At 42.7% G+C, this 72089-nt stretch overlaps 1 protein-coding gene and 1 long non-coding RNA gene across 3 annotated transcripts; one reads left to right on the top strand and one right to left on the bottom strand.

Annotated features, from left to right (window-relative positions):
- The first annotated feature begins 24152 nt into the window (after positions 1–24152).
- On the top strand, positions 24153–34718 carry LOC115647473. Its single transcript, XR_003999327.1, has 3 exons — positions 24153–24443; positions 25100–25104; positions 34708–34718. It is a non-coding gene; the product is annotated as an uncharacterized LOC115647473 (long non-coding RNA).
- Positions 34719–42990: 8272 nt separating this feature from the next.
- Positions 42991–54904, bottom strand: FAM110C (family with sequence similarity 110 member C). Of its 2 annotated transcripts, XM_030555536.1 has the most exons (3): positions 54821–54889; positions 53550–54709; positions 42991–47087 (listed from the first exon to the last, which is right to left on the bottom strand). In XM_030555536.1, exon 2 carries the CDS (start codon positions 54673–54675, stop codon positions 53590–53592), a length of 1086 nt encoding a protein of 361 aa, XP_030411396.1. In that variant the 5' UTR covers positions 54676–54709; positions 54821–54889; the 3' UTR covers positions 42991–47087; positions 53550–53589. The 2 variants fall into 2 exon arrangements, with proteins under 2 accessions (XP_030411396.1, XP_030411394.1); XM_030555534.1 differs by having other exon boundaries at positions 53550–54904.
- Between the last annotated feature and the right edge of the window lie 17185 nt (positions 54905–72089).

Here is a 72089-nt window from a genome sequence, read left to right as displayed (position 1 = left end):
TAGGCGCTATGCAGTGGCATAGGCTACGTCTACACCATCACTTTGTTGGTAAAACTTTTGTTGGTCAGGGGTATGAAAACCCCCACCACCAGCTTGACTGACAAAAATTTCACTGACAAAAGCACCAGTGCGGACAGTGCAATGTCGGTGGAAGACACTCTCCTACTGACACAGCTACCACCGTTCGTTTAGGGGTGGTTTAATTATGCTGGCAGGAGAGCTCTCTCCCTCCGGCATAGAGCGACTACACAGGGGACCTTACAGGGGCACAGCTGCAGCAGTACAGCTGTGTCACTGTGAAGTCTGTAGTGTAGACATAGCCATAATTAATGTAACATACTTATCTGGAGTGGTGTTAGTCTACTAGACAGATTTGATTCTGGGAGAAGCACTTGAGATATTTTTTACCTGAGGTCCCAGGCAGGGACACAACAGTCAATGCAGACTGTGTCCTTGTTAAACACACATAACCTGTAAAGTTACCATTAGCATTGTTACACTGAGTAAAACATTTCATCTTCCTTTCCTTTATTTTCCAGGCACCTGACAGGAAGAGCTCCTGAGGGTAAGAAATGAGTCATGCGGAAGCCAGTTTAGCTATAGTAAATAAAGGCCTTATAATAGGGCCATTGAACTGTGATGACAGCTGCTGCTGGGAGGCAGTAAAACGTGTGGTAAGTGCTGTGCGATGGAACAGGAAGAAAACAAGGAAAAACATGTTTAAGTTTGCAGGGAGTCAAGTCGGGTGAAAACTCCAACATTACAGGAAAGAAATGGTGCAGAGGAGAAGGTATGTCACAATGTATGGCATAATGTAGATGGTTTCTGCGGCCTAGATGTACATGTAGAACCACTCTACATGTAAGGAAGGTTTGAAGCAGAAGCAGTAGCTGAATCCCTACTATATTCAACTGGCAAATTTGAGGTGTAGCACAATACTGGCACTCAAAGCTGTGGGTTTAAGAACTGAATATTCCAGCATCGGAATCAGCTTGTTTGTTTTTGTAGTTCTCCTCTCAGCAGTTAGAAAGAATGCTTCAGCCATTGGCAGGATGTGACAGCGCAACCATATCCGAAATGGGTGAGCTAGATAAATGCTCAAATCAAACAAGTGACAATTAAAGACAAATGGTTTGCCCCTGTGCCAGACTGGTTAGTTTGTTAGTTGTGTTGGATTAGACTCACTGAGATTTTGGGCCAGAACCTGTGGCAGAAGACAGTGGAGCTACACTGACTTCCACTAGCTGAGGGTCTGGCCCTTTATTTTGGTTTCAAGTCAGTGCATATTATTATATGACACTTCAATGCCTATTGACAGATGCCTTACAAGCATGTTCAGTAGTTGTAAAAAAATAAACATGTAAGATCCTGATTTACTTAACTATTTTCTTTCTTTCACCAATTATGAACGGTTTAATAAAAACATTTCATACATACAGTGCTCATTACTGAAATATGTGAGAACCACACAGAGCAACAGAGGCTTTTAAAAAGTGGAAATGGACAGGTTTTATTTTTTTTTGAAGACAAAGGCAGTGTTAAAAACAATTAAAAACAGGTGGCAAAGCCAGGAATCATGCAGCATTTTAAAATAAAGCTAGAAAAAAGCAATACACAGTAAACGATTTTGAGAATTTTGAAAATGTAAAAACATTTTCTCCCACTCCCAAATTTTAAAAATTTGATCAGCTCTGCAGCTGGTTGTAAAAAACAGTAACAATTTCATCACCTTTTGAAATTCTTACTAAATTTTTACTAACAAATTCTTAATTTAAAACATTCAATTTTTTTCATTAAAACATTTCAACAGCTGGAGTTAAAAACTAAATTAAAAATTTAGTTATAAGTTTAAAAAAGAACTGAGAAAATCTGGAGTTCATAGATTAATAGGTTTTTGGTTTGGTTTGGTTTCTGGGCCAGAAGGGACTATAAAATCATCTAGTCTGGGTTCTTTTTTGCTTTTTGCTTGGTGAACCCTTAGGGTTCTCATTTTTTAAGCTCTTCTCCATCATCATGAGGGCATGTGTGTGCATGCCTGTAATCTATATGATTTCTTTCAGCTAAGTCTTCTACATAATCACTTGACTCCAGAATCTGAGGCTTAAGAAAAACATCAAATATCATAAGAATGGTGATTAAAATCACAATAACTAGCAACACCAGATCCTTTGGCAGAATTCAATTTTATTTTTTTGCAATTTCTACAATTAATATTGATTTTGGTTTTTAAGCATATTTATTTGTAACTATGTTAATTTTCACAGTTGTGGGAAATTAAGGGAGTTATAATTGGGTTTAGTGTTAGTGTTATGACAATGGGGCTGCGGGAGGATTCCAGTGCAGCTGAGGGGTTTGAGACACCCCAGCACAAGATGAGAGGGAGGCTGAGGTCCTGGCCTGATGCAGTGAAGATACCAGGCCAGGGCCACGAGGAGGCGGCAGAGTCCCCAGCTGTGGGTGAAGCCTCCCTGCTGAACAGTTCTGAGACATCCATCCTCTAGAGTCCTGGCTGGTGAGTCAGTGGGACTGTGACAGTGGGGCTGCAGAGGGCTCCCTTCACAGATGTGAGAGCACTGTGGGGAAGGTAGCAGTCCTGGCAGGGCAGAACAAAGACCCTCAGTCAGGGCTGAAAGAGGAGGAGGCTGCTGAATGGGTTCTGCCCAGGGATGACGGTTACTCCTGGCCGTTAGAGAGCAGGGCCATGACAGCAGGGCTGTAGAGAGCTCCCTGGCTGGCCATGGGGCCGGTGACATCACCCCGTGGGCACTAGGTTTGGGGGAGGCTGCAGTTGCTGACTGTTATTGATGGATTGTTTTTTGTTGATTTTTGGGTCAGATGAAATAGACATTTCCAGGTGACTAATGATTTAAATTGAATCCTGCTTAGACTACTTATGAGGCCTGACAGCCAGCAATAACTTATGGCTACTAGCGTATGCTGTAGAATGGGAAGCTCAGTGACCTCTGCAACAAAGGTGCTTAACTAGAAAAGCAGGAAATTAGTTTTAAAAAAAGACCTGTAAAGCAATTCTCCTTTTCCCAGAGTGTCCTGTCCAAAGCATATTGGTATCATAACAGGAAAGACAAACCCATTGACTGGATGGTTTTATCTCATTTAGAAAAGCCCTTTAGACTTGAGAGAGTTATGGTAATAGCTTTTTCCAAACAGGAAAAGCTGCCAAATTAATTGGCCTGGTTTGTTTGGCTTCAGAAAATACAATTCCCCTCTTATGCTGGTGCAACAGCTAAGTGATTTAGATAATAAGCTGTTTTTCGTTCACTTCCTATCAGTCCAACACTCCTGTGAGAGAAAACAGAGCCAAGCTCCTGTCTAGAAATTCCTAAAGAACTGAGGGGACAATTCCATGAGGGGCCTAGCATCGCACCTACTATCTGCCAGATTCCACTTACCACTTGATAAATCCTGCCTTTACTAATAGAGGAATTAATGCAGCTTACACACGGGTATTTCGTTTACAGTGCTGACAAACAAAAAAGGATTAGTTAAAAAAGCATTGTGCTTAGTGGCGTCTGATTAATTTCTGACCTGGCATACTGCAGATGTTGCCATTCCCATCTCTGTGATGGACAGGGGTACAGTTTTACCTTGAAGATGTGGCTTTTACTAATCCTAGTAAAAGCCACAATAGTCATTATTTGTGGGGTATCATAACAGTGAATGTCATGATTTTTAACTCCACACTTGAGTTGTTTCTTCCTGTCAGCTGATCTGAATCCAGGGTACTCATCTCAGAGCAGCAGAATAATAGAATATCAGAATTGGAAGAGACCTCAGGAAGTCATCTAGTTCAATCCCCTGCTTAAAGGGGGACTAATCTCCAGGCAGATTTTTACCCCAGATCCCTAAATGCCCCCCCCAAGGATTGAACTCACAACCCTTGGTTTAGCAGGCCACTGCTCAAACCACTGAGCTATCCCTCCCCCACTTCTTCTTCAAATGGTTATGCAGAAAAGGGTTAAAAATGGCACAAACTTACTAAAAAGTTAGAATAATAAGTTAATACATGTTTAATATAAAATATTATCAAGTGGCTATTCTAATCAATAAAATGCAGAATTTCAACTGGTTGGCACCTGAGGTAAGGGAGCACATCTGCTTTTATATTTAAGAAAGTTGGCCTTATGGAGGACTATGATTAAACAGAAATAACCTTCAAGAGGATCTGTTGTCATAAGTATAAAAATGGAAGTGTACTGTATAGATTGAACACACCGTGCAGGACAAGGAATGTTATCGTGTGTCTGTGTCTTAGTGTTAAATGACTAGTTTTTACAAACAGAAATACCACATCGTTGTTATTGAGCCATACACACTACTTCACTAAAATGTGAAAGTGCTTTTGGACATTATGTGAATATATTAAATGTGGCACCCATAGTCATAGCAAGTTCCTCCCTTCCAACAGTTAAAACAAAATACATGCTAATATAGTCTGTCAGAGGTGACTGGATTGAATGAATAAACTAGACTTTGTGATGATAAAGTCAAGGTTAATATAAACCACTATGTCTTCTTATGCTCTGAAATTAGCCAAACTCAGGTTCAGTCTGGAGGACTGCCAAAAGGTAAGTTGTGTAGTGGGGGGATCTCTACTGAGAATATTATGCCATTGCCCTGGAAAACTAAACTGCAAGAACCAATAGCAAGAGCAGGAAAATAAATCTTAATTGCCATTGAGTCCTGGACCATTCAATTCTTTAAAGATCACAGTCAACAAATCCCAGATGTGATGACTCAAAGGGCACCATGGTATGTCACAGACTTTGACTAATCAGTTTCTAGAGGCTGGCAGGACAGAGCATGTGATAGACTATTCTATAGTACAGTACATGATAGAAATTAATGAATAAATGGCACTTTTCACCCTAACGGTGAGTACATTAGACTGCTCCTGCAGAGGAACAATGTTTTATCTGTGGCTAAACCTGTGGTCTGGATTCATGAAAAGAATGAGTGCATGTCTTTCATCGGAAGTGAAATTTACTCCTGTGCAGAGGGCCATCAAAAAGTCTAAGCACCATTTAAGTTCTCCTTGAGCCATGTTTTGAGGATTTAAGTAGGATGGAGGTGGCTGCTGTGCCTCTTACTGTGCTGCTGCATAGGAGTGAATTTTGTCTTTCCAGACCTTTAGCAAATAATAGAATCCTTGTTTAATATTTAGCCACTTTCCAAAGTGTTGCAGCAATTATTTCTGTTGTGCTATTTTGTATAAAGAATGGATTCAGCATAGACTTCGGGTTATTGATGGGTACACTTTCAGTATTCTGGGTGGGGATTTTGCTATACAACTTCCATTAATTTTAACAGTGTCCCACCATCATACTGAATACTTACACCATGTGTAGTCTTTAAGTATGATATTTGTTGTTTGTATATCATGCCAGAGACCTGTATGGCAGTTTATAGAGTAAATAAGGGACCTGGTCCCCATCCTCAAGGCAATTGCTTGCAATTATATCTTGAATATGGTCTCATATGACACAGACTGAGATGCCATTTACAAAGTGGGAGGGAAGGAGACATGCGCAAGCCATTTATGAGGTTATTTCATAATGTGCAACATGTGCTAGCACCACTCTTTTTATGATTGATTTATATTTTATTTCATTGATATGGGCCTATTGATCAACATAAAGAGATTGTCCAGAGAAGTGTGTTCTGAGAAAGGTCCTGAAAGAGAAGGAAGGTTTCAGGATCAGAGAGAACAAAAAGACAGTTATTGTTTAAGCTTTCTGTCTGAATTTTGAGTGAGTGATATGACAAACAGGAATGTCTCTGCTGTAATCCAACCACTGACTGACAGCTCCCAAATTATTCATAGTTTATTCTGATCACATCAAATCCTGGTCCCACTGAAATCAATGAGTGATTTGCGATTAACTTCAGTGAGGCCAAGATTTGACCTTATACCCATCTGAAGGAGTGTTACATTTCCATTCCATCCTTCCAATGAAGATTGGAGCCACAGTATATTTAGGGTTGCCAACTTTCTAATTGCACAAAACCAAACACTCCTGCCCTGCACCTTCCCTGAGGCCCTGCCTCACTCACTCCAGACCCCCGTCCCTCCGTTACTCATTCTCTCACACCCTCACTTTCATTGGGCTGGGGCAGGGGCTTGGGATGTGGGAGAGGGTGCAGGCTCTGGCTAGAGGTGTGGGCTCTGGGGTGGGGCTGCGGAGGTGTGGGAGGAGCTTCTGACCTGGGGAAGGGAATTCGGGGTGCAGGCTCCAGCCGGCTGGTGCTTACCTCAGGTGGCTCCTGGTCGGTGTAGCAGTGGGGCTAAGGTAGGTTCCAGCCTGCCCTGGCTCTGTGCTGCTCCCAGAAGTGGCTCGAAAGAGGCACGCTCACCCCCACAGTGCCCATTGGCCACTGTTCCTGGCCAATGGGAGCTGCGGAGCTGGGGATGGGGGCAGCACCCAGAACTTTCCTGATTGCCCCATGCTGGCCGCTTCCGGGGAGCTGTGTGAAGCCAGGGCAGGCAGGGAGCCTACTTTAGCCCCGCTGCACTCCTGACCGGACTTTTAATGGCCCAGTCAGCAGTGCTGACTGGAGCCAGCAGAGTCCCTTTTTGACCGGGCACCTGGCAACCCTAAGTATATTCCTAGTGACTACCTATCTAGATGGAAATGAAAAATCCCAAATACTTTCTAAAAGAAAGGACAGTTTAGGGCAAAGTCCTGCACTTCCTTACCCTGTCCTGTTTGCAGAAATCTTTGCCTGACTGTGCACTGAATAAGGACTGTGTCATCCTGCCTAACTCAGTTTTAAAAAAAAAAATCCTAATGTTCAAGACTGTGTAAGCTAGTTGAGTATTGCATGACAGTTTCATTTGTCCTTGCAGTCATTACAACATGAGCATCTAACTCATTTTTGTAAAATGCTTTTGAGATACCATTGACCTGAAAAGCGTCATAAAAATGCTAATGTCTAGCCTAGTCAGTTATTCAGAACTGAGATCCTTGAAGTCAAGACAACTGTCTTTGAAGCCAGGTAGAGGTGGTTAGGAATTTTTCACAAAATTTTAATTTTCTGTCAGGAAAATTGAAATCATAGCACTCTAGCTGCTGAGTTGGAAGGGTCTTATTAATTTCACATTCTATTGACGGGGGGGGGGGGGTCAGTGAAAGTGACAAGAGCTTATAGGCAGGTAGTTGGCAAGCCAATAAATTCCATTACACTTCTCTCAAAGCAGACTTTTTCTGCCTCCCTTTACTTTATACCAATTCAGGATGGAAAAACTTTCATAAATGCAAACTGCCTCATAAGAATAGCTTTTCATTTTCTGGCTGGCTCTAAAGAGAGACAGTGTGGCCTAGTGAACAGAGCATTAGACTGGAACTCAGGAAATCTGGCTCAGTCACTGGCCTGCTGCATGAACTTGGACAAGTCACATCACTGCTTGGTGCCTCAATTTCCCCATCTTAAAATGGGGATGATAATACCAAGCTCTTTTGTTAAATGCTTTGAGATCTACTGGTAAGTGCTATATAAGAAGTAGGTGGTATTATTAATGCTAAGACATTTTGACATAGTGAGCATCCAATGAAGACAATCAAATGTAATCTGTTATTATAAACAAAGTTCAGAAAAAAGTTGCTACATTAAAGAAAACTTATGCTGAACGTCAGGTCTGAGCTTTTCATTAAAACAGCTGGAATGTGTCAGTTATTTATACTTACAAACACTAGTAATTTGTGGGAATAGTGCTTTTTTATTAATTTCTAGCTAATTATTTTAAAACCAAGTATATTTTCAGCCATTTTCCATAGCTGAGTATAACAGGGATGGGAAGAGATCACAAAGGACAAGAAGTTGGGTGGAAAAAGGAAAACAATTAAAAATTTGGCACAGCAATAGAAATTTGGCATGTACAGTGCTGTCAGCTACCAGAAAGGAATTCAAAACATTGTCCCTTCTGCCCCCTCCCACTCCCTTCTGGAAAAAACGAATCAGATGGAGCCATCAAGAAGATGTGTGTATATGTAAGACTCCTGCAAAGACCTTGTGAAACTTGCAGGAAAGTATCCCCTTTTCAGACAGCATTTAAGTACTTGCTTAAGCCCCATTGAAACCTGAATAGGGATGGAATTAAGCATGAGCATAAATGCTTTGCTAAAATGAGGCCGCCGTATGGTGAATTAATCACATACATAAGTCTTTGCAGGACTGGGACCTTACTGACGTCTGGGTGTTATTATTGTAAGTCTTGTTCTTCCTCTTTTTTTCTCTGTGTGAGACCCTCACTTTTTGCTCCGTGGCTGAATTTAGGCTGTCAGCTATTTGAAAGCTACCCTCCTCAGCACCAGCCTGATATCTGGTTGTCAGGGGAATTTTACCCCAAGGGAGGTGGCACTACCATTGCATGGAGCTTTCATCCAGCAAGGCATCATTAAGGCCATGTCTACATTACAAAATTATGTCAACCTAACTTATGTTGGTATACAGCCACAGCAATTATTAAATCACTTGTATGTGCACACACTTGGCTCCTTGTGTCAGCGGTGCACATTCTCACCAGGAGCGCTTGTATTGATTCTGTTGTCAGCGTGGGGCATTGTGCAATGGCTCCTGAAAGCTAGTAACAGTCAACATAAGCAACACAGTGTCTACAGTGACACTGTGTCAACCTAATTAGGTCAATCGTGACTCTACGCTGGTCAGGGAGGTGGTGTTATAAATCGGCGTAGAGAGGCACTGATGTTTGCGGGAGCCAAATTTAAGTGAAGACATTTCCACAGCTAAGTCAACATATGGTAGCTTACGTCAACCTAACTCTATAGTATAGACCAGGCCTGAGTTACAGTCAGACATCTGCCAAGATTTATGATCGTGGAAATTGATCTAGACTCTGGGCTAAGTCTGAGATTCTGTGTTATCACTCTGTAAAAAGGAGATGTAAATATTTGCTAATCTACCACCTGGGGTGTTGTGAATGTTATTTAGCTAGTGTTTGCATGGCACTTGGAAAATATTAAGTACTATATGTGCTGAGCATTAATGTTGTTTTGTTATGAAGTCCATGCTACTATTATAAAGGGGTGAGATAGCTCAGAACAATTCTTGGACAGTTCCCAGTTAGGAAATTAAACAATCAGCATAAAAACAAGTCCTCTTTTCCATTTGTTTTGGCATGCATGGGCAAACAAAGGACTAAGCAGCACCCAGCAATAAAAAGTTGTCAGAATAATCTTTTTCTGTTTGTTTGCTGTAAAGCAGTGCAGGACAAGGTCTAACCCACACAGAAATATCTAAAAGGAACTGTTATTATTTACATTTCATTAAGGGTGGCCAGGATATTATACATGGTAGCTTTTACATTAAGTGTTATAATGCCACTATTTGCTGTGTGGCTGCTTTTGATCTTGGACCAGTGCAGGCTGGAATGAGTGCTGAAAACACTATAGAAGTGATGCCACAGATCTGCCAATGCAGCCAAGACACACAGAGCTCAGATCATGGGGCTGGGGTGCACAGGTAGCATAAAGCTCACCTTTAAGCCTTCTTGATCCTGTGCAGAATGCCTTATGAAGCAATAGCTATGAGAGATCTAAAGCAGATCCTTGTACTCTGGGCTATGGACTGTGGAAAGAATTTAGCCCTCTGTGCATTTGATTTATGTGAGATTCATGTAAGTGCACCACAATGTGCAATCTTATATATAAATGCAGTTATTTCCCTATGGAGGAGTTCCAGACACATACACATAATTGGAGTGCCATACCTTGGTTCATTGTTAAAAATGTAATAGTAAACCACATTTCCTCAGACACGTCACGGGCACATGTCCTGATCTGTGGTCTGAAAAGTAAGTCATGAATGAGTTATATAGTCTTAAAAAACAAACAAACTCCAAAACAACCCCTCCCCTTTTATTCACACCCTGGGAAATGGCCAATTGACAGCAACCAATGTCTTCTCCACACAACCACCTTTTAGGCTCAGAACAAGCATAAGGAATTTCAGCTCTTTTCAAAAACTGATAAAAAAGTGCTTACTATGAAATTGTTATCTCAAACATCACTACATCATCAATGTGACACAGCTGTACTGTTCAAAATAGACTCTGATGAGGGTGTAAATACTTCCATGAGAAGGGTGTGCTAGCTTTAGCCCCCTTTTCTATTGTATAGCATGGTACAGAGAATGTGAAGTGTAGGTTACCCTAGTGAGTACAGTAGCAAAGTAAATAAGCCCAGTTCCGCATACTTAGACTGGGGCTTCAGTAAATGGTATATTCTTCATATTTATGGATAGTATATGTGCTTTGAAGCCTAGAACACCCATGGCTCAGGGAGACTGTATGTCCTTCTTAGATTTTTACAAGCAACCTGTGATTCAATAGCACCTTCAGCTTTCATCCACACCTAAAATAATTTCCTAGTAGTCTGGGAAATGTACTTTTGTCTTAATCACATGCAGGTATTACAGGTATTAGAGATACAGATTTACAGATTTCAGTAGTCATGGGCCAAACTCCACTCTTGATATAAATCTGGAATGACTCCACTATGAAGGAAGTTATTTTGCATTTACACCTGTATAAGTGGGACCAGAATTTGGCACTATGTGGTAAGGTTTACCTACAGTAAATACATCAAAAATGAGATTTTTTTTTTACTTGAGAAAAAAGTTTGTTCCATTTTTTGTTCACCTTTTCATTACATGCAAAGGGAAATGACCCAAATATTTGTGTTTTATTAAGAGGTTTTCAGTTGTGTAGGTGACCCCCTCCTGGCACTCTGTAATTGGCTCCATTTTAGTGGTGATTCCTGTATGTATAGGGAGCCTCCTAGGTAGGGCCCTACCAAATTCATGGTTCATTTTGGCTAATTTCAGTCATAGGTTTTTTAAAATCGTAAATTTCATGATTTCAGCTATTTAAATCTGAAATTTCACAGTGTTGTAATTTTAGGGGTCCTGACCCATTAAGAAGTTGTGGGGGGTTGCAAGATTATTGTGGGTGGGGAGTTGCTGTAATGCTACCCTTATTTCTGGGTGGCTGGAGTGTGGCGGTTGCTGGCTGGGATCCCAGATTTGAAGGCAGAGCTGCCGCCAGCAGCAGTACAGAAGTAAGGATGGCATGGATGGTATTGCTACCCTTACTTCTGCACTTCTGCCTGCAGGACTGGCCCTCAGTCAGCAGCTGCCACTCTCCAGCCACCCAGCTCTGAAGGCAGCAGCGCAGAAGTAAGGGTGGCACGGTATGGTATTGTCACTCTTCTGTGCTGCTGCTTGTGGGGCGCTGCCTTCAGAGCTGGGTGCCCAGCTAACAGCCTCTGTTCTCCAGTTGGTCAGATCTGAAGGCAGCACAGAAGTAAAGGTGGCAATACTGCAAACCCCCCCCCCCAAATAATCTTGTGACCCGACCACAACTGCCTTTTGGGTCAGGGCCCTCAATTTGCGAAATGCTGGTCTCCCCTGTGAAATCTGTATAGTATAGGTTAAAAGCACAAAAAGACCAAATTTCCGAGAGGGAGATCAGATTTCACAGTCCGTGATGTGTTTTCCATGGCTGTGAATTTGGTAGGGTTGTACTCATGGGATTCTTATTGCTGTCAGCAGAGGTTCTGTGAATGGGCTGAGAGAAGAATATACCCAATAAGTTGTAAGGCACTTTGGAGGTGACACGTACTCATAGTTCCAATCTGGCAAAGCACTTACGTGCATGCTTAACTTTAGTGCTCACTTAATTTTAAGCAAGCGAATAGCCCCAGTGACTTTGGTGGGAAAACTCATATGCTGAAAGTTAAGTTTGAGGGTAAGTGCTTTGCTGGATCAGGGCCTGAAGATAAGATAATAATTAATAGTTTTTATCTATTATAAAGACTGTAGGCATGAAGAAAAGGGAAGCCCATTCAGACTTCCACCCCAAACTTGACTGCTACTTAACTTGTTTGGAGGAAACAGGTAATTACTGTTCAAGATAGAAAATTACCCTCTGTTGTCAGTAAAAGCATGTTTCCTTGTTTTGTTTTCCCCACTCACTTTAGGACATTCTATGCTACTGTTTTGTATTTGTCTTACCTACCTTCAGGGTTCTCCCATTTGTTTTTTTTCTCTTGTCGCACCGTTCTGGGAGTTGGAGTTGAAAGGAAAGTTGAAGCTCTTTGAGGTCACAGCAAGTTGCATTAGTGGGACATGCAGCTCCCCTCCTCCCCCTCCCCCACTTTCTGAGATGAGTGATAACATCAGCAGGGCCCTTGTTCCTTGATGTGTTCCATGTGTTCTCTCATCTTCTCTCTGCCTGTCACTAGTTTAATTCCACATGCACCGGTGAACAGCAGCCACTGATGCTTGATCTAACCACTACACAAAAATAAAGGCTGTAACTTGAGCTTCCTGCAAACACACATTTTTAACTTTCCAGCTAGTCCAGCACACCTCCTCACATTTCCCATTATCAGTGAGCTGTGTGGGGTACTGAACCTAGCAGGGTGTTTGCTCTAATCTGTGTGCAGCCTGCTGCCCTGTGTTATCAATAGCAAAGGTTTATATTGGAAGTTACTGCCCAGTAACTAAACATGAGGTACTGGCACCTTGTGTAAGAAATATCATGTCTGCACGAGGTATTCAGTGTTAATATGGGCTTGTATGATCTCTCCTGTGCACAAATGTGCAGACAAGACCCAGTTAATGGAAGAACTCCAACCTCTATTGGATCCTGCAGTCCACAGCTCTCCCTCTGCTCAGGGCAAATCTAACTACAGTACTGCATGGGTGCAGCTGCATGGTTGTAACACATCTAGTGAAGATGTGCTATGCCAATAGGAGAGCGCTCTCCCATCGGCATAATTACTTCAGCTCAGCGAGAAGGAAACGGTCTCTGGCCAACATAGCGCTGGTGTGGACAGTGCAAAACTTGTGTCACACGGGGTGGGAGGGTGGCTTTTTCACACCCCTCAGTGATGTAAATTATAGTGACTTAGGCTGTAGTGTAGATCTGCCCTACTTGAGTGACACTGCTGGATGGGGGCTAGCAGGGACAGAGCCAGAGAAAGGAGACAGGTTTCAAAGTGGTAGCCATGTTAGTCTGTATCAGCAAAAACAGCTAGGAGTCCTTGTGGCACCTGAGAGACTAACACATTTAGCTGGGCATAAGCTTTTGTGAGCTAGAACCCACTTCATCAGATGCATAAAGTGGAAAATACAGGAACAGGTATAAATACATGAAAGGTTGGGGGTTGCCTTACCAAGTGTGAGGTCAGTCTGACGAGATAAATCAATTAACAGCAGGATGCCAAGAGAGGAAAAATAACTTTTGAAGTGGTAAGAGAGTAGAGTGACCAGATGAGAGGAAAAAAATATCGGGACACATGGGGAGTGAGGTCGCTGACGGAGCAGAAAAAAAAAAAGGAGTACCGCGAAATAACGGGACAAACTGCATCACGACCAATGATTGGTCGGAACATGGGACAAAAGCCTATATATCAGGATGGTCCCGATTTTATTGGGACGTCTGGTCACCCTATAAAAGAGTGGCCCATTACAGACAGTTGACAAGAAGATGTGAGTAACAGTAGGGAGAAATTAGTGTTGGCGAAATTAAGTTTAGGTTTTGTAAAGACCCAGCCACAGAGAGCCAGGATGCTCAGCTTCCCAGAGGGACTTCCTCACCTAGTCACACTCTGTTACAGCCTACACCATAGTAGCAAGGTATGGCTGGTAACCAGGATGCCCTGGAGTGTTAACTGCTTCATTGCCCAGTGTTGTGCTTTTCTGTGGAAAGGAGTCGGATTACTCAGCAGGAGTTAACACCTGCTTGGTTAACTCCCCCCACCCCCACACCATCCAGAGAGGGAGAGGAAAGAAGAAACACTGTGAAAAGGGAGGTAGGAGGAGAAGGAAGGAAAACACACAAGCTGCACTGGGGAGGCTGTGAGGACTCTGGATACCTGCTCAATATTGTCTTTAATAGCCTAACACGGAGACCCCATGGTGCCAAGTACCTTAAAGCTAAGATAGACAGACTCTGCGTATTGGAGGTGGCACATGTCCATTACGGTGGCACTTTCCATACTCTTTGCCCTGTCCATTTTTTCCATGTAGTCCCTGAACTACCTGGATATTTGGTGAAGAGACAGAAGTGCCTTTGTGAATGGGCAAAATTGCATATTTCCCATGGTCAGGGCCTTACCATGGTTTTCTCATCCAGTTTTTCCCCCCTCTGAACTGCACAGCTAAGAGGGCAAATGTGGACCTGTATGTAAAAGTGATCATATTATACAAAATGACTGAATATGTTGCAGTCTGACAAAATGCACTGACTTCTGTGCAAGCTGAAATGGAACTGTGAATATTCCTATTGGAAGATTCAGCTGCCTTATCAATTTCCTCGTTCCAAGAGCTTCAATCAGATGCCTCAGGTAAAGCAATGGCCTATTTAAAATACCACATTAAAAATAGATGAATTTCATCTCTCTATGACTTTTGGAAGAAAAAAAATGTCACAAGCAAAATGCAAATTTCATAAATGGTTGATCCAGCTTCTGCAGAAGGGGCTTTGGCAAAGGACTGAGAAATCAGTCCTTATTTTAAACAAATAAGGGCACCCAGAGCAAGACTTTGATGTTTGATCTTCAGCATATATAGAAACCCACTTAACTGGAAGGTAAAGGTTTTACAATTTAGTTCCTGGGACAAAACTCTATTTAATTAGGCCACCTGGGGGATCCCTTAGGGTTTCCTTCAAATATTCTCCTTACCAGCAGGGATTCTGAAACCAGTGGGGCTCAGTTTCCCCATCTTCCCAGCAGAGCGGCACTACCTCCTGAAACGCTTGCTGCCTTTTTCATGCGAAGTGGCACAGACAATCAGCCATCCTGTGCAGTGATGAAATTGTTGGCAGCATTGCTTATAACGGGAGGGCCTGAGGGACTAATGACTGACTTTAGGTGGATGTCCACTATTGTCATTGCACAGAGAACTAAGGAATCCAAAGCCCAACGAAGGACCCTAAACACAAAATTCATCTTTGTGACTCCCTCTTAAGCTTTTTCTTTCTTATGTACACACACATAGACAAACACAAAATAGCCCCCTAAACAAACAACAAACTCTCATAAATAAATCACACTATTCTTCCTATTGGCTGAAAGGGAAGGAAGAAAGAGAGAACAGTATTATTTTTGGTTTTTAACTACTTGTGAGGCAATCAGGCCCAGCTGCTTATAGGGTAATTAGGTTCCAAGCTCTCCTGATTTCAATGGGAGTTCATCTACCTAAATAACTTTAAGGAACTGGGCCTCAGAGGCTATGGCGATAGTGGCCATATAAGAACCTAGCTAGATGGTGAGATAAATAATTTCTTTGTACCTATGCACTGTGCCCACATATACTGGAATAGATCGAATATCTTCTAGCTATATCCAATACTGCTAGCACTTAGCTAGCACTTTTATCTTGTAAAAGCAGCAAAGAGTCCTGGGGCACCTTATAGACTAACAGGCGTATTGGAGCATGAGCTTTTGTGGGTGAATACTCACTTCATCGGATGCATGTCTTTTATCTTGAAAGCAGTTGAATCCATCCTCTACCAGGATGCAGAGATCTGTCTATGCAGAACTGTTTGTACGATCATAAGAACATAAAAATGGCAATATGGGGTCAGACCAAAGGTCCATCTAACCCAGTATCCTGTCTTCTGACAGAGGCCAATGCACAGTGCTTCAGAGGAAATGAATAGAACGGGTAATTATCAAGTGATCCATCCCCTGTCTCCCATCCCTAGCTTCTGGCAAACAGAAGCTAGGGATACTTCCGCATGGTTTTGCATCCCAGCCCATCCTGGCTAATAGCCATTGATGGACCTATCCTCCATGAACTTATCTAGTTCCTTTTTGAATCCTGTTATAGTCTTGACCTTCACAGCATTCTGTGGCAAGGAGTTCCACAGGTTGACTGTGCTTTGTGTGAAGAAATACAATTGGGCAGCGAGGTATATATTTGTATTGTGATGATGGCCCATAGATCCCTTATTCCAAAGATCCCAGCAGGTTCCAGGGGAAGAGATGTGATTGTTCATCGACATTGCTACCAAGATAGGGAAAAATACTGGGAGCAATGAAGGAGAAACACTGATGATTTTCAGGCAAGTAATAAAAATCATCCAAGATCTGGCAAGAGGAAAATGCACCAAAGAGATAAACCACCAAGACAATAGAACAGAGTTTAGAGGAGAAGTAATGATCCAGATACAGAAGAACATGATTAGAGTATAGTTAGGGCATTATATTTTGTAGGGTTATAATAATAAAAGATTATAGTTAAATAGAAACAGTGAGGGGAAACTGAACAACAGGATTTTCAATAAAATTTAGTGAACTGAATTTTTTTTACCTCAAAGATTTAGATCAGGGGTTCTCAAACTGGGGGTTGCGAGGTTATTACAGCGGGGGTCGTGAGCTGTCAGCCTCCACTCCAAACTCTGCTTTGCCTCCAGTATTTATAGTGTTGTGAGATATATTTTAAAAGTGTTTTTTAATTTATAAGGGGTGGGGTCATGTTCAGAGGCTTGCTCTGTGAAAGGGGTCACCAGTACAAAAGTCTGAGAACCACTGATTTAGATCAACATAAAAATATCAGAATGACACATCAGCTATGGAATTTGATACAGAAAATGAGTCTAGAAACATTATTTAAGGGAAAGGCCTGATCTCCTCATGGTATAATCAATTGTTACTGATGAATCTAGAAGATAAGACTACTTTTATGCAAAAAGAGAAAAGGATCTAAAAGGAGAAGACATTTTGGAACAATGGGAAAATATCTGGAGGAAGACCAAAACCCTATCTATTTTTGTAGTCAGTAAGGAAAATTATTGCAAAATCCTGTATCAATGTACTTTGCTCTGATTAAACAAAGAAAAATATATAAAAAGGAAGCTATATATTCTAGAACAGATGGTGGGACTGCCCTAAGATAATCGTATTTTGGAGGAAAACAGCAAACAGAATTTTCAAGATTACTAAAGACAGGCTACTCAGAGAAAATATTGGTTCTATTAGATTACAGTTCAAAGGAGGATGCTGACTCAGGGAAAAACCCACTAATAACACAGTTACTACCAGCAGCCAGATGCATGATAACTCATTTTTAGAAAAGGACAAATCTAGAATGGATACTGTTATAATTAGCAAAAATATTTACAATTACTTTAAAAAGCAACATCTTTTCCTTTCTGTAACTCACCATTTTTGTTTGTCATTTCCCTTTAAGCTACAATTTTGGTCCATATTTTCTAGCTTTTCTTCAAAGGGCTCAGCATAGAACTTCTATTCCAGGGGAAGGAGATTCTAAGGTGGTTTTAAGCCATTTTTGCGCCTTCCATATCTGGAGCTGCAATAGCACACCTAGCATAACTTAGCCGCGGGGGCTTGGCTAAATTTTGGTAGCCTCCCAGAACTACGCCTTGAGCTGCAGCACTGCCCAGAATCTCTGTAGCAGTGTGTACTGCAGCCTAGCCCCTAGCATACTCCTTCCCCAACCTGACCTTTGGTATATGGCCAGTGCAAAGACTTGTGAGAAAGTCCTTAGGAGACAGCCTTATGGCTGTGTGCACAGTGTCCCCAACCCCACCCCAGAGCCTGCACCCCAGCTGGAGCTGGAGGCTCCCTGCATCCCAACCTCCTGCTCCAGCCTGGAGGCCCCTCCTGAACCCAAAACCTCTCATCCCTGACCCCACCCCAGAGCTCTCACACCCAGCCAGAGCCCTTACCTTCTCCTGTATCCCAAAGCCCTCATCTCTGACCCCTCCCCAAAGCCCACCTCCCCAGCCGGAGTCCATCCACCCTCCCACACCCCAACCCCCTGCACCAGCCCAGCACCCCCTCTTGCACCCTGAATGCCTCATTTCTGGCCCCACCCCAGAGCCCTCACCCCCTTCCGTAACCTAACCCCCTGCCCCAGCCTGGTGAAAATGAGTGAGTGAGGGTGGGCGAGAGCGAGCAACAGAGGGAGGGGGGATGGAGTGATTGGGGGCAGGGCCTTGGAGAAGGGGTGGGTATGGGCGGGGCCTCAGGGAAGGGGTGGAGTAAGGGTGTTCCGTTTTCTGCAGTTAGGAAGTTGGCAACCCTAAGTGGAGGTGAGGATCTCACTCACCCTCTATATTTTGGTGTTTTAATGTTGGTTTATTCTTCATTTGTATCTTAACTATAGTGCTGAAGTGGCATTTTGAAGACAGCTTTTGGATTGGCTTTCAGCAGCTATAGCTTTGTGTCATGAATCCCTAGTAGATATATGGGTATCATTTTTATACCTTTATGTCTATTTTACATCAGAAATAAGAGATGCTTGGCTGTGAATTTCCCAGGTATTACTGCACTTCACAAGTGGCTTAAGGCATTCAGTCTTTGGTCCCTTACTGTGCAATGCACCTAGGACATTCAGTAATTCCCTTCTATTGCCTTGCCAAGGGGGTTTGATTGCTTAATTATTTTACATGCCACCCATTAATTAGATGAATCTAGTCTGTACATGCTATAGCACTATTTGCAATGGAATCTGCAAATGCCTGAGTATTTTAGCTCATGATTAAGGATAAGTTCTTCTTAAATGCTAATTGTGCATGTAGAAATTTTGAGATAGAGGTAGACAGGTTACCAAAATTGCCTTGTGGGTGGTGGCTGCTGGGAATAATTAACTAAACATTAACATTTCTAAATCACCTTTTCTCTTGGGTAGAAGTGAGTTAAAGCTGAGTCTTGCCAATTCATACAGAATCTAACTTTGCTTTGGGGTGTGGCAAGTCTGTGCATTTGCAGTTTCCCACAGGAGAGTAATAAACGGCCCCTCCTTCATCTGAGCTGAGTTTGAAATAATAATAAATGGATTGGGCAACTTCCTCACACTCAGGCAGGTGAGAACACTCATTATTTGAGTCTGAGTTTGGAGTCTGACATGGGAAGTTTTCTCAACCTAGCTGCATATTAAAGACTTGATAGTAGCTGCTACTACCCATACTTGTCAAGTATCAGAGGGGTAGACGTGTTAGTCTGGATCTGTAAAAGCAGCAAAGAATCCTGTGGCACCTTATAGACTAAGCCCTCGTCCAGACTAACCCGCCGCATCGGCGGGTTAAAATCGATAGCTCGGGGATCGATATATCGCGTCTAGTCTGGACGCGATGTATCGATCCCCGAGCGCGCTTACATCGATTCCGGAACTCCATCAATCCGAACGGAGTTCCGGAATCGACACGGAGAGCCGCGGACATCGATGCAGCGCCATCCAGACTGGTGAGTACCTCGATTTTAGAAATTCGACTTCAGCTACGTTATTCTCGTAGCTGAAGTTGCATATCTAAAATCGATTTTAATACCTAGTCTGGACGTGGCCTAACAGACGTTTTGGAGCATGAGCTTTCGTGGACATGCATCTGATGAAATGGGTATTCACCCACGAAAGCTCATGCTCCAAAACGTCTGTTAGTCTACAAGGTGCTACTGGATTCTTTGCTGCTTTTACTCATACTTGGTACATCCAGGGAGAATGTACCAGTTGTGCTGCTCATTGTGTTTGGTATGTTCTCTGGGTGGGATTTTCAAAAGAACCAAAGAGACTTAGGTGCGTAAGTCCCACTAATGTCAATAGGATTTAGGGTCTCAGGAGTCCCCAGTATATTTAAAAAATTTCTGGCCAGCTTTCCTGCAAAACCCTACTGAATCAGAATGGCAGCAATTTACACCCCCTCAACCCTCATTTGGCCCCGATTGACATGACTGCACAGTGTGCAAAGCAGTGGAGAAAGAGGCCCAATATATTGTTTATTAATATTTTCAGACACTTGTTTGTGAAATTTTAAGAATTATCGGTACAAAGTTGCTGCTTACCTGCAGCAGGATGTCTCCATGCTATTCACCATCACAAACTAGGGTGGCTCACCTACAAGTTAGAGTGACAGAAAGTCTGTGTAGCTGAGAAACCTTCCTGTTAATTTTTGCATGACATTCATGAACAGTGAAAATAAGCTAAGAATGAACAATGCACATGAGGACATTCATAGTTGGATGGCCCTGTGATGTCTGCTTCCTATGTCCACCAGCAAGACAGACAAGGCCGGTGAGGTAATATCTTTTACGGGACCAACTTCTGAGATGGTGAGTCCTCTGGGGGTGATGTACATTTTGTTTCTTAAGGTATGTCTACATTATGAAATTAGTTTGATTTAATAGAAGTCAATTTTTAGAAATTGATTTGATACTGTCGTTTGTGTGTGTCATAGACTCATAGATTCTAGGGTCAGAAGGGACCAATGTGATCATCTAGTCCGACCCCCTGCACAAAGCAGGCCACAGAACCCTACCCATCCACTTCTATAACAAACCCCTAACCTATGTCTGAGTTATTGAAGTCTTCAAATTGTGGTTTGAAGACCTCAAGCTGCAGAGAATCCACCAGCAAGTGACCCATGCCCCATGCTGCAGAGGAAGGCGAAAAACGTCCAGGGCCTCTGCCAATCTGCCCCAGAGGAAAATTCCTTCCTGACCCCAAATATGGTGATCAGCTAAACCCTGAGCATGTGGGCAAGACTCACCAGCCAGCACTCAGAAAAGAGTTCTCTGCAGTAACTCAGATTCCATCCCATCCAACATCCCATCACAGACCACTGGGCATACTTATCTGCTGATAATCAAAGATCAATTGCCAAAATTAGGCTATCCCATCATACCATCCCTTCCATAAACTTATCAAGCTTAGTCTTAAAGCCAGATATGTCTTTTGCCCTCACTACTCCCTTTGGAAGCCTGTTCCAGAACTTCACTCTTCTAATGGTTAGAAACCTTCATCTAATTTCAAGTCTAAACTACCTAGTGTCCAGTTTATACCCATTTGTTCTTGTATCTACATTGGTACTGAGCTTAAATAATTCCTCTCCCTCCCTAATATTAATCCCTCTGATATATTTATAAAGAGCAAGCATATCCCCCTCAGCCTTCTTTTGGCTAGACTAAACAAGCCAAGCTCTTTGAGTCTCCTTTCATATGACAGGTTTTCCATTCCTCGGATCATCCTAGTAGCCCGTCTCTGAACCTGTTCCAGTTTGAATTCATCCTTCTTAAACATGGGAGACCAGAACTGCACACAGTGTTCCAGGTGGGGTCTCACCAGCGCCTTATATAATGGTACTAACATCTCCTTATCTTTGCTGGAAATACCTCGCCCGATGCATCCTAAAACCGCATTAGCTTTTTTAACGGCCATATCACATTGGCAGCTCATAGTCATCCTGTGATCAACCAGTACCCCAAGATCCTTCTCCTCCTCTGTTGCTTCCAACTGATGTGTCCCCAATGTATATCTAAAGTTCTTATTATTAATCCCTAAGTGCATGATCTTGCACTTTTCACTATTAAATTTCATCCTATTACTATTACTCCAGTTTACAAGGTCATCCAGATCTTCCTGTAAGATATCCCGGTCCTTCTCTGTGTTAGCAATACCCCCCAGCTTCATGTCATCTGCAAAGTTTATTAGCACATTCCCGCTTTTTGTGCGAAGGTCAGTAATAAAAAGGTTAAATAAGATTGGTCCCAAAACCGATCCTTGAGGAACTCCACTAGTAACCTCCTTCCAGCCTGACAGATCACCCTTCAGTATGACCCGTTGTAGTCTCCCCTTTAACCAGTTCCTTATCCACCTTTCAATTTTCATATTCATCCCCATCTTTTCCAATTTGACTAATAATTTCACATGTGGAACCGTGTCAAATGCCTTACTGAAATCGAGGTAAATTACGTCTACTGCATTTCCCTTGTCTAAATAATCTGTAACCTTCTCAAAGAAGGACATCAGGTTGGTTTGGCATGATCTACCTTTAGTAAAACCATGTTGTAATTTGTCCCAATTACCATTGACCTCAATGTCCTTAATTACTTTCTCCTTCAAAAATTTTTCCAAGACCTTACATACTACAAATGTCAAACTAACAGGCCTATAGTTGTTCTTTCTCCCTTTCTTAAAGATAGGAACTATGTTAGCAATTCTCCAGTCGTACGGTACAACCCCTGAGTTCACCGATTCATTAAAAATTCTCGCTAATGGGCTTGCAATGTCATGTGCCAGTTCCTTTAATATTCTCGGATGAAGATTGTCTGGGCCCTCCGATTTTGTCCCATTAAGCTGTTCAAGTATGGCTTCTACCTCAGATGTGGTAATATCCACCTCCATATCCTCATTCCCCGCTAAGCACAGTAAGTCAGCAGTGTGCGTCCACAGTACCGAGGTTAGCATCGACTTTTGGAGCATTGCACTGTGGTAGCTATCCCACAGTTCCTGCAGTCTCCGCCCCCCCATTGGAATTCTGGGTTGCGCTCCCAATGCCTGATGGGGCAAAAACATTGTCACGGGTGGTTCTGGGTACATGTCGTCAGGCCCCCTCCTCCCTCTGTGAAAGCAATGGGAAAAAATAATTTCTCACCTTTTTTCCTGGGTTACCCGTGCAGACAACATACTACGGCAAGCATGGAGCCTGCTCAGCTCACTGTCACTGTATGTCTCCTGGGTGCTTTTGACAGATGTGGTACTGCAGTGCTACACAGCAGTAGCTCCTTGCCTTTGCAAGTTGGCAAAGATGGTTATTACTCATACTGTACCATCTGCTGCTTTGCAAGTTGGGAAAGACAGTTACCAGTCATACTATACTGTCTGCTGCTGTCATGGGCGCTCCGGGCCAGCCTCAGTGAGATTGGTCGGGGGCACCTGGACAAAAAATGGGAATGACTTCTCAGGTCATTCTCTTTTTTAAGTTTTGTCTAATGGAGATTCAGTCCTGCCTAGAATATTAGGCAAGCCTACTAAAGAACCACAGATGCAAGCGGCCACTCTGTGTCAGAGACCCAGACATCCTGCAGAAATGATAAGCTGCATGCCATTCTAGGGGGTACCCCTACCACAACCCCACCCATTGTTTCCCTCCTCCCCTACCCCTCCCTGGCTACCTTGGCAATTATCCCCCCATTTGTGTGATGAAGTAATGAAGAATGCATGAATTTGAAACAACACTGACTTTATTGCCTCTGCAAACAGAGATCAAAGGGAAGTAGAGTGAACCACCATTCTGCACTTGCTCAGCCTATAGTTGGACTGCTCCTTACTACTGTTCAGGCTTCATGAGCCATGGAAGCAAGGGGTAGACTGGGGTAGGTGCGACCGCACAGTGCTGCCCACTGGGAGAGGAGCCTGAGGCAGAAGCCTCCAGCTGGCATGATATTCCAGGCAGGACTGAATCTCCATTACACAAAACTTAAAGAGAGAATGACCTGAAGTCATTCCCATTTTTGTCCAGGCGCCCCCGACTGACCTCACCGAGGCTAGCCAGGAGCACCCGCAGGACAACAATGACAGCTACCAGTCATACTGTGCTGTCTGTCGTCTGCACGGCAAGGTGATGCTGCTGTGTAGTGCTCCAGTACAACGTCTGCCAGCAGCATCCAGTAGACATACGGTGACAGTGAAAAAAGGCGATTTTTCCTGTTGCTTTCATGGAGGGCGGGGGTGGGGGCTGACGACATGTACCCAGAACCACCTGTGACAATATTTTTGACCCATCAGACATTGGGAGCTCTGTCCAAAATTCAAATGGTTGGTGGAGACTGCGGGAACTGTGGGATAGCTACAGTCATCAGTAGTTCCTCCCTCCATGAGAGCAACCACAGACAATCGTTTTGTGCCTTTTTTCTGTGCAGATGCCATAGCACAGCAAGCATGGAGCCCGTTCAGCACACCACAGCAGTTATGAGCATTGTAAACACCTTGCGCATTATTGTGCGCTTTATGCAGAACCAGAAGCTGAAAAACTAGGCGAGGAGGTGACGGCAGTGCAGTGATGAGAGTGATGAGGACATGGACACAGACTTCTCTCAACTTATGGGCCCTGGCAATGTGGATATCATGGTGATAATGGGGCAAGTTCATTCCATGGAATGCCAATTCTGGGCCTGGGAAACAAGCACAGACTGGTGGGATTGCATATTGTTGCAGGTCTGGGATGATTCCCTGTGGCTCCAAAACTTTCACATGCATAAGAGCACTTTCATGGAACTTTGTGACTTGCTTTCCCCTGCCCCGAAGTGCAAGAATACCAAGATGAGAGCAGCGCTCACAGTTCACAAGCGAGTGGCGATAGCCCTATGAAAGCTTGCAACACCAGACAGTACCAGTCAGTCTGGAATCAATTTGGAGTGGGCAAATCTACTGTGGCGGTTGCTGTCATGCAAGTAGCTAACGCAATCACTGAGCAGTTGCTATGAAAGGTAGTGACTCTGGGAAATGTGCAGGTCATAGTGGATGGCTTTGCTGCAATGGGGCTCCCTAACTGTGGTGGGGTAATAGACAGAACCCATATCCTTATCATGGGACCAGACCACCAAGGCAGCGAGTACATAAACGGAAAGGGGTGCTTTTCAATGGTACTGCAAACACTGGTGGATCACAAGGGATGTTTCACCAACATTAACGTGGGATGGCCGGGAAAGGTTTATGACACTTGTGTCTTCAGGAACTCTGGTCTGTTTAAATGGCAGCAGGAAGGAATTTACTTCCCAGACCAAAAAATAACAGTTGGGGATGCTGAAATGCCTATAGTTATCCTTGGGGACCCAGCCTACCCCTTAATGCCCTGGCTCACAGGCACCCTGGACAGTAGTCAGGAGCTGTTCAACTATAGGCTGAGCAAGTGCAGAATGGTGGTAGAGTGTGCATTTAGACATTTGAAGGGTCGCTAGCGCAGTGTACTGACTCGCTCAGACCTCAGCAAAACCAATATCCCTATTGCTGTTGCTGCTTGCTGTGTGCTCCACAATCTCTGTGAGAGTAAGGGGGAGACTTTTATGGCTGGGTGGGAGGCTGAGGCAAATCACCTGGCCGCTATTTACATGCAGCCAGACTCCAGGGCGGTTAGAAGATTACAGCAGAGTGCGCTGAGCATCAGAGAAGCTTTGAAAACCAGTTTCATGACTGGCCAGGGTACCGTGTGATAGTTCTATTTGTTTCTTCTTGATGAAAATCCGCCCCCTTGGTTGACTCTAATTCCCTGTAAGCCAACCGCCCTCCCCACTTCGATCACAGCTTGGAAATAAAGTCACTGTCATTTAAAAACCATGTATTCTTTATTAATTGATTATAAAAATAGGGAGATAACTAACAAGGTAGCCTGGGCGGGGTGTGGAAGGAGGGGAAGAGGGAAGGAAAAGGCCACTACAATACTTATTAAAAAGGCCACTTGAATACTTGTTGAATGACAGCCTTCTGTCCACTGGAGTGGAGTGGTTGGGTGCCCGGAGGCCCCCCGGCGTTCTTGAGCATCTGGGTGAGGAGATGGCTATGGAACTTGGGGAGGGGGGAGGGCAGTTAAACAGGGGCTGTAGTGACAGTCTCTCCAGCTGATGTTCCTGAACTTCCACCAGACGCTGGATCATGTCCATTTGTTCCCACAGTAGCCCCAGTGCTGCATCCTGCCTCCTCTGATCTTCCTGCGACCACCTCTCCTCATGTTCACTGGCCACTTTCCTCTCCTGTGCTATTGTGTCCCTCCACACTTTCTGCTGAGCTCTTTCAGTGCTGGACACCTGCACGAGCTCAGAGAACATTTCATAGCGCAGACTTTTTTTTTTTTTGCCGCTGTCATAAACAGATAGTTAAGGGTTAATGTCTCTTTTACCTGTAAAGGGTTAACAAACAGTGAACCTGGAACACCTGACCAGAGAACCAATCAGGAGACAAGATACTTTCAAATCTCAGTGGAGGGAAGTTTTTGTTTGTGTGTTTTCTTTGTCTGTTGTTCTCTCTGGGTTCTGAGAGGATAACCAGACGTACCTACAGGCTCTCTCATTTTCTGTTCAAATAGTAAGTAACATTAGAAGGCGGTTTAGTCTTTTTGATTGTTTTCTTTATTTGCAAATGTGTATTTTGCTGGAATGATTTTAATGTGCATTTGTGCTGGGGGGAAAGCTCCTCTCTTGTGTCTATAAGTTGAAAGACCCTGTAACATTTACCATCTTGATTACAGAGACTTCTACTTTTTTCTTTCTTTTATTAAAAACTTTTCTTCTTTAAGACCTGATTGATTTCTTCCCTTGTTAAGGCTCAAGGGAATTGAGTCTGTACTCACCAGGGAATTTGTGGGAGAAAGGAGGGAAGGGAGGGGGGAAGTGGAATTCCTCTGTGTTTTAGATTCACGGAGCTTGAATCTGTATTACCTCTTGGTGAGGGGAAAAGAGGAGGAGGGAAGGTAACATTCCTCTCTGTTTTAAGATTCAAGGAGTTGAATCACAGTGATCTCCTAGTGTACCCAGGGAGGGGAGGATCTGGGAGGAAGAAAGGAGGGAGGGGGAATGGTTTATTTTCCTTTGTTGTGAGACTCAAGGGGTTTGGGTCTTGAGGGTCCCTAGGGAAGGTTTTGGGGGGACCAGAGTGTACCAGGCACTCCAAGTCCTGGTTGGTGGCAGCACTACAAAATCTAAGCTGGTAATTAAGCTTAGGGGAATTCATGCTGGTACCCCATCTTTTGGACTCTAAGGTTCAGAGTGGGGATTTATACTATGACAGCCGCCTTATCTGAGATAGCTTTTGGGATGGAAGAGGGAGGCTTGAAACATTTGCTGTTGTGGGAGGGAAAAAAGGGAGAGAAGTATTTAAAAAGATACATTGTACAGAACAATGGGTATACTCTTTCATGGTGAACAACACTATTCATATTACATAGCACATGTGATTTTGGTATAAGGTCATTTTTTGCATCTTATATTGCGTGCCTGCGACTTTGGTGTAAGAGATCAAACACGCTGGGCAACAGAATTCGGCTCACAGGTGGCCATGGTAAACCATAGTCTTTCAGCTTCTGCAACCTTCATAACAGCAGCGCCCTCCTTTCCCATACCAAGCAAAGCCCATTGAGTTGTCCATTTAGGGCTGCAGTTTTCGTGTTAACGTGCATCAGCAGAAACAAAACCACCCCCCCATCCTTTTCTCTGAGATGACTGCTTTAACCCTCCCCCCACCGAACCATGTGGCTGGTATTAGGGAAGATCCCTGCTAGCCAAACGCGAACAGCTCAGTGCGAATGCCCCCCACCCCACTTGGCTAACTGTGGGGAGAATTTCTTTTCAGCCACAGGCAAACAGCCCAGTAGGAACGGCTACCTATGAATGTCCCCTTAATTAAATTCCCGTATTTCAACCAGGTTACCATGAACGATATCACTCTTCTGAGGAGATAAAGAATGGATGTTACTTGAATGCAAGCACTGGGACCATATGCTGCCAGACTTTGTCATGCAACGATACCAGATTACTTGCTACTAGCATGACGTGGTAAAGTGTCCTACCATGGAGGACAGAATAAGGCTGCTCTCCCCAGAAACCTTCTACAAAGGCTTTTAGAGTACCTCCAGGAGAGCTTCATGGAAATGTCCCTGGAGGATTTTTCTCCATCCTCAGACACGTTAACAGACTTTTCCAGTAGCTGTACTGGCCACAAATGCATCCCAAGTCCTCAGGGCAAATTAATCATTAAAAAATGCTTGCTTTTAAACCATGTTTTACATTTACAAAGGTACACTCACCAGAGGTCCCTTCTATGGCTTCATGGTCCGGGATACCGCCTTGGGAGGGTTGGGGAGGGTATTTCAGTCAGGATGAGAAAAAGATCCTGGCTGCCAGGGAGAACAGTGTGTTGTATGCTCTCCTCAACCTCCTCCTCATCATCATCTTCTCTGTGCGCAAAATCCTCAGGCATGGTGACTGAGAGTACCCCATCATCGGAGTCCATGGACAGGGCTGGGGTAGCGGTGGTGGCCCCCCCTAGAATTGCTTGCAGCTCAGCACAGAAGTGGCATGTCTGCAGCTCTGTCCTGGAGCGTCTGTTTGATTCTTTCGCTTTCTGGTACTCTTGTCTCAGCTCCTTAAGTCTCATGCGGCACTGTGTTGAATCCCTCTTGTGGCCTCTGTCCATCGTGGCCTTGGAGATTTTTTCAAATGTTTTGGCATTCTGTCTTTTGGAACGGAGTTCTGATAGCACAGATTCGTCTCCTCATACAGTGATCAGATCCAGTACCTCCCGTACGGTCCATGCTGGAGCTCTTTTTTAGATTCTGGGACAGCATGGTCACCTGTGCTGATGAGCTCTGCATGGTCACTTGTGGTGATCAGCTCTCCACGCCGGGCAAACAGGAAATGAAATTCAAAAGTTCACAGGGCTTTTCCTGTCTACCTGGCCAGTGCATCTGAGTTCAGATTGCTGTCCAGAAGATCACAATGGTGCACTGTGGGATAGGTCTCGGAGGCCAATACTGTCAAATTGCATCCACATTAACCCTAATTTGAACTGACAATGTTGATTTCAGCGCTATCCCCTCGTCAGGGAGGAGTACAGAAATCAATTTTAAGAGCCCTTTATCTCTACAAAAATGGCTTCACTGTGTGGATGGGTGCAGGGTTAATTTGATTTAACGCTGTTAAATTTGACCTAAACTCATAGTGTAGGCCAGGCCTTGTATTTCTTCAGGAAGTAGAAGTTCTGTTAAGTTTTGCTTTCTTTTCCTTCATGTTGTGGAGTTTCCATTTCAGATGGCAACATTTGATATCTTCCATAGTTGTTTGCAGTGTTGTAGCCGCGTGACCAGAGGATATTAGAAAGGCAAGGTCAGATGATGGCTTGTGCAGCAGGGACCAACATGGATACAAAAACACTGCATTCACCCGCAAGAGTAACATTGGAACAGGAAACTAGGCCACGCAGAATGGAGCCAAGTTGAGTGGCTTATTTATTTGCCCTGTGATCGTTTTTAATTGAGATGAATACATCCACCATTAAAGAGTGTATCAAACCACCCTTTCTCTTGGCTTGCTTCCTAATTAGGAACATGAATTTCTGAATATCATCCACATCAGTGAGTTTTGGTATTGCTGTTGTGTAAAAACCTACATCGAAGTGACTACACAGATCCCAGTGATTAATGAATTCATTAGATACCTGAGAGCTCCAGAACTGGCTGTATTTGCAATATTCATTATAGTTAGAAAATGTTAATGCGGGGAAAACCCATGATAATGTAACAGGCTTGTGGACCTAAGGCAGCTTACCTTGCTAGAGAAACCCACTCATGAATGTCACCAAAGAGCTCTGAGGGGAAATTGCTCACATCTGTGCTAAACAAATAACTGACTGGCTGAGAAAACTGTTATGTGTCTCTTTGGTTGCTGCTAAGCACTGGAATAAATTGTTCAGGGAGGTTGTGGAATCTCCATCACTGGAGGTTTTTAAGAGCAGGTTAGACAAATACCTATCAGGGATGGGCTAGAAAATACTTCGTCCTGCCGTGAGTGCAGGGATTGGACTAGATGACCTCTTGAGGTCCCTTCCAGTCCTATGATTCTATTCATACTCTACTTTTGGAACTACAGCAGACAGGATCTGCTTGGACCTTGAGGACTGGGAATCAACAATACAGATTCCGTCTGCAAAGAGATGTGATCTCTGCCCCTTTATGGGAGGATGCTAGTACAGTGTATGGTTTCCAGGAGTCTCCAACATATTTCACAGAGTGCTACGTAATATTGGTAATGTTGCACTGCACAGTGAGTGTAGAGAATTGGTGTGTGTGTGTGTGTGTGTGTGTGTGTGTGTGTGTGTGTGTGTGTGTGTGTGTGTGTGTGTGTGTGTGTGTGTGAAAGACAGAAAATTAACTCTGCAATTTAAGCATAAAGAATGAATGGATTATTAATCCTTTTTGTAATCGTAATACTGGGAGGAATTTCGGAAATGTCAGCAAAAGACATCATTTACCATCAAGGCTTATCCTTATGACCTGATATATGGCATCATTTAAATCCACCAAAGCTACCTAGGGGTCATCCTCTGTTCTCCCTTCCCTTTTTAAACTGTTTTTATGCACTTAGTTCCATTATTTTTTGCCTCATTTGTTCTTCAGTCCAGCCTTTCTTTATTTAACAAAATTCTACCTGAATATCTATCTATCTATCTATCTATCTATCTATCTATCTCAATCACTGAGGTATCTCAGCTAATAGTTCCTTTTCCCCTTATGCATTAATATGTGATATCTTCTTTTTAAACTGGCTATATGAAAAGTAATTTAAAAAAATCTCTTTGCCTGAGTTTCACCTTCTGGAAAATAAGGATAGTAATGTTTAGTTACCTCAGAAGGCTGTAGTGAGGCTTAATCCATTAATATTTGCAAGGTGCTTTGAGATCCTTGCATGGCAAATTACTATAGAAGTACAGAATATTATTATTAGAAAGATATTTTTACTGATAACAGCAGTTACTACACATTAAATCTGTTGGGAACAGTAATAACTACAGCTAATTCACCTTGCCTCTACCTCACTGTTTGCTGATAACTGTGTATTTAACATGAGTTACCACTGCACGTACAACCTCAAGACCTTGCTTTGCTGTTGCCAACCACAGGAGAGGCGGATCAGCCTCAAACAATCCCAGATTCGTGTTCCAAAGTGTATTACGTTTAGTTATATATTAACAACCACAGTAGTTGTACATTCACATATTCAGTCAGCATCTGGCTTTTAAGTTAATATGAAGACTGAGGGGTTTTTCTGCGGTGAATTTCGATACAAAGACATTTATTTTTATTGAAATATTTTTTTATCAAAAATATAGATTTTTCACCGAAATATTAAACTGAAAAATTTTCAGTGGAAACTGTCAGGTGAAAAAACAAACAAACAAACGAACAAAACCCCAAACCAAACCAAACCAAAACCAATGATTTGTAAGTGCTTCATGGGAGCTGTAATTCAATTGCCTCATGTCCTCATTGTTATCTATGGGCAGGGTTCTCTGGCCAGATTACATCTTCTGTGATGCACCGTCATCTTCTCTCTTGCTGAGCTACTGCAGTGCATCATGGGAGTTCCTGACTACGGGGCTTTATGAGAAAAATCGTTTTGGTTTGGGTTTTTTTAAAAAAAAAAAGTTAAAAATTTCCATCGACTACATTTTTTATGAAAAATTCTATTGAGTCAAAAACTCAGTTTTCCATCGTAAAATAATTTTGATTGAAAATAGTTGACCACCCCTAGTGTTAAAGTGACTAGATTTATGCACAATAATTCCTCATGTATCCTATTAATTGCTGATTTTCAACACTTCTGCTAATGCATCTCAGCAATTTCTTTCCACCTTTCAGTCTGATAAAGGCAAAGAAATCTTGCTTGCCTGCTTTCTTTCATTAACATTTGCTTCATTTTTGGTCTCCAAACCAGTTCTTTTTGCTTTCCAATATTTCATTTCTGTACCCTGCAGATTTGTCTTTTGTGTTGTGCTCTGTCAAAGAGATATAATAAGTGTCAGTATGTCTCAGTTAATACTGCACTGAATAATGGACCCAGAGTTTAAAATAACCTCAAAAAAGTCACTGCACATGTCAGATAATGAAGAGCTTGTCTGGGCAGCTGGACTCTCTGGAGTTAGATTAATATTCCATAGGTCTGTTTATTTTTATCAACATGTATATTCCTGAAAGTCACTGCACATTTTATAACCGTCACTGCACATTTGTGTATCACTGTCACTGCACATTTCTTAAGCACCGTCTGCCCCACATGTCTGAGGGGTCCAATCCCACCTGTCCTCAAACCCTTGACAATGCTGATATTACAGGGCTCTTTTAGGTGTATGTTCACTTTAGAGTTGGCATACTCCATATAGAACTGCCATATTTCACACCCAACTGAAGCTTCTTCTGCTCATCTCAGCTAGCTCTTTAGCTGAGACCTTTCAGAAACAGTAGATGTCCTGGTCAAAATACTTCTGCTCAATAAGGGCTGAGCGAAGGCACATTGAAAGTCATAGCTCATGTAGGTGCTTTTGAAAATCCCACTAGGTACCTATCTGCATCTTTAGGTGTCTAAATGCCTTTGTAAACCTGGCCCTAACTCATTTTAGAAAATGGAGTTTAGGCTCCTAAGCCATATAAGTGCTTCTGAAAATGTTACCCTGAAGCTATGTATGAGTGTCTTAGAACTGCTCCTTTTGTCTTCACAATCACACAGCTCCTTTAATATAAGAACATAAGAAAGGCCATACTGGGTCAGACCAATGGTCCATCTACCCCAGTATCCTGTCTTCTGACAGTGGTCAATGCCAGGTGCCCCACAGGGAATGAACAGAACAAGTGATCATCAAGTGATCCATCCTGTCTTGCCCATTCCCAAACTCTGACAAAGAGGCTAGACACTTCAGAGCATGGTTTTGCATCCCTGCCCATCCTGGCTAATAGCCATCGAGGGACCTATCCTCCATTAACTTATCTAGCTCTCTTTTGAACCCTGTTATAGTCTTGGCTTTCACAACATCTTTTGGCAAAGAGTTCCACAGGTTGACTATACCTTGTGTGAAGAAATACTTCCTTTTGTTTATTTGAAACTTGCTGACTATTAATTTCATTTTATGACCCATAGTTCTTGTGTTAAGAGAAGGATAAATAACACTTCCTTATTTACTTTCTCCACGCGAGTCAGGATTTTATACACATCTATCATATGCCCCCTTAGTTATCTCTTTTTCAAACTGAAAAGTCCCAGTCTTATTAATCTCTCCTCATAATCCAAAAGTATTTCCTTTATCATTACTTGGTAGAGCACTTTGAGAGAGCTTGCACTACATAATATAAACCCAATTTCCATTCTCTGTGATTACATTCATGCTTTCCCCAAGAACTCTGTTTTATTTCAAAAACTTGTCAAATTTGTAAAGCATAGTAAATCCATGCTGAGGCCCTAGCAGCCCAGGTGACCTCTCAATTTATCCCTGATGAATTTTTCTTATATCTGCCACACAGTTGAAAATCTTATCACTATGTTTATACACATTGTTTTTTTCACAGTCTGGGAACTCTCTGTTTCATCTCTGTCTCCTGTTTTTGGTTCCAATGGATCCTTCTTGAACTTTTGATTACATTTGTGACTTCCTTGTTAATCTACACTGGCTTTGTTTTCTCTTCTTGTGGCACACCTTACCCATGGGAAACACTCGTTTATCTTTGAACACTTTTTATTTCCACTCTGTCTTCTTGCTTTCCATTGCATTGTCTCATTTGATTTCATTTAAAACTATCTGGTTTACATCCTCTTGAATTTCAGTGTCTTTATTTGTCCTCTTGATGCTGTCACTGTAAGTCATAGCTCAAGGATAACTAATTTAAACATGGTCATTATTGTTCAGACATTCTCTGTCTTCAACTATGTGTTACTCAGAACAAACCCTGAAATTTTGGAATGGCTGTTGAACTTGCTTCAAAAACTAGACAATTTGGGAACCTCTCTCAGACTTTATAAATAAACAAACAAACAAACAAATAAATAAATAAAATACTAAATTTGTTGTAGTTCAGTAGCACCTGGGAATCCCAGTAATAGACCAGGACCCTTTTGTAGTGGCTGCTGCACAAACATAGAACAAAAAGGCAGTCCCTGCCCTCCAAAGAACTCACTCTACTCAAGACTCATCTTCTGACAACAAAACCCTCAAAAATTGGACATGGCTTATCCCAAAGCCCTGTATGGGAACACCCTGAACTTGCATGAAGTCTCGACATGAATCAAAATTCAACCTTTATGACAGGTTCTTCCTCTGTGGTGCCAAAATCTGAGATCTGCACTTTCCTGAGTTTGGTTGGTTTAGATCTGGATCAGAAATTTGCAGCTCGCGCTCATCCATACCTTAACCAACATCCAGAGAAAACTCTTCTTGAAAAGATCAAAGGTCAGATTTTGTCAACAGATGCATAGATGGGGCTCTCAATGAAAGCAGTGAGGGACACACACACATACAGGGATCCAAGTGTGACTTTAAGTAAGGGGAAGGATCAGATAAGCACATTTAAGTTGCCCACCTAGTTAGCTATATTTTTTTTCAGTCTGTACACAAGGGTAAACACAGGGCTATTTGAAACAACAAAGTGTTCACTTGCACAAAAAGGAATCCCAGTTCTAGCTCCACCACTGATATCTTCTTTTAACTTGCTCAGTGGCACGTGTGTTTTTTATTAAAGAATAGGGCAAGGCACAAACTGAGCCTAAAGCTGCTGTGGGAGAATAATACCAGTGTAAGGGGATGACCAAGTAGTTTAGTGCTGTCACAGCAGCTCCTACAAACCATCCTTCCTTTCTGTTAGGGTAGGGAGCATGGTGAAAGGAAAGACGCATAGCTCTAAGTCCTTATCTACACACAAGATTGTGCCATTTTAGTTAAACAGGTGCAAACCCTTGAGTAGACACTCTTATTTCTGGTTGAAAGTGGTTTATTTTTGTTCAGCTTAACCCTGTCAACTCACTGAGCAAAACCAAAATAAGCCACTCTTCAGTTGCAGTCAGAGCATGCACATGGGGATTCGCACTAGTTTAACTAAACTGGTTTAAATTCAGACCCTTAGTTAAACTGGTATAACTGTGTTCATACAAACCCTAAGTGGGGCTTTCCTTATGCAGTGGGAGAGAACCATGTTTTTGCAACTTGCTCCCCCAGATCCTGCCAGATACCAGAAAGAAAGAAAGTAAGAAAGAAAGATTGGCTAGATTGTCAGTCTCAACAGGAAGTGATCAACAGCTCGATGTCTAGTTGTCAGCTGGTATCAAGCGGAATACCCCAGGAGTCAGTCCCAGAGCTGGTTTTGTTCAACATCTTTATTAATTATATGGATAACAGGATGGATTGCACCCTCAGCAAGTTCGCAAATGACACTAAGCTGGGGGAAGAGGTAGATACACTGAAGGGTAGGGATAGGTTCCAGAGTGACCTAGGCAAATTGGAGGATTGGGCCAAAAGAAATCTGATGAGGTTCAACAAATACAAGTGCAGAGTCCAGCACTTAGGACGAAAGAATCCCATGCACTGCTGCAGGCTGGGGACCGACTGGCTAAGCAGCAGTTCTGAGGATTACAGTGGATGAGAAGCTGGATATAAGTCAGGAGTGTTCCCTTGTTGTCAAGAAGGCTAATGGCATATTGGGCTGCATTAGTAGGAGCATTGCCAGCAGATTGAGCGAAGTGATTATTTTCATCTATTCGGCACTGGTGAGGCCACATCTGGAATATTGCATCCAGTTTTGGGCCCTCCACTACAGAAAGGATGTGGACAAATTGGAGGGAGTCCAGTGGAGGGCAACGAAAATGGTTAGGGGGCTGGGGCACATGACTTATGAGGAGAGGCTGAGGGAACTGGGCTTGTTTAGTCTGTAGAAGAGAAGAGGGAGGGGAGATTTGATAGCAGCCTTCAACTACCTGAAGGGGAGATCCAAATAGGATGGAGCTCGGCTGTTCTCAGTGGTGATAGATGACAGAACAAGGAACAATGGTCTCAAGTTGCTGTGGGGGAGGTCTAGGTTGGATATTAGGCAACACTATTTCACTAGGGAGGTAGTGGAATCTCCATCCTTAGAGATCTTTAAGGCCCACCTTGACAAAGCCCTGGCTGGGATGATTTAGCCCTGGTCTACGCTACAAGTTTAGGTCGAATTTAGCAGTGAATTTAGCAGGTGAAAGCCTGCACCCATCCACATGACAAAGCCGTTTTTTTGACTTAAAGGACTCTTAAAATCAATTTCTGTACTCCTCCCCAACAAGGGGATTAGCGCTGAAATCGACCTTGCCGACTTGAATTTGGGATAGTGTGGTCGCAGTTCGATGGTATTGGCTTCCTGGAGCTATCCCAGAGTGCTTCATTGTAACCGCTCTGGACAGCGCTCTCAACTCAGATGCACTGGCCAGGTAGACAGGAAAAGGCCCGCGAACTTTTGAATCTCATTTCCTGTTTGGCTAGTGTGGCAATCTGCAGGTGAGTGCAGATCTCATCAGCAAAAGTGACCATGATGGAGTCCCAGAATTGCAAAAGAACCCCAGCATGGACCGAACAGGAGGTACGGGATCTGATCGCTGTGTGGGGAGACGAATCCGTGCTATCAGAACTCCGTTCCAAAAAACAAAAAGTCCAAACATTTGAAAAAATCTCCAAGGGTATGAAGGACAGAGACTATAACATGGACCCGCAGCAGTGCCAAGCGAAACTTAAGGAGCTGAGGCAAGCCTACCAAAAAATAGAGAGGCAAATGGCTGCTCCAGGTCAGAGCCTCAGACATGCTGCTTCTATGATGAGCTGCCATTCTAGGGGCTGTCCCCACAACTACCCGAGCGCTGTGCTTTGATTCCGTCAATGGAGTAGCATGCAAGAGGTATGCGGGTTTTGGGGACAAGGAAGATGATGAGGAGGAGGTTGAAGATAGCTCACAGCAAGCAAGTGGAGAAACAGTTTTCCCTGACAGCCAGGAACTGTTTCTCACCCTGGACCTGGAGTCAGTACCCCCCGCACCCACCCATGGCTGCCTCCCAGACCGAGGTCGGCTAAAAGAGCACCCAGGAGACAACGACAATGCCTACCAGTCGTAATGCACTGTCTGCTGCCAAAAGGCAATGAGCTGCTGCTGTGTAGCAATGCAGTGCCATGTCTGCCAGCACCCAGGAGACGTACGGTGACAGTGAGCTGAGTGGGCTCCATGCTTGCCATGGTATAGCATCTGCACGGGTAACCCAGGAAATAAGGCTCAAAACAATTGTCTGCTGTTGCTTTCATGGAGGGAGAAAGGGAGGGAGGGAAGGGGGGCCTGATGACGTACCCAGAACCACTCGCGACAATGTTTTTGACCCATCAGGCATTGGGATCTCAACCCAGAATTCCAATGGGGGGCGGAGACTGCAGGAACTGTGGGATGGCTGCCACAGTGCAAGGCTCCAGAAGTCAAAGCTAGCCTCGGTATTGTGGATGCACTCTGCCAAGTTAATGGTCTTAATGGTCTTAAGTGGGGACACACACTATTAACTGTATAAAATCGATTTAAAAAAAATCAACTTCTATAAATTCGACCTAATTTTGTAGTGTAAACATACCCTTAGTTGGTGTTGGTCCTGTTTGGGAAGGGTGTTGGACTGGATGACCTCCTGAGGTCTCTTCCAAGCCTAATATTCTATGATTCAAAGAAAGAAAGAAAGAAAGAAAGGTTAAAATTCTAGGGAAATGAATTAGAGTTCTAGGGCAATTAATCGAAAAACCTATAGAATGCAATAGAGATGATCCTGTTCCTTTATGTTTCTGTGAATTCCATAGGAGAAATACAATTCCCTATTAAATTCTATAGGACTTCTCTATAAGGCAATCTGCCAGCTTCATAGCTAGGTTTTCCTATACATCATACATTCATTGTGCACGATCCCGATTATTTTTTGGGCTATAATAATGACATTTCTTTGAATTGGCTTAGGTGTGAGCAGCTTTGGCCACTCCCAAGTAAGCCAAGAGTCTCACAACATGATGATAATACACTTTGGCTTGTACTGATGAGTGTGGCACACTACAGGGCAGCCTGAATTCTGACAGGCTGATTTTAGCGACTTATTATGGAAAAAACAGAAATTTTAATCCCTCAAATTACTTTTCTTCTTTAGAAATTATATTTAAAAATCTCAGAAATCAAAGTATCTTTCTGGTGTGAGAAAGCCAAATACAACGCTGGCGTAAGTAGGTGAAATTCCTATTGACTTCTGTGAAAATTGCCCCACTTCAATGAAATTTGCCACTCTTTGCAATTATGAGACTCCAGCAATGTTTGGCAGAGGTCAGGTGGAAACCCTCTCCCAAAGCAGGAAAGAGAGAATGGGTGCCTGCTCACACTGCAGAGACTCTAGTGGAACCTTGCCAAGGGGGAATGGGAAGAGGTGTGGCAGGGATGATTTCCCCACTCGGATCCTAACCGGATTATAAGGAGAGTGTTGGGATATACTTGATCTGAGAGCTCGAAAGGAGAGAGAACAAATGGTCCCTGGAGACAAATGGAGAGGAATAGGAAGACTTAAAAAGTCAGATGGAGTTGACCCCTTGTTGGCTAAGAAGCACTACTGCTTCATGGGAGAGCTGTTGACTGACAACCCCACCTTTCTGAGAACTATTAGCTGGAGAAAATTACCTTATTTTGCGTTTGCAGGGGGACACACTGCATTATTGTTTCCCTTATGTTAAACTCTGGCAGTAAGACATGCTGGCTTTGAATATGAGGCCTTACTTTGCTGAAGAAGCTGGTTGCTGAGCAGGGGTCAGTCCCCAAGGAGTAAGAGAGGCAGGCTTCCAACAAATTTATGAAAAACTATGATACATTGGACCTGATCCGCAATATCCCAGGACTCTTCCCCCTCCATGCTAACACTTGTGCAAGGCTTGTATTTTAGTATACAGGCGACACATTGTTATTTTCACTGGCCAGTCATTCACTCCTACACTTCTGTGTTGCAACCTTCTTAAATGCTTTGGAAGATATTTCAGCTTTAAATGATTTTTGTGATTTATTATTTATTTAGCTCCCAAGGTGCCCATGGCCTTTCCAGATACATAAAGTGACAGGCCCCAGACCAAGGGAACTTACTATCTAGACTAACTACAACATAACAAGGGATAACATGAAACAAAGGGAGGGGATGTGGCAGGAAAAGTGCTGAAATAGTGAAAGTTCATGCAATACACTTCTGATTAACTATGCAACTTGCAGCTCCTGGGCTCTTTGCTTGTTTTGTTTTCATATAGTTTAGGCAATGTCTAGAGCAGTGGTGGGCAACCTGCAGCCTGTGGGCTGCACGCAGCCTGTCAGGGTAATCTGCTGGTGGGCTGTCAGACAGTTTGTTTACATCTGCACAGCTCCCAGTTGCAGTGATTTTCCGTTCCTGGCCAATGGGAGCTGCGGGAAGTGGCAGCCAGCACGTCCCTGTGGCCCACGCCACTTTCCGCAGCTCCCATTGGCTGTTAACGGCAAATTGAGGCCACTGGGAGCTGTGGACAGCCGAGTAAATGTAAACAAACTGTCTGGCAGCCTGCCAGTGGATTATCCAGATGTGCTGCATGTGGCCCATGGGCTGCAGATTGCCCACCGCTGCTCTAGAGTTAAGGCAGGGAAGAAGGATTTTTTGTCTCTCTGGAAAATGTCATTCACAAGAAAATAACATGCAACACTTACCATACAATAGTACCTCGGGTTGTGTATTCACTTTCTAGATGAATTTGCTTGAAATGTAAACACAAAATGGGACTGTCAGAGCCAGCATAAGCTGAGCAATTAAAGCTCACAGATAATTCTGGAACAGTGAAGGGGAAATGGTTAGACTTTCAATGACCTAGATTTCCAGTGAAAAATAATCGAAGAGGCTAAGTTACCAGGAAGAAACAAGCAACGCCAGCTAAGCCTTGCCAATATCCTTGCGTTTGTTTCTACAGTTTAGCTCGTTAGTGGAGGAAGATCTGTTCAGCACTGATTTACAGTCATCATAGTTATGTGACAAACAATCAGATGTTTTAGTGGTTTAGTATCAGTAATTACTATACCCAGCTTTTCGCTACAGGTGATGCTCCCAAAAGGGGGTTGATTTTTGAAGCATTCCCCAAAATCCACACAGGGATCTTAACTCCCTTAATCATACTCCTCACTAAAACAACTGAATGCTTCTCAAATTATCCAAACTAGTTTTACAAGTTTTCATGTCCTTTCTTGCTGAACTATTGGATGGGCATAGGGATGTCTGAAATCACTGAAACTCATTTTGGTGTTGGTGATGCTGTTGCCTTTTGTCTTTTTTCTTGTTTATTTTTAAGCTATATTTGGCAACGTTTTGGCAGGTGTATATGGGCAAAACCCCACTGAAGTCAATTAACTTGGCCCACAATATGTTAGGTAGTAAATAGCAAATCAAAACACATGCAGCAGAATCCAATAACAGAGCTAATCAATGGTGCGATTATATGCTTAACTTAAACATATATAAAAGTCAGTGTCTGTGAGTGGCACGCACAAAACTCCTGATACATGCACATAAGTCAGTGTAATGTGTGAACAAAGGTATTTACACATAACAACCCCCAGTTTGCACATATGTACTGAGGATCTGATCCTCAGTTGGTGTATAACAGGGAAATTCCATTAACTTCAGTAAAGTTCTGTTTATTTATACCAGTTGAGGCTCTGGCCAATAGTGTTTTGCATGTAAAATCTTGCCTATGCAAATGTGTGGCCTTAACTGTGGGTGCAGACTTGTAACCCAATTTTTAACCATTTGGACCCATGCATGCAATGCATACACGGTGTTTGTGACCCAGTTTTGTGTATGTGATTGAAAATAAGTCTTGTTTCCCAACTGAGATCTTAATAAGAAAAATTGCTAACAACTGAATAATATTTCCTCTGCATGCAACAGTGGGGAAAAGCACAATAGAGTGACCAAAGAGAAACAGAAATTGTGACTTTGCTCATCTGCCAGTGCTGCCTGAAAAGCACCACTGCCTAATTGTGTGTGTAGTGTAGGAGATGGTATGAACTAAAAGTAGGTGAACCTCTAGGAGGGAGAGCGTTTTCAAATCTATTTTTTGGAGCTGAAAAATTAGTTTGAAGTAGCCAAGCTTTTTAACCCTGTAATTTAAAAATGTATTCATTTTCTTTCAAGGAAGAGTTTTAATAAAACTAAGAAGAAGGATGGTCCAGTGGTTGCAGCTCTCATCTAGGGCTTTGGGGACCTGCATCCAAGTCCATTCTGTGCCACAGACTTCCTGTATGACTTTGGGCAAGCCACTTAGTCTCAGGGCCTCAGTTCCCATCTGTAAAATGGGAACAATAGCAATTCCCTACCTCGCGGCAGGAAATGGTGATTGTGAGGATAACTGTATTAAAGAATGTGCTCAGATACTAAAGTAAGGAGGGGAACATAAAAGTATTTTTGGCACCATTTTTTAAACAAGAGAGAAACTGTGTTATGAGGCTTGTCTTTGCAGGGTTGTGTAAGTCACTTATGTGCTAGGGCGTCTGTCAGTGGCAATTGCACAGAGCTACAGAGAATGCTTTGTGAAAAGCCCTTCAAGATATTATACACTCTGATGTTCAGTAGACTCCAGTCTGTGTAAAGCTGCAGCAAAGGGTCTTGTTCTCAGCTGTAAAATCACCACAGGCTCTCTTTTCAACAGCTGTGCTTGGTAAGCTGTTCACAGATGAGCAGAAAGAAGAGCACCTTGATGAGTAATTTGTGAAATTTAAATGGACTGTTTATTCACACTGGGCAATCTGTGAACCCGAGCCTGCAAATCTTTATTTGTTGAGAGTAGTCCAGCTGACTTCACAGGTTTGCATGAGGAAGGCCTACTTAGGTGGAAAAGGACTGTAGGGTTGGGTTCTTCTAATATAATAAAGATGTACTTAACTGCTTTGCTGGACTGGGACCTCAGAAAGTACAGGAACAGTTGTTTCAGCCCTGAGACTAGAATACTAGTTGCAGACTGCTAAGGCAGTTTGTCCTATACATAAGTTAAAAGCATGAATTCCCTTCCCTGCCCAGGATTTGTGAGCGGGATTGCATTTCAATGATCCCAAAATTGCTTTCTGTTTTGTGCTAAAAACCTTAATTCTACTGGCTGCATAGCAGTGAATTCTAGGTTGTGTTCAAACACTTATCAGTGACACTACTTTTACATAAGTAGGTCTACACTTGTGGTGTGTACGACACTGCACACTGAGCTAGCAGGGGTATAAATAGCAGTGCAGACTAAGGCACTGCTTTGGCGAGTTGAACAGAGTACAATACATGTCTAAACCCTAGAGTATATATCCTAAACCGCTCTCTATATGCCCCAAAAGTGCTTCCCATGTCTACATTGCTGTTTCTAGCAGTGTAGTGTCTTACTGCTTTCCTGCTGCTGGAGTCCTTCTCTGCCTCGGTAAAAGACTCCAGGTGCAGAGAAAGGCTCTGGTAGGGGGGAGGCAGCAGGGGAAGGCCCTGGCAGGTTCCTGCTGCTGCCCCTTACAGGAGCCTTTCACTGTTGCATGTAGCCACACACAAGCTACACCCTGTCACAAGTGTAGGCCAGGTCTAAGAAGTTTAGACTATAGAATCATAGACTCGTGGGACTGGAAGGGACCTCGAGAGATCATCTGGTCTAGTCCCCTGCACTCATGGCTGGACTAAGCATTATCTAGACCATCCCTGACAGGTGTTTGTCTAATAGTTTGAAGGGCAAATGATGCTGAGACCCTAGGTTGAGTATGTATCGGTTTCCGCAAAAACTCCCTTTACAAACCATTATTTCACTTCTTCCCACAAAACACACATTTATTAAATCTAGTTTGTCTCTCTGAATCCATTAAAACAAAATTATCTCAGTAATATTCCTCAGATAGAGCTTTATCTGATGGACCCAAACACCCAATGTTCTGGCCAGTAGTTGAGTCTGAGGGTAATGGCTGTAAAATATTGCCTGAGGCACATCATAGTTTTTGAGACTGAACAAAACCAAATGTAGAAAAATTAGGGTTGCCAGATGTCCAGTTTTCAACTGAACACCTGGCTGAAAAAGGACCCTCCCCAGCCCTGTGAAAATGAGCTAGCGAGTGAGGGTGGGGAAAGAACACAACTGGAGAGAAGGGGGGAAGATGGAGTGAGTGACGAGGGGCCTCAGAGAACGGGCGGGGCAAAGCTGTTTGGTTTTGTTCAGTCAGAAAGTTGGCAACCCTAATTAGTGTGAAAACCTTTTGTTTGCTTTTAAAAATAAATGTTACGCCACTTGAACCATTGCCCTGAAATGGGAATGCTAAAATTATTATGAGAAAGATTAGCTCTGTAGATATCAGACTTACTGATACCAGAACCCACTAGCCGTTTTATGAGAGATCTTCTTAAGAGATTTCCTGCCTCGTTCTTTAAGCAGGGATTGGGGTATGTTTCCGAGAATCATCTGCACCTTTGAATGTTTATTCAAACCAAAGCTTTGCTCACCACCACAAGAAGCTGCTGTCCCAGAGCAATTAAACATGTAACAAGGAGTCTGAGTTTTAAAAAAACTATAGTAACAGTAAACAGCAAACAAAATAAAACTACAAACTGCCAAGAATGAATTACAAACTTTCAGTCATGTATTTTTTTTATTTGTATGCAATGAAATAAAATACAGATTTGTTTTTTTATAAGAATATAAATGTACAAACCTAGATAATTCCATACTAGGTCAGACCAGTACCCAGGACCAGATGCTCCAGACAAAGGTGCAAGAAACCCCATAACAGACAATGATGGAATAACTAGCAATTAGTGGTTGATTTATGTCCTGAAGCATGAGGATTTATAATGTGTATATATAATATAGAGCAATCTGCACTCTTGTTACATAGATTCCTGTACATGGCTATGTACAATATACTGAAGAGATCATAGTCTACACCTGATGTCTTAATTGTAAACACCAGGCTCTAGCCATAAAAGCAGACTTTGTACCTTTTTTCCTGTTAAATTAAAACTATGGACATTGTCCCTTTTCACAGTGATAATATTAGCTTTAAAAAACTGGACCGTTAAAATTAAGCTGTACAATAGGGTTGCATCCAATGTGGCTGTCTTGGTTTGCATGGTTCCAGTCAAACAAAACTAGTGGTTTAATTTGTGATCTTCTCCCCTCAATCCTAGTTTTATGTTTGCATGAAAATAAAGAGTAAGTTCTGGCCCCATTAAAGACAATGGAAAAATCCAATTGACTTCAGTTGGGCTGGGATTTCACCCAAAAGCACTAAACAAAACTTGAGCAACCCCTTACAAAACACACCAGTTTCATAATGAAATAGATGAGTTTCCTAGTGCATCCCTTCCTTATTTTAAGAGTTTTTTGTTGAAGGATAAGGACAGTCAATGGCCAACAGTAGCCATTGGGTTTCCCATCATCATGGGGCAGGTCAGCACGAGAATGAGGCAAAAGGCTTTATAAGTAACAGCAGCAATAGAACCTGAACAAAATGTGCTAATCTCCACTGTTCAGGAAGAGCATGGTAAGATGTCCACTCCAAAGAGATGTGGGGATAAAGGGACTGTCAGCTGTCCTCTTTCCTGGTAAGGTGGAAAAGGGCAGATCACTGATCTTCCCAGAAGACACTTAGAGGTAAGGGGAATTCATAGCTTATTAGGTGTAAGGAAAAGTCTTGGGCAAATCTTCTTTGAGGTTTATGGTACCTCGGAGAGTTTGGTTCTCACATGCAAAGCTGAACAAAGCCAGATGCATTTGTTCTGGTGTTGGTGCACAGCTCCATTAAGTAGCTCATAAAGACCAAAGGTGGGATTTTCAAAAATGCTCAGTGTTGACATAATTGATCCCACTGACATCTATGGTAAAACTCCCACTGACTTCAATAGGGACAGAATCAAATGACTGTCTGTGCTTTTGAGAATCCCACCTAAGTCCTTTACATATCTCGTTCTATTATTTAAAGTCCATGGCCAATTTATCTCACTACAATCTCTGATACAGACCCAATGGAAACTTGAAAGTGAAACCAGAAATCTTTGTAAAAACCTGCCCTCCCACCACCCCCATTGTGTTGGTGCACTGGTTTGTAGCTATGGGATTTCTCATGAGTTCTGAGCTGCCTACTGTGGTTCATCCATATTTCCAAGAAAAAGTATTCAACAGCTTTTGACAAAACATGTAAATAATTCCATGTACGGTAATTTGCAAACTGAGCATAAGACTACAGTGGGTCACATTTCTGACATCAATCTTTACAGTCTCCCTTTAAACAACTGCGCATCAGTGGATAACTCTTACCAGATTAGCATTGATGGTGTAGTCCATGGTGAATCAAAATGGAAACTTAGCTTATTTGTTTTGAAGGTGCTAATCTCTAAGTATACAGTAGCTACTGGTGCCCCTTGGTCCTTCCCATTCTCTGCCTGTGGCACATAATAGTCTATTCTCCTGTAAGCTGTAATATTTCAGTCAAATTTGGTTTTTGGGTTTGGTGTATGGATGCTGGGTGGTGTTGGTGGCTTGTGATAAAAAAGTGGTCAGAGTTGATGATCTGCTGGTCTCTTCTGACCTTAAACTGTATGTCTCACTAATACAAACATTTCAGTGTCCCCTGTGTAGAGCAGCTTCAATAAATACTTTATTTGGAAATGTTATTTTACAGAGAGAGAGAGAGAGAGAGAGAGAGAGAGAGAGAGAGAGAGAGAGAGAACTTAAGATATGTGTATGTGAAGTAACATTAAACCAATATAGACAAAGGCCCTGCATTCTCAAATGGCTACTGGGGGTGAGAAATAGTGACAAGTATGTTTTTCTTAATCAAATAAGGTTAACTTGACTCATAAGTCTATTGTGAACTTAAAGTCAACTAAAAACTATTAAATAGCACTTAAAGTGGAGTGTTTTGGCTCACAATGTTTGAATAAATTAAAAGAGGAAATATTTGATTCTTATGGTTAGAGTGAATGCTCTATAAAAATGCCATCACTCAGTCCTTCTCCTCTCTCTCTCATAGTTATGTTACAAGACTAAGTCTTTTATAAGGTGTAAAACGTGCGGATTAGGTGCTCATTCCATCTTCTCCCTTATGCCTGTGTCTGGTTCACTTTATTGGGTGGGGGCATGGCAGGTAATCGTTGAAAGGGGCTGATTGACTGCTTACCATGTATAACCCCAATGGAATGTTGAGAATGGAGTCTGATTTTCCTGTAGTTGTTACAGTACAGGTCTGACAGTCCAGTGCTGTAAACAGAACACTATAGCCATGGTAACCTGTGGTTCAACTTTTAACCTTTCAGCACACTGAAATATAGGGCCAGATTCTGATCTCTTTTTATCAGTTCAGTTATTCCAGATTGACACTGCTATAGCTAAGATCAGAATCTGTTCTTTACTTCATTTTTTCCCTGTCTTTGTGATTTATGGTATCAGGAATAAATAACTCAGGGAAAGGCATTTTCTGATAACTAATGACTGACTGGGCTAAGAATCTGAGGCATAGCCAAGGGCCATAAACTCACATCTACATCCACAATCAAACTGAGTGACACAAATTATTTTTAAACAGTGTTTAACCACAGTTCAAATAAAGTTTGCTTGGCCAGTGCAGAGTTGGTGTAGTTGTCATAACAATTATGATGAGCCTGGTGCAGTCTATACTACAAGTTGAATAATCTCAGCAACGGTATGTTGCAGTTGTGTCCTAACATGCCTTCTTGTTTACAATGCAGATAGGACAATGCTATTATAGATTCTGCTAATCAGCCATAACATTACATATGCTGTGAAGCTATTCCCTAACATGAGTCAATGAACATGTTGTCCATCCTCAGTACAAAAATAAATGTGTTAGATTACAGACAACCATGTGCTGGCAGGGTCTGAAATGTAGTATAAAAAGAATCTAAGGGCCTACCTAGACTACACATTTTACTATGCTGGAGCACTGTTATAGCAAAGAGTCCTGTCTAATATGGAACGTGGATTTACTTTCCCTGTGTCATACTAGGCTTTGGGACTATGCCCAAGACCATATGTGAAACATGATTTTAGCCATTCATCCCCACTGGCTTAACAGCCTGGTCTAGTTGGAGAACATGGTTCTCTAGTTTGCCTTAAACCTCAATCTAGACAACCCTAAGAAGGAATCTGGTGTACCGCTGGCTTCAAATACTGTTTATAAAACTGTCATGTTTGGTCCACTGTCACCAGCCAGGCAGTGTGCTGAAATCATGTCAATGTGAGCCAGGTTTAAAGTCCTGTTAACACACTTTCTTTGGAAGTATAGGTGGAGCCTCCCTGCCAAGAAATGCCTGACCTAGAGGTCATTGCCACTTAGTTCTCACTTTCTCTTTCCCCGGTCTTGCTGATAGATTCGCCATCAGTCAGAGCCAGACATGCCACACCAACCTACCCTCAGATTTAGGATGACATCCTGATGCACTGACTTCTTTCTGGATATTACCAGATATTTTAGCACCTAAACTTGCCTCTGCTCTTCTAGAAGCTTTAATTTCCCTGTGTCTCAGTTTGTAACTTCCTCTTGCTGTTGTACTTCTGTACACACATGTGCTTGTGACAAAGAGTGAGCCTGCAGACAGGTTGGAGGGCAACAGGAAGTTGATAAATTTGCACAGATTTGTCATATGCCAGATGATAGAAGAGTTTGCTGTGGGTCTATCTGTCTGTGTCCTGTTTAGTGAGCCGCCATCTCAGGGAATGTTTTCATTCTAAGGGGGAAAGAAAAGTGCTACTTAAAACACTTAATACATCATACTGGTACAGAGTAAGCTTTAAAACTTCATTCCAACTGCTTACAACTACTACCAACATAATCAAATCCTTTCCTGAGAAACCCACACTAAAAATGAGCATTTTTTTGAAACGCTTTTGAAGCCCAGGACTGATATGAACTGCGTAATGTTGATTACAATCAGAGGCAAAGATGTTCAATTCACCCCCTTTTTAAAGCCATACCCATCATTAAAGCAAAACTCCCTGAAAGCCAATAGGGTTGTGCTCCTCCTAATGCCATTGGTGAATTTGGCCTTTAAGACTTTGTAACTTTATAATGCTGCTTATCTAGGCAAAATCTAGTCAATTACCTTTGGGTTATTTTGAGGCTAACTATAGATAACATGGCTTCATAATTATCATCCTGCTAAAACAAATGTGTTATTTCACTTCATGTCTCGAGTAGCTGTTTTATTTATGCAATGTTTCACCAGTCATAACAGAATTCATGAAAAATTAAGCTAGGAATATAAAATATTAATAGGAGCATCTGACCCATTAAAAACCTGCAGTTTAAAAAACTTGTTCTACTCAGAATGAACATTAGAATCTAGGAAACATGAACACAGGGTTTTGTTGGTTTTTGTCTTTTTTAAAATATGGTGCAACAATTTCAATAGGCCAGGCCGTGCCAGGTGCTTTAAGGAATATGTCCAAAAGTTCCAAACAGCAGGCTGTTGAAAGGCAAAGAAAGCACTTAGTTTCCATGCAGCAGGTTTGCTAGGTCTAGTCCATCAGCCTCCATGTGCCCACAGCTGATAAATTCTGAGCACTTCGTCTACACAAAGGCCAAAGGGAGCTGAAGGGCTAGCTTCTATTTTCAGCTTGTCCGTCTGATGTCTGTGTGGTGTGATCCTCCCCCCTTGGGTTCCCAGAATTTGGGGTGCAGTCCAAGCCTGAATGTCTCCTCCCCACAATTTTACAGCCCCACAGCCTGACCCCACAAATCCAAGTCAGCTGTTGGATTGGATTGCAGTTTAAAAATATCCTGTGAGCACTGCATTTTTTGCACCAAACCTGATGGTCTCTGGTCAAAATAACTGCAGCACTGAAAAGAAGCTAGCTTGTGGGTTTGCAGGAAAAACCTGTCTCAGAACCAGTGAGTCAACTCCACTGACTGTCTGGTGATAACTGTTTAATTCAGCCTTATTTATTATTTAATATTTATATTATGGTTACTCCAAAAGGCCCGAATCCTCATTGTGCTGGGCACTGTACATTGATATTTGTAGATGAGTTTTCAGACAGTCAATAGGTTTGTTAAGAGTAGTGGCCTAAAATCAGCGTTGTTGGGTTTTCCTTGATTTTTCATTAATTGTGGGTCAGCTCCTCTGCTGGTGGAAATCAACATAGCTTCCTTACTGATATACACCCACTGAAAATCTGTCCCTATATATTTAAAGTCAGGTTTACAGTACAAACCTGATAGACTAGAGTTTCCTAAACTGCACCAACACAGTGTACCAAAATATTTGCCTGGGATGGAAGACATAATGGAGTATGTCCCTCTGAATATCATTTCAAAATAAACTCAAGATGGCATCATTTCTGGGAAAACAGCTGAGGGAAAAGCTACTCTCAGCCACATGGTCCCTAGGTTGTTAGAGTTAGAATGGCCATACCTAGCCTATGAATTTAGTTTTTAACCAATAGATACCTGAGATACCCAGTTCATACAGGTCTTTCTCCTACTCTGTTAAACCATGGGCTGTAAATAGCATCAGTTTTGAACTGTTTATGTGACACATTCATTGGGTAATTAAATACAATTAAATGACATGTGACTGAGCAGATGTCAGGCTCAGCAGTTAAAATCTCTTTCTACTCCCTGTCTAAAAATAAGCAAATTATATGACCAGAGTTGCACACACATAAACACACTCTACTACTCAAGTAATCTGTTACCAATTCTAGGTTTGTCTCTCCATATATATTATTTCCAAGAGAGTTAGAGTACTTATGTCCTAGTCACACTCATTCCTATGTGAATTAGTTTTGCCTTTGAAAATTCAAGGGATCAGTAATGCTTGTAATAAATGTCTCTGTATGCTTTGTGGATCACATCCAATATTTGCAGAAAGCCAGGATGCATTGCTTCACTTCAGGAAGTTCCCTGCATTGCTTCACAGGGCCTAGGCTTAAGGCTTAGCAGGTGAGTGGTTAATTTGTCTCTCTGCTGGCTCATCTTCTGATTAACCAATTATGTAAACACATGATGAGTTATAAGCAGAGATTTTGTGGTTTAAATTAGTACAGAAGATCATCCTGCTAAGGGTTTCTTTTGTACAGAAACCTTAGTACCAAAAAAAAAAGAGCCAGTTCTTAAATATGAATGAAAGTGTTAAGGATTTATATGTACTGTTGGAGACCAGTGAACCATTTTTATTTCCTGTCAGTCATGGAAGGGCTTGACACTGTAGATGACATTTGCTACCACGAATGTTCACATGGTACCCACATATTTCAGCATCCCCTGAACTGCTAGGTGGAACAGAAAGCAATGCCAATAAGCATTTCAAATGTGTCTTCCATCCAATCTAAAAACATGATTAAAATCTCACAATGCCCTGGGGTGGGTAGGGAAGTATTATTTCTCCGGGACATAAGCCAGGCTCAAAGAGGTTAAACCACTTGCCCACGATCAGACAACAGGTCAGTGACAGAGTCAATAACAAAAGTCCTACCTCCTAAATTCCTGTCCTGTTCCAATACAAAGATCTGTTTTGAAAACACATGAAAAGACATGTACAATTATGTTTAAGCAACATTAAAATTGTGATACAAATTCAAAGATAAAGCAATTAAGGAATTTTAAATGTGTTTGACACCATGTCCCAAACAAAACAAAACAAAACAAAAAACAACCCTGTGCCTACATGGATAAGAAGAAATATGTTACAAAACTGCCTATAATTCAAAGTCACAATGGAGTGTCAATCAATACTTTGAATTTCTTTGTCTTTACTATTAATGATATTACTTAAAAATGTCTAGTGTATACTTCCTATGTATTCCCTTTTCCCCAGACCATTATCAAAAGACATTAAGGAAACAAAGTTTAAAAGTTAATCTTCCATCTTAAAATGAGAAAAATTGTGGGCTACAATTTTTAAAGACAGAAGCATGAAAACATTTGCACACATGTATGTGTCTATATTTATGTGAAGTTGCCCTAGCTGTATGTGCAAATTGAGCCATTGCATGTGCAAATGGCTATTTAGGTAGCTACTTGCCCAATTCTCCTTTTATACAAACCAGGTCCATGCAAGTTTAATACCATTAACTTAATAAAATTAGCACTGATTTACACTGTTGTAAATGAGAAAAAAATCAGGCTGAAAAAGTCCACTTAGGCATGCAAATACACCATCTGCACAAGCAATTGAGATAATTATGTTAACAAATGTAGGCACAGAACTGCACTCACATGTTTGGGCAAGGTCCTTTAAAGATCTGACCCTGGATAGCTTGAAAATAAATTAGTATGCCATTGTAATATCAGAATATTATTTTTTTAAATCCATCTTAAATCTGCTATGCTACATTTTAGAACCCAGTACTTTCATGTACATAAAAAACTACTGTCTTTGAAAAACCTCTCACAGTTTTGTCCCTGCGTCTGTCTATCTTTTGTGTGCCCCTCTAAAATGCAACAGAAGTATAAATTATCTAAAGTCCTGCTCTGTGGATTATTAACATGACAAATATTAAGGGGCCAGTCAAGAAGAAAGCCTCTTTGGCTGCAAAAGCACCTAAGGCCTCAGATGCGGACTGCGTGATGGGTCAGTCAAAGGGCAGAAGGAGAAAAAGGTAACACCTGACTCTGCACCAGGGAGCTGCAGAGTTTCTGCAAAGGCAGGGAGCACATGTGAATGAACTTCCTGCTTTCCATACTTTACAGCACCCTTTGCCAGAGATCTTTCTATGATGTGTGCCTAGCTGCTTTGTAGGCTCTTTGGAGTAGGGACCATCTGTCTCCTGTGTAATCTGCAACACTGAACGCACTGATAGCATTTAACAAATACATAAGAAGAGGCCCAACAGCCTTCTCCCATTTGACAAGGTCCACATGGCCCATGAGAATTACCACAGTTCTAGTAGGAGAGCAACCTCATAGCTGGCCCCAAGAGCAGTGGCAAAGAGATCCTAGAGCCAGACATCTCTTGTTTCCCTTTACACAGTTGCTTTTGTTTCCAGACTCCTGCACCCAGTAGCAGGAGGTGGGCAAAGGCCCCCACCTTCATAATTGTGTAAGGCTCACAGCTGCAGAAACTTTTATGAGCCCTCACATCCACCATCTGTTTTCTGTGCCTCCCTCTCCCATCAGCTCTGGAGGGTGAGGGAGGGAAACTCTTCAGCTCAGTGAAACCTTCTCATCTCTGCGACTGAATTCAGGCATGGAGCTCTCACCCAGTGTCATATCTGTGGGTTGACAGCATTACACATGGCAACTGTCCCTATTCTGGAGGCACACTCTAGAGCTGGTCAAAAATATTTTGTGGAAATTATTTTGACAAAAATCTAATTTTTTGAGTTTTCAATATTTCAATGAACAAACAAATTCTATGAAAAATATACATGAAAATGCATTTTTTATTTTTCTTACAAAAAATTCACAACCAGAATTTTTTTTATCCATCTCTAAAAAAGGCCCTGTTTTTTAAACAGAATCTGTATCAAGTTTCCATCTTGTGCCTTCTAGAATGCTTTCTCAGCCCAATATATTTCCATGGTGTTAAAAGGTATATTCCTCGTTAGGAACTGTCAGAAGTTAGTAGGTACTGTATGCTGCATCTTTAAGGTTCTTTACTGCCCTACATTGTCAGACAACCAAGTTAGAATCCACCACCCTGTTAGCATGTCAGGAGATGCAGTGAGTATGTTTAATGCATATCCCAACATCTTCATAACGCAGAGCCCCCAGGCAACTGGGTAGGATCGAGTCACAGGGCCTTACTCACTTCCTACATACACTACTGTAATTTGGGATTAATTTCTTTGAAGACAGTGGATTTGTACCACTGTAAAATTGATGCACCAGAAGAAATCTTGATCCAGTCCTTGATCCCCTAGGAAATCGACTCAGGCATTATATATCTATGCCCTTTTGGATAAGACATGGACTCATTTCAAACAACTGGCCAAGGGCTAATTAGTGTCCTCTTAATACACAGATTATGAACATGATACATTCACAGAGGGCCCATGTAGCCCATCATGTGCAGAATCAGTTAGCACAATTCAAAATAATACTGTGTAAGAGGTCCAAGGCCTAAGGGATGTATGTGCTTGGGTCAGTACAATTTTCATATAATGGCTACTTTGGGTAATTTGCATGTAATGTATCACTACTAAAGTTCCTAGGAAAATGGTTCTTGCCAATAGACAAGACTCACCCCAGGCATAGGTGCAGCTCTTATCCCAGGCATAGGTGCAGCTCTTATTAAAAGTCAATCGGAAGTATGCTCACTTACACCAGGGCTGCATTTGGCCCATTTCTCTATGTGAAGTAATAGTTTTCAAAGCCTCTCACATTTTTATTCATTGTTTTAGTTTTTAAATATCGGAGCAGCCCCACTCAGCAAACAAACCACACCACTGACTTCCACAATCTGCTGCTTGAATTGCAGTAGCACAGTCATGTGGGCAAAGCCATCAAAGTTCTCCAGCGTCAAAAGAGCCAGACTGATTACAATGAATGTAAGCAGAAAGAGCAGTCCCACGTCCCAGCAGAGCTGGTGAAAAGCCAGGTGTCAGCTGGAGCAAACTCCTATTGCCAAGGCAGAAAGCTCTGTGAGAATGGGATCTCTAGAAGAAGCATGGATATAACCTTATTTTACTGGCTGCTTACATGTACTTAAGTGCAGGCAAAGGGGGTGGGAAAAAGAGAGACAGAGAGTGGGGGAGGGGAAAATTGTACTACTACAGAGTAAATACAGACTACCCCTAAACATCGAATGGTTCAGTTCAGTTTGTTTGATCTTACTCCCTACAGTTAAGGGCTGAATAATTTTTCTGGGGTTTGTCTTGAGTTTAACATAGCAGAAACTGGTGAAAACAAGTCATTTACAAAGCAGGAGACTGCAAAGGGCAGACATTCCTTGTAAACCCTGACTGTTTACTATCATTCGGGGGTCTGATCCAACCTTGCAAAGTACAGTACGTTTCTGTCTCTTTTTTTGTTATTATACCCCAGACTCCTGTTTCGCAAGAACTCCATTCCCCCAAACTAGGCTCATAGGTGCTACTGTAATACAAATAATAAATAATAATAATAATGTTACGTGCAGAAAGCAGCTTGTTTCTGCCATTCATAGAACAGACATAAACTCAGATAAATCAACAGTGTTTTAATAAAAAGATAAATATAAATGGGCATGGCTGGGCTTTGCACACACCTTGAGTTTACCAGGCTGTAAAGCATGTTGAAAGAAGCCTTCACGCAAGCTCTCGTAGCATGTTGTTAGTTTCCTTGGCTTTCTTACAAGTATACAGCCATTTGATTATCCGAGCATTGCGCTCAATCACTGAACTGGTGCTGGGGACCTGCTCAGTCAGTTCTTCTTCCAACAGCCCATCGTCCCCACTGTGCCTTGTGAAGTCACTCTCGGACGTTGCCACGCTGATGCTGCGGATCCTGAAGGACACGTTGTCAGAAATCACGGAGAAGTTCTCTCTGCCCAGATCCTCCACTACCTCAGGTTCAAGGCCACAATAATTAAAGAAAGTGTCAAACTCAGAGAAAGACTTGGAATAGCGAGAGCTGATATCAGACTGGGAGCGATGTAGCCCTTTCCTCCTGATGTCCTTGACCTCATCAGGTGCAACTGTCAGTTGTGAGGAGTCCTCATGCTCAGGAACAGCTGGCGCTTCTGTGTTTGCAGGGGCAGCGTGCTCACCTACACGGCTGTTTGGCCCATTGGCGGCATGTTTGGTGGATACTGTCTCTTCACTTTCTGGTGTGAGGCCCTCCCCAATTATGCTGGGTATCTCAGGGGAGGTCAGCAGCTTCTCCTTCATGGATCCCTGGAACAGCCGCCTCACCAGGCCTCCTCGTGACCTCTCATTGCTTTGACCTTTCACAAGCTCACATTTCTGGCGGTAGATCACTAGGGAGTCTGGCCGTACCTGCCTCTTGGAGCTGCTGCGCCTCGCAATGGGTGGATCAGGTTCCAGGGGAGCACTGCAGGAATACATTGCTTTAGTTGGCTCCAAGTTTTTTGTGCCTTTCCCTCCGCCAAAGTCCTTGTTGATTTTTTTGTTTTCCACTGAACAGCTCTCACTGCTGCTCTCTGAGGCTGAGCTGAGCACGATGACGGGTTCCTGCTTAGTGCTGATTACATGCTGACTTTTTACATACTTGGCCTTATCAGCTGCCAGTCTTTCCACAGCACTTTTCCTGCCTGGGGTGCCTGCCTCCATCTGTCTGCGAAGGTACTCTGGCCCCTTGTTGAGGAGTCGCACTGTCAAAGGGAAGTCCGAGATGGCATGCATTCTTACGGCGTGAGAGATTTCAGTTGGCATATCAGTTTCAGGTACACTTATTCCACTTACAGTTCTGGAAAGAAAAAAAAGCCACTCTATGGAATCTGCAGCTTGCACTCTTCCTGCGTAAGTGCCCAGTGAGCCTTTCCAAATTCCAAAGTCTGCTGCTGGTTTGTTTATTTACCTAGGAGAGATTAAAACAACTCCTCAGCCTCAGTAAAGCCTCACTGTCTGACTGTGTCTGCTGCTAACACTCTCTGACTACACACCTCCACACAGCGGCTTCCTTGCATATTCACCTTACAGCTAAGCCGGCCCCTGCAATCCAAACATAGCCAATCAGGTCTGAGTGCAGAAGGCCTGACTGACATCACCAGTGAGCTGGTTCATTGACGTTAGAGGAATGGCTCAGACCATCAACACTCCATTGCCTCCAGCAAGGACAAGCACTAATTAAAATATTGTTTATGAGCATATGCTTTCAGTAGTCTCCTCCTCCAGCAATATGACTGAGTCAAAACACTAGAGGAGTCTTCCTAAGACAAATGTGGCCACTACAGACATTTGGATTTTATGGGAGCAAAACTTCAGAGTTGTGTTTCTTCCAGGAAGGCATCTCTAGGACTATGTGGAACCTGTACTGTACATGTACCTAGAACTATAAGCTCCAAACCTTTGTTATTCAAAATATTTCCCTTATCTACCTCAGGCATTTTCTCTGGTGCCTGCCCCCTGAGATAAGCAAGAAGATACAGGGCCTGATCCTGCAAAGTGTAGCATGTCCCTGAGAAGAACTGAGGACCCTCAGCTCCACACGCAACACCTCTGATGGGATACTTGGTGCCTTGCACAATCAAGCCTTTAAACCAGGACTTTCTGGGTCCCATATTAAAGGTTGGGGTTCTTTTAGTGTTTTTTTTTTTTTAGTAAAGAGCGCATTCTGGCTTCAAAAATGCAGAAATTTAATTCAGCATCTTGCTGTTTGAGATTTCAACCGAAAGGCTTGTGAAAGTCATGTAGTAAACTCTGCAGGCACATACAGGTAAATGCACTTGCTGCACTGCTGAATGTACCAGGAACATCCTAACATTCCACTGATATCAATAAGATGCTTGTTCGTGGATGGCACTAGCAGAGTGGAGGGTGGGTGGTGAAATGGTTTGAGATACTATGGAATTACACCAGCTCTAATTTCATCTTCCATCATTTTTCTGCCATTAAATGTGGGCCAGATTTTCAAAGGAGCTGAACTCTAAAGTGGAGCCAGAAGTACTAGTCCAGGCATTTTAGAGAAGTAGCTCCCTAATTTGGAAGCACAAGCCATTTGCACCTACAGATCTGCCTGTTGTCTAAAATCGAATAGTGCCTACAAAAAGTACATACACCTGTTTCTAACAAGGTTCTTTCTGTGAATCATTTCATTGGGAATTAGAGTGCAGAAATGTTTTTGGAAAGACTGACTCAGATCATCATTTTGCCATCACTAGAAGTGTGATGGATACACCATCAGTTACAAAAAAGGGAGAAGGTAGATGGTTGCTCTCTGCCCCAAACTTTAGAAATTGCAACATTACTTTTAGGGGCAATCCTGTCCTAGCCTGTGTGTAGAGGGTCCCCAGGCACTGGTGCCAGTACAGTTTGCTACATAAAGAAATTTTTATTGGGGAGTCAGAATATGGGGCACACTGTGCAGCATGAAGATGAGCTCTGTGGAGGCTCCGTGCATGCACTGGGCAGGCTAAGGCCACAGGCTCTGTCCACTGCTACAGGAATCCTCTGTCCTCCCCGCCAAAAGGATGTGTTAGAACTGCATGAACTGCCCTGCAGCTGCTGTACGGATTGAGGGCGAGGATTTTTTCTCTCCCTTCCCCTCAGCACTCACCCAAGCTGCTCATCATGAACAATGGCCTGAGGATTTTCCTCTTAGGGTACATCTTCTCCACAGAGTTAGCCCAGCTGATCAGTACCTGGGTTAGCCTATCCCAGGTGTGAGCAGCCACACTGCAAAGCCAGACCTGAGTTATTCTGTCCACACTGATGCTGTGTTCTAGGGTATGCTAGGACTCCTAGGGTATGTCCACAGTGCAATATCAAACACCTGTGGTTGGCTGTGTCACCTTATTCAGGCTTGCAGGGCTTGGGCTGCAGGGCTATATAATTGCAGTGTAGTCGTCTGGGCTTGGGCTGGAGCCTGGGCTCTGAGACCCTGTAAAGGGGGAGGGTCCCAGAACCCAGGCTCCAGCCTGAGCCCAAATTTCTACACTGCAATTTTATAGCCCCACAGTCTGAGCCCTGCAGGCTCGAGTCAGCTGACACTGCTACCCACAGGTGTTTATTGCAGTGTAGACATGCCCCATGGTCATATCCCATGGTTCTTAGTGCTGCAGTAAGCTGAGCTGAGCCACTCTGTTTTCCCCAGTGAATTGTGAGAGAACTTGTCTGTCCTTCCAAGCGCAGGGGGAAAATTGTAGGAAAGCATTGGAGGATTATTGGCACTGGAGTGGTTTAGCCTGCATCTTCACTGCAAAGTGTGTGGGTTGCCAACCCAAGTGAAAGCCTGACTTGGTCTTTAGCCTATGACCTCAGACAAACCTGCTAGCCCAGGTTGGAGAAGGCATTGGAGGTAACAGTCGGGAAGAGCTCGGGCTAACTCTGCAGTGAAGACATATTCTTAGCAGCAAAAGACTCAAACATAGTGACATCAAGCAGACATGTTCTCCTGACACAGTTATGCACTGTCTTTTCCCACACTAAAGGTGGCTACACATATAGGTCCTGACTCAAGAAAACACTTAAACACATGCTTAAGTCCATCTCTAGTCAGCAAAACATTTAAGCAGCTTAACTATAAGCAAAATCTGAAGTGCTTTTCTGAAATGGATGCTTTTCTGAACAGGGGCCGTGGATTGTAAGGTGCTTTGAGATACTTTCCAACAAAGTCTTTGCAAATACGTAAGTCATTTTTTTTATAAAGACATTCTTTTCTAGAAACATAGATATAGCTGACTCCTATAACTGCTAGGCTAAAAAAAGAATGCCCTCACAAATAAAAAACCCTGGCCATAAAAACATAAACACCATTAATGACCATGTAAATGTGATTATTAAAGCTCTTTACCTACAGAAGTATCACTGTCCAGTTACAATGATTATTCAGCTGCGCCATGGAAGGTTAGACTTATTGAGAAGGTTAATTTCTCCTCACAATTAAGCTTGACAATAAACCACTTAGATTTGCTGAACTAATACTGATGAGATCCAGGTTTCATTCTGGCCCATACATTGACTTAGATTTTTATTTCCTTGATAGTTTGAGGCTCACTGTGAAACAGACACATTTTAACAACAAAGACAAAAGTCATACATACTGATGTTAAGATGAGTGAGGTGATTAAGCAATTCCTGACAGAGCAATTGTAAAGTTTTGGAGAGTCTCTTCTCCCCTTGTTTTATGTAAGAACTACTAGCAGAAATAACCATTATGTTGCAGATCCTCAGTGCCTTGCTTCCATGGATTTCAAATACCTTTGAATCAGTAGAGAATACATGTAAATCTATAGAGTTAATAAAAAAATTAAAACTTTTTTAGGTAAAAAGATGGTTGACATTTTCTGGGTTTTGATAAAAAGTACTAAAAGCATGCCCCAGGCATTTTTACTGAAAATGGAACATTTTTTCAGTTAAATTTTTAACCAAAAACATTTTCTTCAAAATCCAAAAATGTCTCATGTTTCAATTTTTCACTGAGAAACTGAAAATTTGTCCTGGAAAATGTCCCTGGAAAATCAATTGTAATTTTTCAACCAGCCCTGCTGATGTGTCAGATTCTGCTCCCAATTACACCGCTGTAAATACTGCTGATGAAAATGGATAGCATCACGAGCCAATTGTCACACTGTCTGGTAAGGGACACAGCCAAGAGTAACGATCTCAGGTCAGATTACCAGAATACAGGGCACATACCCCAGACTGGTGGTATACTCTATCACAAGACTCAGAGGCAGATTAGGGGTTTGTGAGGCCCTGGGTGTTCAACCCCTCCTAACATCTTCTGCCTGTAGTACCCTCCCTGCTGCTGCCCTTCTGCCATGGAATTGGGGTTGGAGAGTGGGAGCTTGCCCCACTCGGCCCCTCCCGTCCTTACCTAGGGAGATGGGTCGAGGTGCAAGGGGCTTCTTGTGCCTGCCTGGGAAGTGGGGTCGGGGCATGGGGGCTTCCCCCTCTGCCCCGCAGGAGTGCTGGGCAGGCGGGTGGAGTGGGTTTGAGTGCAGGGGCACCCATTTTTCCAGGGGCCCCCAATTGGCCAAGGCCCCTGGGCATGGGCCTGTTGGCCCAGTAGCTAATCTGCCACTGATAAGATTTCACCAAACCAGTAACAAATGTGTACTCCCAAAATACTGTACTAATTATTATGGAGCCACGACAGCCCCCGTCACACCCTCTAGCTGCTCATGCACCACGCAGACAAACCAGACTTCTGTGGTAAATGATTATTAAAACCAGAAATCATATCTATTAGGTTTCTCCAGTTCCAAAGAACCAGACACCCTCCCCCTGCCCCAGATCAATATGTACTTCTGGATCTCACCCAAAAACCACACTGGTAGCCACTCCTTTTGTAACTCAAACTAAAGATTATAAGAAGAGAGTTATTAAATGGGTAAAGTGAATCATATACATTACAGATGATTTAAGAGTTGGTTAGAAATCTTTGTTAGAAGTTTTCCCATTGACATAGCACTGTGCACATGAACATAAGCATCAGAGTAATTTATGTCATGCACGGAAGTGGAATATTCACAACTCTGAGCAACATAAGTTTTGCCGACATAGGCTGCAGTGTAGACAGAGCCTTTGAGACCTTGGAGGATCACTACACAAGGTGATATTGGCATAGTCAGGAAATCAAGATGTGGGGAATGAATGCATATTCAGACAATTACTCCTGCCTTTTTTCTTGTTTACATAATGCCTGCAGCCAATGAATGGGAATGGAAGTCCTCATTTCTTTGCAGTCAGTGAGGCTGTATGATTTATGGTCAGAGCTTCGATCTTTATTTCATTCCCATTTTGCAATGATGACCAGAACTTTATATTTTAAACAAAAAATGTAACCACATCTGTACCCTTGGAGCGAGACCATGGGGATTGAGGGCCCAAGCACCTTGCCCACCAACTGATCAGGTGGGACTGAGTTCTCTGCTTTCCTGGGAGTGGTCTAGAAAAGGCCCCACAGATCCATAGGAGAGTAGAAAGAAGCTGGACAGTAGAAAGGAACTGGACAGCAGCAGGGGGTGACCCTTTCAGTGTCTCCTGAGTCCCAGTGATGTCACCTACATTAACTATATCCTTTTATATACCCTATATCCTAGGGGACCTGTGGGGGAGATGGCATGACACACAACAAATAACATATAGTCATAGTGCTCAATTCATAGGTAACCCAGAAGATCTTTGTTCAACCACAGTATTTGACCAACAGTTAAAAGGGAGGTGGGCAAAAAATGGGAACAACTTTTCTGGAAGAAGTTTTGAAAGAAGAATTCTGGAAAAACAAAATTTAGAATTTCAGAACTGTTTGGCCAGGTACAAATCACAAACAAATCTTGGGGAAATCGTGATTGGCTTATGAATAGCTCATGCATGTAAAAGAAGGGCTAAATAAAATAAATTGAATACATTGTGGTTAGTGAATAAGCTCACCTAGCTCACCCAGCATGGTCCTCAGGCTAAACCAGAGGGGAATGTGGAGCTACATTCCATCAGCTCCATATCCAGCAGCTATTTTGTAACAATGATGTTTACAAATATCAAATGCAGAGCACAATGTTTAATAAAGTTGAAATGTGTGAAGCCCTTTCACTCATGACTAAGATTTCCAGAGCTTCCTGTAACAATAACAATTTTTTCACAAAACATTAATTAATTAGCCTTTGTAAAGATCTGTAGGGATTGACTAATGCTTAATTCAGATTTATTTTCAAGCCATTTCTAGCATATGTTAGAAATGTGTAACACCTCTCACTATCTTTACAGTGTTTTCATTTCATGGCTAGCATATAGTTATTTCTTTGTCTAATCTATAAAGATTGAATTGAAACTAACCTTCTTATGTTTTTCTTGTAAATTAAGATGGCTTTGCAAAATAGCTTACAAACTCTGTATTATCACTTTAAAATGCCTTCTTGATGAACATTTTTACCTACTATTGCCACAAGTAACACCTAACATTACTAGAAGTGAGAGTTTTGAGAAAAAGGAGTATATATTTTTTCAGTGTTTATTTTGTGCCTCTAACTGCATTTTGTACAGTTGTCTCTGTACAGTCAGTTTCTTTGTCAGTTTCCCTTGCTGTGTGTTGGAGTCATTCACATAGCAACAGCAGAGAGAAAATATTTTTTTTAAATAAGAATTGTGATTGTTTAACCCAGAAATTGGAAGGGGGACTCAGCGACAGGCATAAATGATCTGAAATGAATATTGGACAAAGTAGGCATGGTAATATCTTTAATTGGACCAACTTCTGTTCCATTGGTGAAAGAGAGAAGCTTTCACAGAACTCTTCCTCACATCCTGAACTCTACTCAAGATACCTAGTGGAGCAGGCCATGATCTTATGCTAATAATAACTCTGGGTCTGACTCAAAGCCCAGTGAAGTCCAGACGTTAGATCAGTTTGGGAACACCCTTAAGTTCCTGTTTATACACTTCTACCCCGATATAACATGAATTCAGATATAACGCGGTAAGACAGCGGGGGGGGGGGCAGGGCCGCGCACTCCAACGGATCAAAGCAAGTTCAATATAATGCGGTTTCACCTCTAATGCGGTAAAACAGCGTTATATCGGGGTAGAGGTATACTACAAAGTGGAGCATGCTTTTACCACGTCAGGGCTGGGCACAGCTGTGTTATACCTGGATACCTTGACATAGTTTGCTATGTAGTATAAACAGACCTCGTTTAACAAAACTAGTTAAAGCCCTTCCCTCCCAATTTGTGAGTGCTTTGAAAATAGACCCCAACATCCCCTCAACTTTGTGGAGCTGGAGAAGAAATGACTTGAAAAGACCTGTTTTCTATTGCCTCCAGAAGGACAGTCTATTTTTCTCCCTCCATTATAAGAATTCATCTGGCAAATGATAACAGACTTCCCCTAATCAGATTGACTCAGAAGATTAAATAATGTTTTGGATAACAAGTGTAAAATGGCTCATCTCTTCTATTATATAATAATATAAATTCCAGAGCAATACAAAACAAATAAGCTTAAGCCTGAGTATTCAAGCCTTGTTAGGTTTATGTTGCAACCATTACACTAAACAAAAGCACAGATGTAGGCAGATCTTATCCTACTGGTGTAACAGCAACTGCTCTGGATAGGATCAAAAAGTTGTTCCATATTAGGGGTTGTCAAGTTTCTCAGAGGCATCGTGGTCCAGGTTTGTTTTAAAGAAATAGACTCCAATCCTGCAATCACTTATGCAGGAGGTATCTGTTAAGATGTTTTGCCTTGTTCTACTTTACCTCACTTGAGATAGGTGCAATTCAAGCATCTGACAAAATAATAGGAGAGCAACCTTCCAAGTTAGTAAGGAAAACATCTGACTAGTACCACCTAGGATCCCACTATTGTGCTGCTCTGCTAGAAAGAATGATAAAAGATTAAAGTTCACAGAAGGTACAACTCCAAGGTGCTCCGAGCTGTCCAGCTAATCCTTGAATGTTACATTGTAAGAATTCACATGCAAATCCCATTTGCTTGATTGCGAAAGAGGAGGCCATCAATGGGAGAGGCCTGGGAGCTCTAAAGATATTAATAGTTCATGTCTGTTCCAGTATTCAGTATCAAATCAGGGCTTTACTGTCAGCAAACAACCACCACACCTACTTATTTCTCAGCATCGTGCATGTTGTGGCTAGATGGTGATCCTGAGTCACTTGTTACCTTACACAAGAGAAACCTACATTTTAAAGAATTATTTCAAATGGGACAATAAAACAGGAGTAACAAACTTTGTGCTTTTCTGAGGTAATAGCCCCAGAAGTTCTTTATTATTTAACAGAGAGCCTGAGATGAATGCTGGAACAGGAGGCAATATGATGTTGAAGGGCTTCTGTGAAAGAAGAGGAAGAAGTGGCTCTTGGAGCCTCTGGGCCTGATCTAAAACCCATTGAAATCAGTGGGAATTTTTCCACTGACTTCAAGGTCTGGGGATTGGTCCTGCTTTGAGCGGGGGTTGGACTAGATGACTTCTTGAGGTCCCTTCCAACCCTGATATTCTATGATTCTATGAAGGTGGATCAAGGCCTCTGATAACAAGAGTAACTTTTGTAAACTTCTCATTTCTGGGCAATGAAAATACTTACTTACTGAAATAAGGACATGATTGCTGGGGATGGAAGAGATGTGGAGATATCAGAGGATGAGAGGCTTACAGTCACCTGGGTTGGGGATCTGGGCTAAGGTGGTTGGTGGTGAAGTAAGATAGGAAATATGTGTAAACGAGCTCTTAAGCTAAGAAGTGGGGGCTTAGTCGGTTTTAACACATGCAATAGTTTAAAACAACACACAAGGGTGTATGGATTGTTTGTAAGGGGTCTGTTTAGTAATGAAACAGAAAATCACTTCAAGTTTAGAAAATGCGGGAACAGTTTAGATACAAACAGGAAAGGGAATATAAAAAACTGTACAGATTTTGCAGAACATGATGTGAACCTAACAAGTAACTATGTCACCTGATTTTTGTATCCTCCTCTTCCCATTTCCTTATTTTGCTCCCATTGTTTGTCACTATCACTGGGTGTCATTTTTAATTTAGATCACAGGCTCTTTGGGCTAGTGAGTCTCTTTTATTTGTCTGCAGAGATCCTAGAACATTTTTGGACACAGAATACATAAGTAATAATATTCATAACAAAAATTGCCAAGTGATATACAAACTTAAATGAGATAGATAATATATAATGATCACTTAATCAACGACTGAACTGCAGTCTTCTCTAGGGTGAAACATAACATCCGTGTATTCTAGCGGTGTGCACAGATTTTGGACAAAAGTCCTTCTCTAGCTTTTTTAGTTTTTAATTGAATCCACAGGGAGAGTTTTACATGGGCATAATGAAACTCATTTCTCATAAACAATAATTAAACAATATCCAACAAACAATAACTACCGAAAATCCTTAAAAACTAACCGAATTAATGTATGTACACATATATCTTGCTGACTATCCATCCAATCATATTACTGTAACCCTCCTTGTGATCTTATTGTAAACTTTGTCTCTGCTCTCTATGACCCTCTTTTTCATCTCTTTGTGACCCTGGCTGGTTATGTTATGTCAAGTTTAGATTGTCTGATATTTTTCCTTCTCCAATAACATGCTTTATAGTTAGCTAAGAGATCTCTCACACACATGCAATGACTAACACCAACAAAGCAACCTCACCACATTTTCATGGTTACATTGCATTTTTTCCTATCATTTCATAAACAAATGTTTAATGTATTTAATTCTCTTGTTTAGGAACAGTGTCTGTGACTTTTTGTATAATCAGAGAATTTCAAACGTTCATCATTATCACACAAACACCCATGAGTGTATATGTAATTTTACGTGGGATGATCAGCTGTAATCTTTGTGTTCCTTTGGCTGAAGGGTAGTGTGAAGAAAAGTGATTGATCGGGATGTTTTAATTATTTGCATTTCACATTACAAGAGGCGATGTGTCGGGAGGGCACATGGGATGAAGTTACTCCCCAGCAGTCAGATCAGGTGGGGAGTGGAAGGGTCGGACCAGAGTCAGAGCAGACGGAGTGGGACCAGAGCCTCTTCCAGCCGCTGGGACATTGCCTGCTGCAGCACAGCAGCTGCCTGGGAGAGCGCCTGGCAGTGGCAGTGACAGTGAGCTGCCCCCCTCCCTCCCCACTCCCAGGCTCGACTTCCAGGGACATCGGCTGAAAGAGCTGGAGCCCCCCCTCCCCCCCCCCAGCATGCTTGGTCCATGTTCACGGAAGCTGAGCCCGGGTAGGGAGCGGGCTGTCGCCACTTCCCAGCCAGGCTCTTGCCCAGACATCTGGCTACACTGCACAGAGCAGCCACCAGGAATGGCTCCATCCTGCTCCCTGCCAGGGCCTGGCTGTCAGGGAGAGCAGCTGAATGTGCCAAGGGGAGTGGGGAGCTGGTGCAGTGGGAGAAAGGAGCCCTCCCTGCAGGTAACGAGGGGCAGGGAGAGGATGGGAATAGTGAGGCAGCCCCAGGCTGGGGGTGTGGTGGGGAGGAGACACATGGGGTGGTCAGATGTCCTCCCCTTTAGCTGGTATGAGAAGGCACCAGTTGACATTGCCATGAAACACCACAAGATTCTGAACTGGTCATTCTAGTGCCTATACTTTGTGCACCTTTAGCAAGCATTTTTTCCAGATGACCTGGACTTTAAGGAGCAATTTTGATAGCTTCACTATCAGCAGGGTGGTGCCATCGTTTCCAGATGGAAATATGACACTCTGCTGAAGGAAGCTGGAAAGGGAGTGGATAAATGAACACAATGGGCCTGATATGTCAATATGCTGAGAATCCTCCATCTCTCTTGCTGTCGGTGGGAGTTAAAGGCAGTCAGCTCCTTGCATGGTCAGGTTCTTTGTCGTTATTGGTGCAGAGATGCAGATAGCTATTGTTTTTAATACCAGTCCCTCTCTAGTTCTTCACCACGCTAATCCCAAAGCTAAGGCCCTGCAAGCCTCAAGAAGGGCACTGTAAATCATTACAAATGTTTCCCTTCAACTGCTTGAAGCTGCTCTCTCATCTGGTTCAACAATGCCGGCATTTGCTGAGCCATTTGTGACTCATCTGACACTTGCACAGACTTGTTAAACAGCAGAGTAACCTGAAAGACCAAAATGATCTACAGCGTTTTTTTCTGTCCTATCCCTTCTGGTTCACTGAATTAATCTATATGAGCACGCCAGGGGTGAGGAGAGTGGGATAGTGGGTGAAATTGCAGTGTGTTCTCTTCCTAGCTTCTCATCTGAGAATTAAACTCTGCTGTGTGATCTATGGCTCAGTGCTGGAAGGTGATAAGGACCTTCCATCTCACTAGCTTCCATGGGAGATGAGGGCGCTCAGCACCACACAAGTTTGGTCATTTAATAGATATATCCAGTTCAAAACAAAAAACAAAGAAAACCCATCAGTGCCCTAGCTATGCTGTGGGTGAGAATATGCAAGCAGTCAAGCAATACAAACACATTGGTGCATTGTGGTGCCTTTTACAAAGACACTTAGCAGGTATTTAATAATTTAAATAGATTTCTAATTAACTTTTCCTTTAAATAACTCCTTACATACTTACAACTGTCCATCCCCACAGAGTGTACTGGTCTGTCATGGGATTGCCTGGGAGTGCTTTTTGTCTGGAAAATACTGTATTATTTAAACATTTCTATTTTTGACTTTACAAACAGCTACTTTAAATCAAAGAGGTGTGTTCCATTTCTGACTTACTAACGTCAGCTGTGTTCCTTCTATAGTGTTCTTTTGACAGGCTGAGATTGCATGAGCTGTAATATGTTGCTGTTATATCTTTTTAATGCATTGTGTGATTGAGTTAGGGCTATCAATGCTATTGAACGATTGTTAAAATCAACTTTTAATTTTGCACACAGTAGCATATGGCAAATAAGAATTTTATCTCCTCTTCCCCAGATGAAACACAGCAGGGAGCAGATAACATTATTTTATGAACATTTACATCATCTTATATTTAATTTCCCCTAAAATTGGTAAAATGGCCTCCCCCTCTCCCATGGCTCATATGGTATAGTGGCAGCTGCTAAGCTTGTGATCAGTTTTTGTCCTCCTATTTCTGGCAGCAACAGATTTCACTGTGTAGGTGAAATTCACCCCTGTGGCAAGGACTAGGACAAGGTCTGTGAATCACATAAATCTGATTTATCTTTCCAAATGGAGTTTAAGTGGTACCTAAGCCTGTGCAAGCCTCTGCACAGGGGGTGAATCTGCTTCTCATTTTCTCTTAAACCGGGCTCCATTTTTATCTTTATAATCAAATCAAATTTCTTCCTTGATGACTGGTGTTGATGATCTAATTGAAATATGTGCTAGAAGCTGATTCCTAGTCTGGTGTGTACGGTATGTTTTCAGAATCTGCCACATGACCACTGTTTATCATTGTAATTTTTTTGTCATTCAGCATGGAAAAAGGAGGCAAATTAAACCAAATGGGAAGGGAGAATGGGCCCGCTAGCATTGTGGCTGACACCACTTTCTTCCCACACTGCAAGACATGTATATTAATCCTATTTTCATACTTGTGTGTGTTGAGGTAATAATCTCCAGGACACCTGTAGTTTGATTCCAGTGGGGAAATTGGGTAATTGCCAATGAAACTATGCTAATGAAACCATGCTATAGCACCAAGGGGGAGACAATGAGGGCTTGTCTACATGGGGAAATTGACCAGTATAGTTACAGTGGAATATACAAGGAAATAAACTATTCTGCTATAGCTATATCAGAATAACTCCCTATGTGGAAATTCTATTCTGGAACAAAGATGACTTTAAGTCAGGAGAGTGGCTTATTCCGCTGTACTATGCTGGTCAGTTTTCTCATGTAGACAAGCCCTGAGATTGTAGGATCTGTGATGATTTCATCAGCACCCAGTGATTTTATCCCAGTCAGATCACATTCCTTCATTGTCCTTTTCTATTCGCTTCCTTTTTCTGCCTCCTACCTCTCACACTCAACTATTCTTTCCCCTCTTACTCTGCTGTCTCTCTCCCTTGTTTCTTTTGACAGGACTTTAATGGAATGAAAAGACGCACCCTCCCCTATCCCACCTATGCTAATCGTGGCCTGATGAGAGCCATTTGTCAGCCCCTTTCCACTCTCCTACCACCCCAGGCCTCCCAGCTGGGATTCAGTCAGTGCTTTTTGTGCCTCTCAGCTGTTTTCAGCAAGGCAACAGATGTCACTTCTGCTCACCCACTGAGAACAGCTAGCAGCTGCCACTGCAATGTAATGCTGTCATTTGTGTTCTTTGCCACCTCGCCTGGCCACCACCTCTGAGTCTCAGCTCCAGGACTGTGGACAGTTCTCTTTCTCCTTGGAGAGTCTTGTGCTCTAGTAGAAAATATTATTTTCTGTTGAAGCTAGAACAAGGTTGGGCAAATTACGGCCCCTCAGGGCTTTGGGCAAGGGCAGCCCACAGGTAAGGGAAGCACGTGGAGCCCTCTGCCCCTCTTTCCCCAGAGGCTGCAGGGACGTGGTGCCAGCCACTTCCTGGAGCGGTGTGGGGCCAGCCCCGGTGCATGCTGAAGCCACCCTAGAGCTGCTTCAGGTAAGCGATGCCGGGCCAGAGCCCACACCCTGAACCCCTCCTGCACCCAGCATCCCAACTCCCTGCCCTGAGCCCCCTGCCTGCACCCTAACCCCTGACACACCCCAAGCCCCTCCTGCACCCCAACCTCCTGCCCTGAGCCCACTGCTGCACCTTGCACCCCTCCTGCACCTAAACCCCCTACCCTGAGCCCCCCTGCACTCTGCACCCCTCCCTGCACCACTTCCCAGAGCCCCCTTCCACACTGCGCACCCCCTCCTGCACCTCAACTCCCTTCCCTGAGCCCCCTCATGCACCCCGGACCCTTCCTCTGCCCCAACCCCTTGCCCTGAGCCCTGCATACAATTTCCCTACCCAGATGTGGCCCTCGGGCCAAAAAGTTTGCCCGCTCCATAGATAGAATATCCAGTTTTACCTCCAGCGAGATTTCAGACTTTAATGACAGCTAAAAGCAGGCACTCTACATATAATTCCTAATAATTGTGCTGCTGAAGATCTACCTGCCACATAACAGAGATCCAAGATTTGGGCTATGTCATAAACAGATAAATAAGAGTTAATAGAACAAAAGTACTTCATATCTCTTTGCCTATAAAGGATTAACAAGATCAGTGAGCCTGGCTGTCACCTGACCAGAAGACCAATCAGGGGACAGGATACTTTCAAATCTTGAGGGAGGGAAGTTTGTGTGTGTGCTGTTAGAATTTGGTTGTTGTTCTCTCTGGGTTCTGAGAGTGACCAGACATGCAACCAGGTTTCTCTCCAATCTCCCTGATACAGGTTCTTATAGATTCAAAATAGTAAGTACTAGGTGATAAGGCGAGTTAGGCTTATGTTTGTTTTCTTTATTTGCAAATGTGTATTTGGCTGGAAGGAGTTCAAATTTGTATTTTGCTGAAAGGATTTTAATTTGTACTTGTACACTTAGGCTGGGACGGTATTCCCAGTGTTTATGGCTGAAAGACCCTGTAACATATTCCATCTTAAATTTACAAAGATAATTTTTACTGTTTTTCTTTCTTTAATTAAAAGCATTTCTTGTTTAAGAACCTGATTGTTTTTTTTTTATTCTGGTGAGACCCCAGGGGACTGGGTCTGGATCCACCAGGGAACTGGTGGAGAGAAAGGAGGGAAGGGGGAGAGAAAGGTTTATTTCTCTCTGTGTTAGGATTACTTTCTCTCTCAGGGAGAGTCTGGGAGGGGGATTGAGAAGGGGGCAGGAAGGTGAATTTTCCTCTCTATTTTAAGATTCAAGGAGTTTGAATCACAGTGATCTTCCAGGGTAATCAAGGGAGGGGAAGTCTGGGAGAGGCAATGGTGAGAGAAAGGGTTTACTTTCCTTGTGTTAAGATCCAGAGGGACTGGGTCTTGGGGGTCCCTGGGCAAGGTTTTGGAGGGACTAGAGTGTACCAGGCACTGGAATTCCTGGTTGGTGGCAGCGCTACAAGTACTAAGCTGGTAATTGAGCTTAGAGGAATTCATGCTGGTACCCCATCTTTTGGACGCTAAGGTTCAGAGTGGGGAATTGTACCGTGACAGGCTAAAACTGACTTTTTTTTTTCATTTTGTAATAAGCACAACCAATAATACGGATTCTGAAGAAAAATGTGTATATACCATTTGGGCAAGACTGTGACTGGGGAAGATGGGCACGGAAAACTTCCCATTCCCTTCATAATCCCTAAAGAGAGGCCTCTTACAATGACAATCTTTGCACTGCAAGGAGCAAGAACTGCTTCTGATCAGCACTGCTGTTGGCTGAAACCTCCTAGAGATGACAGGGAGGAACTGGAGGGACAGGACCAGGGATACAATCTCAGATTCCATGGAGTGTGTGTGTGGTGTACAACGGAGGCCCTGGAACAGCCTTCCGGTGGGTGGTGGTGTGGGAAGGGGGAGTGGAATGGGAGGGTGGGACAATCTAACTGGATTTAAGATGGATCTTGATGAGTTTATGAATGGGATTATATGACAGGGTTGCCTGCAATGGCAGGGGACTGGACTTCCTGACCCAGGAGTTCATCCAGTCTGATGTGTGCTGCTGCACGTATCTCAAGGGTAGCATAGCAGCTGTGCTATATCTCTGTTCCTAGAAGGACAAGGCCTTCAGGAGCGTCTGCTGGGGCAATACAGCTGCAATATCCTTTATCCATATACCTGTTTGTTTGTATTTTTAACACTATTTTGTAACATCCTTCGATTATCCACTCCTGAGGACAGACCTAGTTTAAAAACTTATGATTTTGGAAAGCTAATCTTAACTGTAGGAAGGCTCCAATATTTCCTTACAATCATGTGAGGTTTAAAATCCAGCATCTTCAGCCTTTCTCCTGCTTGTCAAGCAGACTGTGGTCATAGGCTCTGTGATCAAAAAACACAAGTACATAGGCTCTATGGCACCCATGGGCTAATAGTGTCATCAACACAACTTCCCAGCAAATCTAAAGAAGTGTCAAGCTTCTGTCAGGAAGAATTAGGCTTTCCAGGGATGCAGTTTGGAAGGAGATCAGGGTGAAAGGGAGAAAACCCGGATATAGTTCAGTTTCAAATGTAAAATATATCACCCAGGTGGGGCAATACACTTTTGCAGAACATGCTGACCACAAGTTTCGAACAATGCTTGCTTTGAGTTAATCCTGCAGCACTTACTGGAACACAACCAGTAGAAATAATATCTCATGGACTCATACAATGACCACTTAAGGATATTATGATGTCAAGCACAAAGCCTAAACTAGATCTTTCTTAGTAAGGACTGTGCACTTAATCTTAAATCTCTCAAACCTGGCTTTTAAACTGAAAGGAAAAAATGTTAGCTTTGTGCCTCAGTCACAGGTCTGTAACGTACACCGAAGAGCTTTAAAGTAGCATGGTTTGAACCCCTTTGATAAATGCATTTTAAGTGGTCAGTTATTTATTTATTTGTTTATTTATTTATTTATTTATACACACTGACTTAATGTGACCTTGTCTTTATCATAAAGGGATTATGAAAACTAAAGAGATATATTCAGCTGTAATGAGTGCCAGATTGTATCCTGCCTGTGCACCTGCTCAGGGAATACTCCATTACCACTCTGCACACCCATTACTGCAGATAGCTGTGCAAAAGGGGCGTACGTGGCCCCTGTGGAGGTTGTGCATGTGGACTGGGACTGTGCAGAAAAGGATAAGAAATAGGTGTAGCCTTGGTGGGACATTGCTGGCACAGGGGTACATTCCCCTTTCAGAAGGGGAAACCAGGAAGGAGATTTTGTCTCTTTCTATCATTTTATGCTTCCCAGTCTTTGCCTGGGGCACTGTAATTACTCAATGGCCCATGGCTAGGACTTGTGGCAAGCTCACAATCTATCTTATAATGACCTTACCATCAGCTAGGAAAAGGTGTGGTGGAGAAATTGCTGGCATGTCTATAGAATGTCAAGCAGCTATGAATGTCTATAGAACATCACTAAACACCACAAAAGTCAACTCAACCACTGCTTAGGTTCTTCCAAGGTAGCCCAGTTCTGAAGCCTGCTCCCTTCTCTTTCACTCCATCTAGGTAGAAGTTCTCCGGGCTTGGTATTGCTGGTAGGTGTTGCAGAACGGAGCCTGATTCAGTATGTGTCCAGGACTATTAACTCCTTCCTAACCTGCTGCAGTTGTCCATCCCATCACACCCACCAACCAGTAGATAATATAATAATTTTTATTGAATTACCTAGGAAAAAAAGTGAGGTGGAGAAGCTTTTAAGGATCTCACACTTTTCACAAGACTATGGATAACTACTGTCATTTGAAGAGAACCCGGTAGCTTGGAGAAAAGAGCATGATTCTTGAAAGGTCAGCTCCTATTTTATTATCTTTGTGATGATGATGTGCTATGTTGTCCCACGAATAAAGAACAGCACTCTCAGTCTGAATGCTCTGTACTGTATTTTAGATTAAGAGAAGAACAGCAAAAGACAACAATCATCTCTATGAGAAAACAGAGTATGTGTGGGTGTATCTTTTGACAGTCTTCACTGAACTCCGAGAATCCACTGAACATCTGTTGTTTCAGATAACAGAGTCCTTAGAGGTTCCCAATGGAATTATTCAGAGAAGAC

This window comes from Gopherus evgoodei, chromosome 3 (genome assembly GCF_007399415.2).
Source record: "Gopherus evgoodei ecotype Sinaloan lineage chromosome 3, rGopEvg1_v1.p, whole genome shotgun sequence".
NCBI classification, from domain to species: Eukaryota; Metazoa; Chordata; order Testudines; family Testudinidae; genus Gopherus; species Gopherus evgoodei.
This window is presented reverse-complemented; position numbering and strand designations above follow the sequence as displayed.

Bases quoted from the DNA above. Each gene is read 5' to 3' on its own strand.
- FAM110C (XM_030555534.1), bottom strand. From the start codon at position 54,675: ATGCCAACTGAAATCTCTCACGCCGTAAGAATGCATGCCATCTCGGAC.